General features: G+C 39.8%; 1 protein-coding gene and 1 long non-coding RNA gene across 3 annotated transcripts; one reads left to right on the top strand and one right to left on the bottom strand.

Annotated features, from left to right (window-relative positions):
- Positions 1-16,201: 16,201 nt before the first annotated feature.
- LOC133315714 (uncharacterized) lies at positions 16,202-23,812 on the bottom strand. The gene is made up of 3 exons (XR_009752120.1): positions 23,693-23,812; positions 16,964-17,028; positions 16,202-16,258 (listed from the first exon to the last, which is right to left on the bottom strand). It is a non-coding gene; the product is annotated as an uncharacterized LOC133315714 (long non-coding RNA).
- Positions 23,813-24,272: 460 nt separating this feature from the next.
- LOC133315716 (probable inactive shikimate kinase like 1, chloroplastic) lies at positions 24,273-27,373 on the top strand. Of its 2 annotated transcripts, none has more exons than XM_061517383.1 (10): positions 24,273-24,532; positions 24,880-24,926; positions 25,166-25,217; positions 25,314-25,386; positions 25,475-25,562; positions 25,809-25,891; positions 26,007-26,133; positions 26,226-26,304; positions 26,431-26,495; positions 27,018-27,373. In XM_061517383.1, exons 1-10 carry the CDS (start codon positions 24,307-24,309, stop codon positions 27,084-27,086), a joined length of 909 nt encoding a protein of 302 aa, XP_061373367.1. In that variant the 5' UTR covers positions 24,273-24,306; the 3' UTR covers positions 27,087-27,373. The 2 variants fall into 2 exon arrangements, with proteins under 2 accessions (XP_061373367.1, XP_061373366.1); XM_061517382.1 differs by having other exon boundaries at positions 25,163-25,217.
- Positions 27,374-51,750: the final 24,377 nt, after the last annotated feature.

Below are 51,750 nucleotides of genomic sequence, written 5' to 3'. Positions count from 1 at the left end.
GCCCGGGTACCCCTGAGGAAACAGCAGTAGGGTCTCCAATTGCCCCAAATGTAGGAAGGCACATTTCGGAAATTGTTTGAGCGGGATCGATGAAATGCTTCAAGTGCGGCCAAGATGGACACTTCATCAAAGATTGTCCACAATGGAATGAACAACAACCAGCAGCGAAGGATGGGCAGAGTTTACACGCTAGACCAACATGTGGCGGACCAGGCAGTCGAACTAGTTAAAGGTACGATCAATATATATGGTGAAGAACTATATGTTTTATTTGACTCTGGTGCGACCAATTCCTTCATTGCCGACTATGTGGCAAAAGCCTTTAACTTAACTATGATCCCAATGCAATCCCCAATGCAAGTCACCTCTGCGACGGGGGAAGTGACCGTGTCTCACTTTATATGTAGAAATGTAGAATTCTGATACAAGGGAAAGAAGTACAACCAAGACTTCATAATTCTCCCCTTAGCCAAACTAACCTAATATTGGGAATGGACTGGCTGGCCAAACAGCGCATAGTAATTGATTGTACCAGCCGAAGTATAATAGTCGGCGGAGAAAGGATGGAGACCCCACTCCCCAGTACTTCACCGGTCGAATCAGAGATTGTACTTTCATGCTAATAGCTGGCCTGGTAGGTGCAAGTGAGACGCCGCTGATGAACATTCCCGTGGTCAACGAATTCGAGGATGTATTTCGGGACGACATTTCCACTTTTCCCCCTGAAAGGGATGTGGAGTTCTCTTTTGAGCTTATGCCCGGGACTGGGCCAATCTCAATTGCACCCTACCGCATGTCTCCCCTTGAACTAGTACGACCCAGTGTGTCCCCGTGGGGAGCACCAGTTCTATTTGTAAAGAAGAATGACGGGTCAATGAGACTTTGCACGGACTATCGGCAACTCAACAAAGTGACTGTCAAGAACAAGTACCCATTGCCTCGTATCGAGGACTTAATTGATCAACTAAGAGGTGCGAAGGTGTTTTCAAAGATCGACCTTCGATCAGGATACCATCAGATCCGAATCAAGCCGGAAGACATCCCGAAAACAGCCTTCAGATCGAGATACAGACACTACGAGTACTTGGTCATTCCCTTCGAATTGACTAATGCCCCGGCAGTATTCATGGGCTACATGAATCAGATATTCCAACCTTACTTGGATCGATTTGTGGTCGTATTCATCGACGACATACTAATATACTCGAAGAGAAAAAAAGAGCATGCAGAACACCTAAGAATTATGCTACAAGTTTTGAGGGAGAAACAACTACAAGCAAAACCATCGAACTGTGAATTCTGGCTGCCAGAGATCCAATTTCTTGGACACGTAATCTCAGATGAAGGAGTAGCAGTAGATCCCAGTAAGATTGAAGCAGTAGACTGGGAACGACCAAAGACTGTCACGGAGATAAGGAGCTTCCTTGGACTAGCAGGATATTATAGGAGATTCATCGAAGGGTTCTCGAAGCGGGTATTGCCACTTACCCGATTGATAAGGAAAGAAGTCCCTTTCGTGTGGACCCAAGAATGTGAAGCCTGTTTCGAAGAGTTAAAAAGAATGCTGACAACAGCTTCAGTACTGACGCTGCCAGACCCGGAGAAACCATTCGAGGTGTATTGTGATGCCTCCAAGATAGGCTTGGGGTGTGTACTTATGCAACACGGCAGACCAGTAGCGTATGCATCCCGACAACTGAAGTCGCACGAGGAAAACTACCCCACACACGATCTAGAATTAGCTGCGATCGTGTTCGCCTTGAAGATATGGCGTCATCACTTGTACGGCGCAACTGTAACAGTGTATAGTGATCACAAGAGCCTCACGTATTTATTCAATCAAAAGGAGCTGAACATGAGACAGCGCCGTTGGATGGAGTTCATAAAGGACTACAACTTTGAATTGCAATACCATCCCGGTAAGGTGAATGTAGTCGCAGATGCCTTGAGCAGAAAAACCAGAGGAGTTGCGAGCATGATGATAGCCGAGCATCGACTGATAGAGGAACTTCGGAACTTGGACTTAGCAGTGGCAAATAGCGAATGCGAGGCCGAATATTGGGCGGTGCAAATCTTAGACGAGCTACTAGAAAGGACCAAACATGCTCAGCAAGCCGTCGACTGCTTGAAGAGACCGAGGAACCAATCTGGTGTTAGCCTGAACCAGCAAGGCATAATTACTTTCCAAAGGAGGATAGTAGTCCTACAAAACTCCTGAGGGAGGAAGTCATGGAGCTGGCGCATAAGAGTCAATATTCAATACACCCAGGAGCCACCAAGATGTACGCAGACTTTAAGAAGAACTTTTGGTGGAAAGGAATGAAAAGAGACGTGGGAAGGTACGTGAGCAAATGCATGGTGTGCCAGAAAGTAAAGATTGAACATCAGCGACCGGCAGGCACCCTACAGCCCTTGAGCATCCCGGAGTGGAAATGGCAGAGTATATCTATGGACTTCGTAAAAGGTTTACCCAGAACTCAAGCAGGCTACGATGCCATCTGGGTGGTAGTCGACAGACTGACCAAATCCGCACACTTCATACCGGTAAAAGGGACTTACACGACAGAGAAGTTGGCTCAGATCTATGTGAAGGAAATTGTAAGGTTGCACGGCGTCCCTGAGAGCATAATCAGTGATCGAGATCCTAAGTTTACATCCCGATTCTGCTCTTCATTGCAACAAGTATTCGGGACCCAACTGCGATTGAGCACGGCTTATCACCCCCAGACCGAAGGACAGATTGAGAGGACAATACAAACACTCGAGGACATGTTACGGGCTTGCGCTTTAGAGAAGAAAGGTGGTTGGGATCAGTACCTGCCATTGGCATAATTCTCTTACAATAACAGCCATCATGCCAGTATCGGTATGGCCCTGTACGAAGCACTTTATGGAAGAAGGTGTCGTACACCTATATGCTGGGAAGAAGTTGGCGACAGAGAGTTGTTCGGACCAGACCTGATTAGAGAAACGACAGAACAGATCAAGATGATTCGCGACAGGCTACGGAAAGCCCAAGATCGACAAAAGAGTTACTATGACCTGAAGCACCGACCCCTGGAGTTTGAAGTAGGGGATCATGTATTTATCAAACTCTCCCCTGTTACTGGTGTTGGTAGAGCTCTTGGTGTACGGAAGTTAAGTCCACGATATATCGGTCCCTATCAGATTCTAAAAAGGGTACGATCGGTAGCCTATCAATTAGCTTTACCACCCAATCTGGCGAACCTTCACGATGTATTTCATGTAAGCCAGTTGAAGAAGTATTTGGTGGATCCCTCCCATGTTGTATTACCGGATACTGTTGAAGTAAGACCCAACTTGAAAATCTCGGTGGTACCCTGCAAGATTCTAGATAGAGAAGAAAAGCGACTCCGCAGCAAGGTGATTCCGATGGTGAGGGTGCAATGGCAAGGAAGGACCCCAGAAGAAGAAACCTGGGAACGTGAAGATGAGATCCGATGGCAATACCCAGACTTAGTTTAATTGTAATTTTCGAGGACGAAAATTTTATTAAGGTAGGGTGGATGTAATAACCCTAAATTATGTAGCCTTATTTATTAATGAATCTAGTGTGGGCAAATTAATTGATGATAGCTATATGTGAATAGTCCAAGTTATGTATGGTTGAACAAATTAAAAGCCCAAGCATGATGGGATAAACCCACACCAAGTAATGGCCTCAATGGCCCAAACGCATGGCTCTTGAAGTTATATAATATTAGACTATGCCCACATTAATGGTAAACATAAGTAGCCCAACCAAAGAGACTCCTTGGGCCGAACCCAACATGTAAAGGAACAAGAGTAAGCCCATTTATTTACTTCCATGGAAATCCAACACCAAAAGACCAAGTGGGCCGAACCCAATACTTAGTGTGACCTTGGCCCAAATGCAAAGCAAACCCACCCCATTAGGAACCCAAAACCGTGGACCCCTAGTGGGCAACAAGACCAAAGTCCATGGACCTATGAAGAGTGACGTGGCACATGATGAATGGATGCCACTACATGCAACCAATAAAGGAAAAGGAATGGAATAGAACTTGACTATTCCCAAGGCAAAGCTGCGACGATGTAGAAGCAAGAAGACAAGTGTCTTTCCTTCTTCCTAGGTGATACACTAAGGGATCATAAATCAAGGTTTTCCTCATTAAAAGTAGGTTCACTTTCCATTCCCCCTAGGCACACACCAAAGGGTTCATAAACCTAAACCTTCCCCATTTATGATTAAAAAGGTGGAGCCACCTTTTCCCTTTTTCCCTAGGCGCAATAATTATCATGAAAAGGGAAGGCTTCTCCACACACTTTACGTTGAGTATGGGACACTCAAGGTGACTCCCAACCCCATGCATTGGGAAATCACAATGACACTTTCTCCTAGGATTTTAATTAAGGAAAGTTAAAAGGCAAAAGCCTTACACACTAACCAACCTTTCTCAAGTAATGATTAAAGCATTTAACCAAGGCATGACATGCAAGAACTCCCCTCCCCATGCGCCTCACTCCCCAAATAATGATGAATCTCCCTAACCAAGGCATGACATGCAAGAACTCCCCTCCCCATGCGCCTCACTCCCCAAATAATGATGAATCTCCCTAACCAAGGCATGACATGCAAGGAATCTCCTCCCTATACGCATCACTCCCAAGTGATTAATGATGAGTTGGTTTCTAGGTAAGAAATGCAAGAGTCCCTCCCATGCGTATGACACTTGAACAAGGTGGGAGATTTGCTAACCCACACACTCAACCTAGACCTAACCCTTACCCCTCTTAGGTGTGATGATTAGAGGACTTAGATAAAATAGAAGACCCAAGCAAACCGTACACACTCCCTCACACTCTCAAGATTAGCAAGGAACCAAAGGAAAACAAAGACACTCTCTTTTTCCCTCTCAAAGGCTTCGGCCTTCTTCCCAAGGAACAAGCATCCACAAGAAAAACAACCTCTCTTCCTCCCATCTAAGGCTTCGGCCATTCACATGTTAAGGATAAAGGAACATCAAAAATAGCTCCTAAGCCTCCTTCATCGTCTAACTCGTCGTGGAAGTGGACACTAATCCTTCCCTTTTAATCAACATTATCACATATATAATTATACATCTAGAAATACGAGATGTTATAATGGCGATGGACCTGAAAGGAGTTAGAATTTTAAGTATTAAACTCTTCATGGGTTATGGATAAGAAGAGGTTTGGAAAGAAAAAGAAAAGAGGGAAGATGAAAGGGTGTGTGGGTTTTGAGCAATGTTATTAAACTCGGCCCGGTTATTGACCTGGTCGAGGTACTGGGTCACTGGTTAAACCAGTGCGTCACTGGTTCAACCGCATGACCCACTAAGTATATGCAAATATACAATTTATATTAAAAAAACTATAAATATACTTAAATATTTGTAAAAAAAATACCAATTTCAAATATTTTAATATGAAAATAATAAATTACACATCGTTGTCCAATAAAAAATCAATCAAACATATAATATTTGTGATACCGACATCTCTAACTATAAATCAAATCAAAATTCTCTGAATATTGCATAATCAAGATAATATTAGTTATGTAGGTACATAATCTATGTAACTTAATAAGCTACAAATCACTCAAATATTTCAAAAAAAAAAACAAATCATTTGTGTTTGAGAGTAAAAAAAAAAAAAGATATTAATTTATGAAAATAAGTTAGTTTTTTTTATAGACTGAGCCGGGTCACCGATTGAACCGATCGGGTCACCGATTTTTACGAAAATCGACCGAGTCGCACCGGGTCACACCGATTATGTAACATGGCTGGTTCAATATGAAAACCGGACCGGTTACATGACCGGTTCACCAGTTTTCGGGTCGACCCAGCCTGGTCGGTCGATTTTTATAACATTGGTTTTAAGCATTCCCACACTGGACAACTAATAAGAGGTGAGAGAGTATATAAGCTCCCACCTCTCATTCCTAAATTGCCCCTTGGGGCTCTATGTAACACCCCGTATATATCCGGTAATGTTATCATACTATCGTATTAAGCAGCGCTTAATTAAATTGTGGAATATCTTTTTCTTTTCAATTATGATGTCATTATCATTACCAACTTGCTTATTAATCAATTAATAAGACATCGCCCGTATGTAATTGCAATAAAACAGCTAACTAAAATACCTCATAATACAGACAATAAAAGTGTGGCTCTAGTCACGGAACTACAACAACGTAGACCGGGCCATCTAACAGTTTATACAACTCCAATCTAAAGTATTAACATAAAGTGTCATGGACAATCCCCATGCTCACTCAAATAAGGCAACACGCCCAACATCAGTCTCAACAACAACATAATCATAAATAGCGGAAAACATAAACAGCATCCAAATCCAGTCATGGCAGCAATACAACATAGTATCAATATCAGCTAAGCTCTGGCCTCCTGCCGCTAGAGGCATCAGTCACCATACTACCTGAACCTGAAATAAGCATTCCCCAAACGTGGGGTGAGATCTCTAAACAAGAAATCTCAGTAAGACAAGGGGTCCTCAAGGATCTTCCACCCCAAGCTCACTTACATGTGCAATATAAGTTTAAAAGCAGTTCATCAATATCATTTCTAAAACAATGCAATGCAGCAGATAATCATGTCATGTGTGTCAATTCTATTCTACTGGCCAGAGAAATGCAGGATTTATATACGTCTAATACCCACAAATAGTGCAAGACGCTACTTGCATCCACTCCGGATCACCGTCTTGTATGACGCTACATACTCAGGCTTACCGTCAAGATGGAACAACACATGCATGATAAAAGCCATTACACATAAAGCTCAACAGCATTTCAAATATTCAAGGCATGTAACACAGCATGCTAATAACCACACCCCCATGGGACATGGTGGAACCACAATATGGCTAAACCGAGGACACGAAATCTTACCTTGCAAGCTAACACCCAAAGCCAAGAGTCCACAGCTCAAAGTCCAAACACAACAGATTCACAATCTGTTATGGACCAATACTATATCAATAATAATGCACCACAAGCATATAACTTAAAGACAACGTCTTTCCTTTACATTTTACGTCTTAAGGCTCCATAACAAGCCATAAGCCCTTAATCACTTGATTCTGACTAAGTTCATTAATTACAGAAGTTCAACTTCATCAAACTAGGGTCCACAAACCCCCAATAGCCTACTGTACACACAGCACAACTACTGTTCTACGAAATCCCAGAATATCCAAATATTCCTCGGGACCATATCCGGATATGCAATATCCGGATATTTCACTGTACATATCCGGATATACAATATCCGGATATCCCGATTCCCATATCCGGATATCCAATATGCGGATATCCAAATCCCATATCCGGATATTTTTCGGGCACATATCCGGATATTTCACGACAGAATGCAGAAACTGCATTTCGTGAAGATATCCTTCCAAGGTTGGGATTTTACCGATTTTAAACACTTAAACATGCATTTCTAGGTGTGTTTGACCAACCCCAACATTAAGTTATCATCTTTTAACCTTTACATGCATCAAGGTTCCATTTTAAGCATAAAACTCATGATCAAAGGGTGGTACAACATACCAAGGCTCAAAACTCAGAAAAGGGTGCTCTTGGAGCTCACACAACAGCTCCAAGGTTCTGACTTCAAGGGTGCACGAAAATACCACCCAAGCAAGGATCTTTCTTCACAAAGATTGCTCCTTGGAGCTCCAACAACCCAAGGAAGAAGCTCACACACTCACACAAGGCAGCTCAGACCCAAACAGCCACCACACTCAGGAAAAGTGCTCATTTCACACTCACAATGATCTCTCCCACTCACCCAAGGTACAAAGTGAAGAGAAAATGAAGAAGAGAGGTGACAAGGCTCACAAAATGGTGGTGAAGCAATGGAACAGTGGAACCAACAGTTGACCAGCCCCACACTCACGTAGAGAAACTGTTTCCTAGGGTTTTGTGCCCTTAATAAGGGTATATATAGCCACTTACTCAATAAACACATAGTATTAGCTTTAATTGTTACGCTTAGAATTTTAATCCCAAACTTTAGAATCTAAAACTACACATTTTTATAAGAATTATCATATTTTTCTTATAATTTTCGGAGCACCTTTCCGGTACGCGCTTTTCAAAGCCAGTACTGGTTTCTAGTACCAGTTCTCATTATTTGGACTTGAAACTAGTTTTACAAGTCCTACATATTATTCTAGTAATTATCATGCACTTATTATAATTTTTCGTGATACTTTTTCGGTACACATTTATACCGACTAGCAGAACCGGTATCTGCACTTTTCTTCCGAAAAGCGACTTTCAGCATTCTTAATCACTTACTATAATTATTAAAGCCTCATAATAATTATTAGGGTCAATTATGGAATCTTCTCCTATTTTCTCATAATTTATTAATTAGATTCCTTAATTAACGGTGCAGGTTCTTACATTCACCACACCTTTTTAGGATTTTGACCTCAAAATCAGAAACATACCTGGTCGAAACTCGGGGTACTGCCGGAGAAGCTCGTCCTCACGATCCCAAGTACACTGCTCAGGAGTTCTTCCGGTCCACTGCACTTTGACCATCGGAATGATCTTGCTCCTCAGCTACTTCTCGCTACGATCGAGAATCTTTAGTGGTTCGACGGGAGTCTTTAGGTTCTCCCGAACCTCCACATCATCCGGTTGCACCACGTGCGAAGGATCTGCTATGTACTTCCGAAGCTGAGACACGTGAAACACGTCGTGGATGTTATCCAGGTTCGGAGGCAAGGCAAGCCAGTAGGCAACAGGTCATACTCTACCAAGAATCTGGTATGGCCCAATAAACTACGGGCTCAGATTCCTCACTCCGAGTGCCCGTCCAACACCAGTGACAGGTGAAAGTCTCACAAACACGTGCTCACCCTCACTGAACTCCAGTGGACGATGCTTGACATCATAGTAGCTCTTCTGGCGATTCTGCGCCTGCTTTAGCTTTTCCCTGATCATCTGGACCTGCAGGGTAGTATCTTGGACAAAGTCCAAGCCAAACAACTCACGATCCCCAACCTCAGACCAGCAGGTAGGTGTACGACACCTTCTACCGTAGAGCGCTTCGTAGGGTGCAATGCCCAGGCTAGCATGAAAACTGTTGTTATACGAAAACTCCACCAATAGAATGTACCTATCCCATGTCGAGCCCTGCTGCAACGTGCAAGCCCGAAACATGTCCTCCAAGGTCTGGATAGTCCGCTCAGTCTGAGGGTGATAGGCTGTACTCAGTCTCAACTGCGTACCAAAAGCTCCCTGCAGCGCCTCCCAGAACCGAGATGTGAACTTCGGGTCCCTATCACTAATGATACTCTCGGGCACCTCGTGAAGCCTCACGATCTCGCGAACATACAGCTTGGCCAACTGCTCTGTAGTGAAGCTCACCTTCACTGGAAGAAAATGGGCAAACTTTGTCAATCTGTCCACAATGACCCATATCGAGTCACAGCCAACCTGAGTCTTCGGTAAACCCACAACGAAGTCCATGGAAATGCTTTCCCACTTCCACTCTGGAATCTCAAGAGGTTGAAGCTTACCAAACGGCTTCTGGTGTTCAATCTTCACCTTCTAGCAGATCAAACACTTGGACACATACACAGCTATGTCCTTCTTCATTCCTAGCCACCAGAAATTTCTTTTCATGTCTTGGTGCATCTTTGTAGCACCAAGATGAACAGTAAACTGTCCCTTATGGGCCTCCGCCATAACCTCTTCGGTCAAGGGACCTCGACGAATCACAATATGCTTCTGAAACAACAGAAGTCCATCCTCATTCCAAGACACACCGTCTTGGTTCTTCACGTAGTCGAGACACTCTCTCTGAACTTGCGCCTCTTGGATCTTCTCCATAAGCTCATTCCTGACTCTCACAGTCTCCATCTCGAGAAGTGAACCCCCAAATAAGGTGGTCACCTTCAGATCTCGAAACTTCTCTATGAGGTCGAAGTCACCCATCGTCAAACTGGATAGACTCACGGATTTCCGACTCAAAGCATCAGCTACCACATTGGCCTTGCCAGGATGGTACTTCAACTCAAAGTCGTAGTTCTTCAGAAACTTCATCCATCTCCTCTGCCTCATGTTCAACTCTTTATGATCAAACAGATACCTCAAGCTCTTGTGATCACTGAACACCGCAAACTGCATGCCAAACAGGTAATGCCTCCAAATCTTGAAAGCAAACACAATCGCAGCCAACTCCAAATCATGAGTCAGGGAGTTCTCCTCATGAGGCTTCAACTGCCTCGGAGCAAAACCAAAAGCTCTACCAGACTGCATCAACACACAGCCCAGCCCCTTTCTAGAAGCATCACAGGAAAGCTCAAACTGCTCCTCAGGATCGGGAAGGATCAACACAGGTGAAGAAGTCAATCTCTCCTTCAACTCCTGAAAGCACGTCTCACACTCGTGAGTCCACAAAATCAAGTTCATGCAGTGAGTAGGATCCGCTCATTCCTTGGCATGACGAAAGTAGAATTAGTAATTATGAGACACGAAAACCTCCTCAAGAGAGAAGCCTGATGCGTGGTAGATTGTAATTGATTAATGCCTGAATTAAGACTAAATAATGAAGTATGGAATTTGCCGATTCACAGTGTGTGATGAGGTGATACTCCAGCTGTGAGTGGGAATGGGACTGGCCAACACATTCTCCGGTAACACGGTAGTATTAAACCGTCAAACACCGAGAATCAGTTAATGAAAAAGTCTTGTTTTGTGGTTTTGGTACCTATGTTTGAAACTAGCTAGGAATTTAATCTAGGGAATGACTTGAATTATTGGAATAAGTAAACTAAATTTTGTAGAACCATATGAGTGGACGTAGTAATGAATTGATGTTTAAATTTGTAACATCCCGCATAATTAGGAACTTGTGTAAATTATAATTAAGGATGTGAAACATGATTTAAAATTCGAATTTAATTTATGTAGACTGGGATTAATTTAAGTAGGAAAATTATTTTGTGTTTATCATAGGCATTTATGAATACTTTAAAAGATTCATGGCACTAGTACAAAGGGGTAGAATTATAATTAATTATAACATAGGTAGGAATTCTAAGTACTACCTAGTGGGAACATGAGTTAATAATTAATATATATATATATATATATATATATATATATATATATATATATATATATATATATACATATTTTATGTGACAAGTGAACCTTACATGAAGTAATAAGTATTAGGAAAATAATTAAAGTGCAACATGTCATGAAATTCTAGATAACATTTAGTCAATTACATGAAATAATGTGGCTTAGTTATTAGGGTCCAACTAGCCCAGTAGGGCGATGGCCCAAGACTTAGAAGAATTATGTCCAGCTCTTTATTCATTAAGCCTCATCACCAATTGCACAAGTAAAATCTGCCTGCATACTTAATCTTTATTGGTCAAAGGGAAACCCATGGCAACCTTTATCCAAATTTTATCTCTTGTCATACGCATGGTATAGAGTGAAGGAAAGGAAAATTTCAGCTACTTGTGTTAGTGTCCTAAGTAATCAGATTTGGCCACACCATGCAGCCAATTAGATAAAAGAAATCCCCTTGCATGAAACTTCATTGGCCCATGGTAGCCCATCATCTCACGCCCAATGAGGGCACATGTCATCTTCTTATCCTATTGTGCAAATGTCATCTCTTTGTTCAATTGTACTTGGATCAAAATTAGGATCCTTTCTACATAGTTTGGCTAAGCCCCTCATGACCAAGGATCCTATTCTCATGAGTTAAAAATCTGATCTTCCTTTAGCCCCTTTTATGCGTAGGAGAGAGCACCAAGACTGCCCATTTTTCCCAAAAGTCATGAGCACCTATGAATGGAGTAAGACACTCAACCGCTCCTCATTCCATCCCTCCTTGATCAACCGTGCATCGTATAGGAAGATTGCATGTCTCCTCCCCTTTCTATGTTTCCCAAAAACCGTGAAATTATGGAGAGGAGAGCTACCATTTAAGTTCCATTTCTTTGTCCTCATTGGTTCGGCTGAGTTACAACAGCCATGGAAAGTGGGCCATAAGCTCCTTCTTCACTATTCCTTGCTCGTCTCTCCTTCCTTCGGCTGGATGAGGATTCTCGACTAAATGCCAGATGAAACAGTCGTTCAGCACCACTTTCCTTCTTATGTGCACACCGTCTATTCCGAATAAGAGAAGGTGAAGTAACTTTCGCTGCCCTTTTATTCTTCCCTACTTAGAACGATTTCTAATTGAGCTTTTCTCTGTTGCTGGAACTTGATTCTGCCTTGTTGGAGTCGATCCTTCCCTTGCATGCAGCTGAAAGTTGGAACTTGGGGAGTAAGGGTGTATTGCATGTGGCTGAAAACGGAAACATTGGAGAATGGGAGTGTGAAGTCTGTTTTTTTTAAAACAAAATTGGAGGCAGATTCCTTGGCTGTGTGGCGAGCTTGTGGTATACAAGCATGAAGGTACCTATGAGTATTGATCTCTTATATGTTCCTCCTCTGTTTCGGGTAGCATAAGTGGTTTAAGGAGTTCGTTTCTGCCATTCTGTCAATTACTGTTCGGTCACCAAGTCTTGGCTGTTAATACAGACAAATTAATGACTGAATGGTGAAGTTTAAAATACAACCTTTGGATATTGTCAAACCAGTTCTTAGTTATAAGATTGGTTAAGCTTTATTTGCGTTAAAACTGTATATATATATATATATATATATATATATAGCTCACTTATGCCTTGTATCCCTCCATCGTAGGTCTAATAGAAAAGATTATACAAATAAATAAATTTGGGGCCATTAGTTCTGGCCAAAGCCGAACCTTCATAGGTGGGCAACTTTGGGGTTTTCACCAATGATAACATGTTGTATAATAAAAATTTAATGGCAGGAAAAATTATCAGTAGTGGAATATGACAAATCGGTTAAAATCGTAAGATTGGAAAGGAGATAAAGCTGAGTTCTAGTTTTCTTTCCATCATTATAGTCGGCCACCACTTGCATTTTAGGGGGAATGCAACTGTTTTGTCATCCTTCTCTTGCTCATACTCATCTAATCAGGCTTGGAACATAATGCAATTAAGCGCAGAAACAGAATAGTGAGCTAGGAGATAGTTCCCTAAATTTTGTTGGGATGCACCATGAATTAAAGAAATTTTGTCAAGTTTTAAATGTGTTTAAAGTGTTGAAAACAGTATGCTGGTAGCTTCTCTATAGCGCACTTTAATCTAGGTTGGACATTAGATGTAGACAATAAAATTATAGGCACCTTCTAATGCTAAAAACTGACCCACAAGCTCCTGTGTGTCTCATTATTCAGCTTGCATATATGTGCCTTGGGGGGGATAATTCCCTGTCTATCATTTCCCCTTTTTGCGGTACAGCCTTGAATGTATTGCATGCAAGCACACAAAACCCGAATTGTGCATTTGAAAGTAGCACTGTATGCGTTGGGGCTGCCCTCTTGAAAAAGTATTGGAGTCTAGCTTTGTTGGTTTCAAGTTTGTGAACTCAGTATGTTGTAATTAAATTGGTTGGGACTGATTGGGTTAGTAGAGTTTTATTAATATGAAATGGTGAGGACCGAGTTAATGAACCACATCTTGGGTATGTAAGAACTTAACTGGACAGTTTGCCTTGGCCTCACGAGTGCACCTTAAAATACACAGGGCATTATATGTAGTAGATAAAAATTATAAGCACATGGTAATTATGAAAACCGAACCTGCATGTGTAGGTCCTTAAAATGTATCTTTTGTTACTTGCTAGAAATTAATTGGACAAAAGTAAAGGCAAAAATATATAATTAATCTCGGAAGTATAGAGCTTGATTAAACCTAAGGGTTAGAGAGCATGGGAACTGATTGTAAATTTTAGGAAAAATAGATGTAAATTCTGATTTGGTGTATATGTTTGCTTAGGTGCGCAAGGTCTCAAATCATTGGGTTGTTTGTTGATGTTTGGAATAATTGGTTAAACAACTGTAAAGACTCAAGATATGTGTTAAGTGGTATTACCTAATGTGATTATTAACTAGTGTATGAAATTGTGAAGTGTTGCTCACATATGTTCCATGTTATTTTATGATTATGATGTGGCAACGGTAAGGATATGAAATGATGATAATGATATATGCATGCATTTTTACATCCTGATACACTTTCTGTTTGGTGTGACTGCATAGCATGTAGACTTAGAACTCATGACATCCTAGAATATATATATATATATATATATATATATATAAGGACATGTGATTGAGCACGCATCATATAGGCATCCCTCGATACCAGAGTATGGGACACTTGGCATCCGTCCGCATAGGTCACAGTGGAATTCACCAAATGAGGGTGCCGTGCATTGAATTTCCACTGTGTTTGTACGCGCACGACGGTGCTATGAGCGTAAAGATGGGGTTATATACGCACTAAGATATATGATGATGTTTATCAAGAAATGAAGTTAATGTTGATGCGACTGTTTTATAACTTTGTGCCTAGTTTAATATTGTTGCATTATTGGTTTTGTTGCCACACTACTGGGATTTTTCTCACCCCTTTGGGGCTGCTATTTTTATAAAATGACAGGAGGACGCAAAAGCAATTGAAGACGTGGTTATATGGATAACTACTGTAATTGCTGCTGTTTGAACTTGCTGCTGTTACTGTCTTTTTGGTGGATGACTGTATTTTTATTTGGCATACTGGAAATTTGGATTGCTGTTGACGCTATGATGTTACTGCTGTTTTAAGACTTTTATGATCAGCAAGCATTTTGGAAAATCTCTAAAAATGTTTTGTGAAAAGAAATTCTGACGTTTTAATTAAAGTGCTGAATTTCAAACAGCCTTGCGAGCACTTTGCGAGTTCTGTTTCGAGGGGCAAACGACCTCCGATTTATTATTATTTATATGCACGCGAAGCCCCACGTGTCTAGTTTTTCATTACAAAAATGTTACAATGGAATTTCGAAAACTTGATTTTATACGAATTTTTAAAGACAGCAAGGTCTGCCAGGAAAATAATATTTTCAGCAACTTAAGAAATTTTGAAAGCATACTCTGATTTGTGTAAGGAACTTGATTTCAATCATAAGCTTCAATTAGCAACATCTAAATGATTTTTCAGTATTTAAAATGACGTCAAAACTCTAATTCCGCTTAGCAAACAACTCTCTTGGATGCATACAAGATAGGGTGTTACAATAATTGGTATCAGAGCAATTTTGATTCAAGGTGTTTGTTATGAGTACTGCATTGGTTGCTGTTTGTTCATCCTTGCTGTTGATATCTGTTGTGTGATCATTACTGTTTAAATTTAACTGTTGAATTGTTCAATAATTGCTGAACTGATTGCTGGTTGAAAGTAGCTATGGAACTGTACTGGTTGCTGCATACTATAATTAATCTCCTGAATTACTAGAATTATGATTGGCATGTGTTGAACTGTTTGTTGGATGCCAGATTGTAACACTCTCCCTTGTATGCATCCAAGAGAGTTGTTTGCTAAGCGGATTAGAGTTCTTTAATCATATTTTAGAGACTAAAAATCACTTTTACAATGCCAATTAAAAACTTATAATTGAAATCGGGTTCGTCACAAAAATCAAAGTATACTTTCGAAATTTCTCAACTCCTGAAAATATAACTTTCCTGGCAGACCTTGCTGTCTTCAAAAATTCGTATAAAATTCACTTCAACAATTCAAAAAAAATATTCTTTGTAATCTAGAAACTAGACATCAGGGGCTTCGCGTTCATATAAAATAATAGTAATTTGAAGGTCGCTTGCCCCTCGAAACATAACTCGTAAGGTGAGAGTTAAAATCAGTGAATTTATATCAAACGACCTGACTTGCAAAAATCATAATAAATCGAGCTTTCATAATTTCGTTGAAAGGTTTATATATAATACAACTAGACACCTTGGGCTACGCGTGCATATAAATTTTAAGAAAATCAGAGGTCCGTAGCCCCGGGACGCCAACCTACAAAATGCTCGCAGAAACAGTTTTAACTTAGCTTTCAAAACGTCATGAATCAGTTTTCGTAAAAACGGTTCTGAAATCCGTTTCAAAACACTTGCTGTTCTTAAAAGTCTTAAAAAAGGATGCAAACATAGTTCACTAATAATTTAAACATCCACAATTAGTACAGTCATCCATGAAATTAATACAATCACAGCAGCATGCCCAACAGTAGAAACCAACAGCAAATATCCAAGTCCTCAAAAGCTTTTACGTCCTCCTGCCATTTTATAAAAATAGCAGCCCCAAAGGGATGAGAAAAATCCCAGTAGTGTGGCAACAAAACCAATAATGCAACAATATTAAGCTAGGCACAAAATCATAAACAGTCGCATTAACATTTCATTACATTCCTTTATAAATATCCTCATATACCATGGTGCGTATATAACGCCTTTCCTTTCATTTCTTTATAAATATCATCATATATCTTGGTGCGTATATAATGCCTTCATCACGCTCATAGCACCGTCGTGCGCGTGCCATCACAGTGGATATTCCATATGGCTCCAAAAATCAATGGTGAATTTCCAACTGTGGACCTATGCGGACGGAAGCCAAGTGTCCCCTCTCCTGGTACCAGGCATGCCTATATGATGCATGCTCATTCACATGTATATTTATTTATACATATATCTCTGTTTCCAATGAATGTTCAATGTTGTATGCCATGCAATGCTTTCCCACTCAAAACAGAAAATAAATGCGTATAATGTAACATGCATAGATATATCATCATTCTCATAACATATACTTCATGCGGACATGAACATTTTACCTCATCATTGAAACTTCGTCAAACATTTCCGTAGGTAGAATACTTTCAATATAAATAACAGTATAATTATCATTCGCATGTGAGCAACACATAACAATCTCATACACTAGTCAATAGTCACATTAGGTAATACCACCATACACTTACCTCACACGTCACAAATAAATTACCAGGCAGCAGCAAAAGTCCACCAACTCACGAAATAGGCGAACCTAAATACAAGTGCAATCCATCAGAATACGTTTCATGCTATCACTATAAATTACCAACAAGTTTCCCAAGCCTAAAGATGGATCTCCAAGAGCATCTCCATCCTCTGTTTTGAGTTGTGGTATGATCACCAACCTTTAACTTGAGTTTTAAGTCTTAAAAATGGAAGCTTGATGCATGTTAATGCTAAAAGATGATAACTTGTATTACAAAAAAAAGAAGAAAAAAAGATGATAACTTGTTGTTGGGTAATGCTTAACACACCTAGAAATGCATGTTTAAGTGTTTAAAATCGGTAAAAACCCAACCTTTGAAGGATATCTTCACGAAATGCAGTTTCTGCATTCTGTCGTGAAATATCTGGATATCTGCCCGTGGAATATCCGGATATTGGATATCCGGATATGATATCCGGATATGTGATATCCGGATATGGAGTTTTGGGATATCTGGATATTAGATATCCGGATATGGGAATCTGTATATCCGGATATTGCATATCCGGATATGGACAGTGAGATATCCGGATATTGCATATCCGGATATGGTCCCGAGGAATATCCGGATATTCTGGGATTTCGCAGAACAGTAGCTGTGTTGTGTGTACAATAGGCTATTGGGGGTTTGTGAACCCTAGATTGATGAAGTTGAACTTCTGTAATTAATGGACTAAGCCAGAATCATGTGAGTAAGGGCTTGTGGCTTTGTTAGAAGCTTTAAGACATTAAACGTAATGAAAAGGCGTTGTCTTTAATTTCTATGCATGTGGTACATGTTTATTGATTTATATTTGGTCCCTATCAGATTGTGATCTGCTGTGATTGGACTTTGAGCTTGTGGCATTGGATAGCTAGCTTAGAGGTAAGCTTTCGTGTCCTCGGTTTAGCCATGTTGTGGTTCCACCATGTCCCATGGGGATATGGTATATGCATGTTGTGTTACATGCTTTTGATGTTTTGGAAATGTTGTTGAGCTATTGTATGTTAGTGCCTTGTTGATATGCATGGAGGTGTTCCACCTATACGGTAAGCCTGAGTATGTAGAACATACAAGAGGGTGAGGCTGTGGGTGAGGTGCAAGCGGTGTTCCTTGTACTACATGTAGGGAATAGACGTATTCCTACATTTCTCTGGCCAGTAGGTAGTGATAGACACACATGCCATAGATATCTGTTACACTACATAGTTTTGGAACTGATAATGATATAAATGCTTTTAGAACTTATATTGCACATGTAAGTGAGCTTGGGGTGGAAGATCCTTGAGGACCCCTTGTCTTACTGAGATTTCTTGTTTAGAGATCTCATCCCACGTTTGGGGAATGCTTATTTCAGGGTCAGGTAATGTTGAGACCTCCGGCGGCAGGAGGCCGGAGCTGAGTTAGATTGCTGTTCTATTATGCTGCCATGATTGGATGCTGGATATGCATGCTGCTTATATGCTCATAGCTTCAGTTTATGTTTATAGAGTTTTATGTTGAGACTTGTTGTTTACTATGTTATTTGGTGAGCATGGGGATTGTCCATGACACATAGTATTGTTATGTCTTGATTATGTCTTGAGTCTTTTGGAGTTGTAATAATGTATCAGGATATTGTCCGGATTACGAGATGTAATACCGTGATTTAGATACACACTTTATTTATATATTGAGGTATTTCAGTAAATGTCTTGTTGCAATTTACATACAGGCGATATTTTATGAAATTGATTAAGTAATCAAGATGATAATTGATAATGACGTCATAATTGAAAAGAAAAAGAATATTCCGCATTTTTAATTAAGCACCGCTTAATACGATGTAATGTTAATATTCCGAGTATATACGGAGTGTTACAGGTTCCTTTAAGGCAGCTAGCAAGCTGAGAGAAAAAGGGAAACCTATATCCAATCCTAGTGAGAAATCCGATGGGATGCATGTCCAGGAGGGCGTAAAAGGGAAAGGAGTTATGGATTATGACCCTCCTCTTGTTTCCTCCCCTGTCTAGAAGGATCAAGGTGTCAGCAGCTCTAGTCCTCACTTAGGGGGCACTTTTTTGACTCAACTTTGAGTAAGTCTCTTAAGGGTTTTTTACCCTGGTCTTTTTATTATTATTTTGTTTTCATGTCTGTTTGTGTTTGGAATTGTAGGGGGGGTTGGTAAAAAAGGCTTTGCTACCCTCATTAGAGATTTAAAGTTCAGATTTAGATTTGACATTTTGGTTTTGTTAGAAACTAGAGTTTCTGGTCCTAAGGGAGATAACATCATTAAGCATTTGGGGTTTTCTGATTTTTTTAAACAAGAGTCTGTTGGATACTCAGTGGGTATATGGATCCTTTGCGATTCCAATCTGATCACGCTGGAAATTCTCTTAACCCACCACCAATTTGTGCACACTAAGGTACATCACCTAAATTCTTTGAAGTTTGATCTCATGACATTTGTCTATGGTAGCCCGAGGAGGATGGAGAGAAGGATTCTTTGGTCGGAATTAGAGCTGCTTAGCCAGTCCATTTTTGATCCCTGGATCCTGATGGGAGATTTCAACTCTATTATCCATACATCTGAGAAGATTGGAGGTGGTGAGGTTTGTTGGGCAAGTATGTCAGACATGCAGCAGGGTTTGTTAAGTTGCAAGGTGAATGATATGGGTTACAAGGGCCCTGGTTTCACTTGGAAGAGAGGGAAACTCTACGAGAGGATTGATAGGGCTTGCTCTAATGAGTCCTGGAACCTAACTTGGCCTGACTGCTTCATCTCTCATCTTCCTTTTTTTTAATTCAGACCATAGGCCTTTGCTTCTGGCTCAAAGTGGTACTCTTAGGCCAGGTGAATATTCTAGAACCTTCAAGTTCTTGGTAGTCTGGCTGACTGATCAAGGGTTTGGGAACCTGGTTAAGAATAATTGGCAAAAAAGTTCTGACTGGGTCCAAGCCAGAACATATTTGAAGTTGAGGTTAAAGACTGGCATCATCAGGTTTTTGGGAAAACTACTCAATAGAAAAATAAGATCTATGCTAGGTTGAGGGGAATTGATACCTATTCTAATGGTAGATACAACCACAGTATGGAGCTGTTTCATAAGGAACTTTGGAGGGAGCTTCAATCCATTGTTATTAAGGAAGAACTATCTTGGTATCAAAGAGCTAGATGTCACTGGTTGAAGTTTGGAGATAAAAACACAAATTTTTTCCATTCTTCTACAGTGGCTAGAAGAAGACACAATCGATTCATTACTTTACAGGATGCCAATGGGTGCTGGTTAGATGATCCTGATGAGTTGGTGACCATGGTTGTTGACTATTATCAGAATTTGTTTAGAGCTGAGGAATTGGATGATGGTTTCTTTCCAATCCAGAATGCTTTCCCTAGCCTATCTACCTGTGAGAGGGCTATGCTGGCTCAAAGACCTAGCAAGGAGGAGATTAGGAGGACAGTTTTCAGAATGGGAAAATTCAAGGCACCTGGCCCTGATGGGTTGCATGCAATCTTCTTTCAAAGTCAGTGGGTTACTGTTGAGGAATCAGTATGCAAGTTAGTTCAGGATGCCTTCATTGATCCTGCTAAAGTGAGAGAGATCAATAAAACTCACATCTGTCTTGTCCCTAAAAAGGATTGCCTGAGAACATGAAGGACTTTCGTCCTATTAGCCTATGTAATGTTATTTACAAGGTCATTACCAAAATTATTTCTGAGAGATTGAGAGAACTTCTGCCTAGGTTGATTTCCCCGACTCAAAGTAGTTTTATTAAGGGAAGACAGAGTACTGACAATATAATAGTAGCTCAGGAAGTCCTTCACTCAATGAGGAGGAAAACAGGTAGGGAGAGTTGGATGATGATCAAAGTTGACCTGGAAAAAGCGTATGATAGGCTGAGCTGGAACTTTGTTAGAGTGACAATCAGAGATATTGGTTTCCCTGACTCTCTTTGTGACTTAATTTCCAGCTGTATATCCTCAGCCTCTTTCAAGCTCTTATGGAATGGGGTTGCTACCAAAAAGATTATTCCTGGAAGAGGAATTAGACAGAGGGATCCCATCTCCCCCTATTTGTTTGTGCTCTGTATGGAGAGACTGGCTCATCTCATTCAAGTGACAGTGGATGTAAAAGCTTGGAAACCAGACCTGCTTAATAAGGAGGCCCCTCCTTTATCTCATTTATTTTTTGCAGATGACATAATCGTTTGTGCTGAGGCTAGTATAGAGCAAGCTCATATGATCAATCAAGTCCTGAAAATTTTCTCTGAGGCTTGGGGACAGAAAGTTAGTAATGAGAAAACTAGGGTATTTTTGTCTAAGAATGTCAGCTTTGGTAAAGCTAGAGAAATTAGTTACTGTTTGGGATTTTCCATTACATCTGATCTGGGAAAGTACTTGGGAGTTCCACTTCATCATAGAAGAGTTTCCAAAAGATCCTTTAGCCATGTTATAGATAGAGTTCAGAAGAGACTGTCCTCTTGGAATCTTCACTCTCTCTCCTTGGCTGGTAGATCTACTCTGGCTAAAGCTGTTCTTGAAGCATTACCTGCCTACACAATGCAATCTGCTGTCATTCCTGTGGGAGTTTGCAAGGAAGTGGAGAAGCTTACTAGAAGCTTTATTTGGGGTTCAAGCCAACAACAAAAGAAAACTCACCTTGTCAGCTGGTCTAAAGTCTGTAAGCCCAAGATGGATGGGGGTTTGGGTCTTAGAGACCAAGTTATGATCAACAAAACCTTCTCCATGAAGTTAGGTTTTGGTATGCTTAACAATGCTGACAATCTTTGGGTGAAACTTCTCAAAGCTAAGTATAAGGTTGGGGATATCATGATTCCCAACATCTCTACTGTGCGAAATGCCTCTAATACTTGGAGAGGTATTCAACAGGTATGGAAGCTTATCCAAGCTGGGCCCCTAATTCTTCTTGGTGATGGTAGGTGTTCAAGATTCTGGAAGGACCCCTGGATCCCTGGAGTGGATAACCTGTTTGATAAGGCTATCCTAGAAGTTCCTGAAGAGGTTCTAAACTGGAAGGTTATAGATTGTATATCGGTTGAAGGTAGCTGGAACTGGAGTATATTGGGTCACTACCTGTCTGATGAAATTTTGCATGCTATAGCAGGTATTCCCCCCCATTTGAGGATGGTGGACCTGGCAGAGTTGTGTGGAGACATTCTTCATCAGGTTTGTTCTCTGTTAGGTCAGCTTATGCTTCCTTAATTACCCCTCAAATTGACCCTCGGGCTAAGGATTGGAGATTGGTTTGGAGATGGAAGGGTCCCCAAAGGACTAAATTCTTCCTCTGGCTTCTTTTTAGTAACAAGCTCCTCACTAATGCTGAACGGTTTAGAAGGCACATGTCTGATGATGCTGGGTGTCCTAAATGTCATGACCCTGTTGAAGATATAGACCATATATTCAGGAAGTGTAGCTGGACGAGGGAAGTTTGGAGCTACTGGATTGATAGCAAAAGGCAGGCTAATTTCTACAGCAATGGTGTTGACAGCTGGCTGAATTGGAATCTGAATTCTAGGGAGCACAATAAAAGATGGAAGTTGAAATTTGGTGTGATCTGTTGGCAGTTGTGGAAAGGAAGAAACAAGCTTATTTTTGAAGGCATAGGCCTTAGTCCCCAGGATTTCTTCAATCAGGTTTCTATTTACATTTTAAACATTGAAAGTTCTAATGATATACTGTTGTCATCTGGTTTAATTGTTGATACTATGGAAGAGATTTGGGTTCATTGGAGGGCTCCCATGGAGGGTTGGATCAAGATTAATATTGATGGAACCTGTCGAAACAATGGCTCAGATTTGGCTTGTGGTGGAGTAATGAAAGATACCTTTGGGAATTGGTTGCAGGGTTTCAATAAAAATCTGAGTCATGGTACTGTGCTTATGGCAGAATTGTGGGGCTGTGTGATTGAGTTGGAGTGGGCTTGGCAGCAGCAACACAAATGTGTGATCTTGGAGGGGGACTCCTTGGTGGCTAATCAATTGATGATAGAAGGGTGTGTTGATACTCATCCCTGTTATTCTCTTGTGAATAGAATTAAGAACCTCCTTAACCGTAATTGGCAGGTACATATTTTACATACATATAGAGAAGGCAACAGAGTGGTTGATTGGATGGCTAAACTCAGAGTTGATACGGAATGGGATATTCATTGGTTCAGCTCTCCTCCGGATGGCTGTGGGGACATTTGTTTAGATGACTGTAGGGGCACTATGCTGCCCAGAACTATTGCTTAGTAGTTTTTGCTTTGTAATTTTCCTTTGTTATCCAAAAAAAAGCATCAAACCAAACAAAACCAAAAAAGAAAAAAAAAGTGAGACGATACTACAAACATCATACTGCAAATCAAAGCATCAAACCAAACAAAACCAAGAAGGAAAAAAAAAAGTGAGATGATACTGCAAACACCATATTACAAATCAAAGAATAAAACCAAACACCATATTACAAATCAAAACAAAGTAAAGAAAAACCATGAAAGTAAATTTACATGCCATTAAAAAAAATAAAAAAATCTCTAACTAACTAAAAACGCAATAGGTGAGTCGGTGACCAAGAGAACCAAATACAATAGGTGACCAAGAGAACCAAATAAAACAACGTTTAAGGAAAAATAAAAAAAATCCAAAGACAGAAAAATAATTATGTTAAGAAAAAAAACACCAAGAGAACCAACCTAACTCATTTCTTACCTCACTAAATTAATCCATCAGAAAGATACCCCACCATAACGGTTCAAATGAACACTATTTTTTCTTTTTCAAGATCGCTGCCAGAATCAGTGGGAATCACTTTGTGGAGAGTGTCTGACGGTGAACGACTTTAGGTTGGAGTGCCTGGCGGTGTCACTTGCTGGAAAAGTGGTGCATGAGGAAAAGAGACGAAGACTGCTATATGAGAATGAGATAATTTTTTTTTCTTCCTGGCCAAAACGACGCCGCTTTTATACAACTGCATAAAATGTTGTAAACAGTCACATTATATATATATATATATATATATGGAAAAAAATATTTATCGAGCAGCTTGAGACAAGTTTATCTCCGACAATTCCAAAACTACGTCGTTTTGTTTATTTATTTCCTTATATTAATTAATTTATCTTTGAATAATTATGATTCCTTTTTCTCTTTCTTCCTTTATTACCATTGATCCATCTTTGTACGGTTATAATTTAGTGACCGGAAATAATGTTATCTCAGACAGCTTGAGGAAACGATAAGTCCTATATATATATATATGAATAATTGCATAAGAGTACCGAGGACAAAGATAATAGATTTGAAGGAATAAGGTTGTGGTTTTAATGGAGAAGGCAAGCACGAGGTTCAGCCACATGAACAATACATCTGCTTCTCTGCCGTCTCTTGCTCGCACCTGCCCCTTTCAATTTCAGCTGCACACTTCCACCCTCACCTTTTCAACCCATCTTACTCACACAAACCCCCTTCGAGTTTCCTGTCCCTCTTATTCTTATCCCTTCCACAGGCTGCCCTCCGCCAATTGCTCGATACCCGACGGCACTACTCCCAGTACTGTGTTCCTATTTCCCTGTGGTTTCTGATTTTAAATTTAACTTCCATTACTTTTTTTTTTCTTCTTCAAATTTTAAAACTTTTTGTGAGATTGTTATCATTTATCCTCTGACCTTTGTCTGATTTCCTACTTGTAATTGATATTTGCTATCCGATAAGCATGTCATCTCTATCTTTAAACGAATTCTGAATTTTCAAGCTTAAGGGTTCAGTAGGAATAAAATGATAAAAGGGGTTTAGAATACATGATTGAACGACAGGTCTTTCTAGTGGTAATATAAAACATGAATATTAGGCGGTTAATGTACTTACTCTATCATTTTTATTTGTTCTTGCCCCTGTAGCTTCAGTGACCATGGTTGCTGTCGAGGATTCATGTCTTGCGTTGAAGGTGGGATCCCATTCCTTTATTGTTGAATTCATATGCATATATTGGGTTTCTCTTGCAGTAATGAAAGAAAATGACATACTTTTGAATAATGGACGATGATCCAAACATAGTATGAAGAATTCATTCTTCTTGAATGTTTCACATGATATCCATGAGATGAAAAGTATTTAAGGTGGGTGATTTTCTGGTGGCTGAAACTTGAAATTACTCATTTTAACTGTCAAGTTTTGACTCAGAAGAAAGCCGCTGAAGTATCCCCCGAGCTGAAAGGGACCTCCATATTTCTGGTTGGTAAGATTAGCTTATAATGCAATTAGTGTTTCTTGATGTTCGTGGCTTTTTGTGATTCGACCCCCTTAACTTTATGTGTCTATTTGCTTGATGAAGGAATGAAAAGCTCTCTTAAAACAAGTTTGGGAAAGCTGCTGGCTGATATATTACGGTATTATTATTTTGACAGGTATCTGTTCATTCCCTGATGAAAGGTTTGAGGAAAAAAGGTAGCTTCCAATTATTAGCTAAACTTGATATTTGTGTGCTGTATACAGCGATAGTTTGGTGGAAGAAGCTACAGGTGGTACATCAGCGGCAAAATCCTTTAGAGAGAGTGATGAAAAGGGCTTCTGCGAGTCTGAGGTGATTGTATTAGACTTGCTTCATGTTTCTTTGTGTTCCATTGGATGCATGCTCAATTGCTATCAGTTCCTCTTTGTTGGTTGTCTGTGCATCAGAATAGTGTGACCCTGACAAACTAATTTCTTTTAACTAGCTGGACAGACATGCTTTATTCACTGAAATTTCATGATAAAGATGCTCATATCCACCACTTTTCTGATGTATTAGAATATAAAGTACTTATGTTTTATGTGTTAAATGCTGCAGACTGAAGTACTTAAACAATTGTCATCCATGGGTCGACTAGTAGTTTGTGTTGGAAATGGCGCTGTTCAAAGTTCAACTAATCTGTATGGATTCATACTTGCAGGCTATTTGAGCTGACTTTTCTTACCTTTATTAAATAATATGCCAAACTCCATGTTAGCTTCAACATTATCTTGACTTGCTCTTAAATCGACATAGGGCACTTCTGAGACATGGGATTTCATTGTGGATAGATGTGCCTCTAGACATTGTGGCTAGGGATGTAATTGAAGACCGGAGTCAATTTGCTTCAATTGAAATATCTACTTCAGGATCTTACCCAGAGGTTGTTTCTTACTGTTAAAAGTCTAATGATATAACTTTTCTACTTTCAGTAAATCTAAATTCTTAATTAATGTCTCTAATAAATGATAATAGGTGACGAATGAACTTGGCGCTTTATACAATAAATACAGAGATGGATATGCAACAGCTGATGCAATTATTTCAGTTCAAAGTATATTATAACCTTTCTTGGATGTTTTATTTAAATTTTTTGCCCTGCATGGGGAGGTGGGGACGAAGTAAATTGGTATATGGTTTACCATGTTTGTCTCAAGTCCTTACTGCTTTCTTTCTACAGAAGTAGCTTCTCGGTTGGGTTATGATAATTTGGATGACATTACAAGAGAAGACATGACTTTGGAGGTTAGAATTTTATTCAAGCATCTTGCAGCTTTGATTTGAAGTATGTCATACTAACTATTTCTTGTTAGGAAAGCATTTGACCATAATTTTTCTGGAATGAATTAGCTTTGTTATTGACACTTGGTTGGATGAGCATGATAGAAACTGGTTCAAGGTGATTGAGATCCCTGGTCCTCAACTTCTGTCCTAACGTGCTTTCTCCTATTTTCCCTCTTCCTTTTATACTTCATGTTCCCACCCTTCCAAACTAACACTTGTTAATTCTGTCGGAGACTCTCCAATTAATAACTGTTTTGACTATCTAATTAGCTATTATTCATCCTAAGTTCTCCCTTCTTCCTTCTAACATACGCCTTGGTGAATGGACTTTGCTAACGGAGTGGTTATTACCATTTTGACTTATCCAACAATTACCATTGAATCATGTCAAATTCTGACTAAATTATGTCAATATTTTTATTTATTTATTTATTTTTTGGTTATGTATCATTATTTATTTTTTAATCATTCCACTAATTTCAGGCTCTTAGGGAGATTGAGAAGTTGACCAGAATAAAGATGATGATGGAAGAGGCTGCAAGACCATTTTGACCAACCCGGGCTTGCTCGATTACCTTGGTGCATTTCTTCAATTTAAAACATATTTGAAATTAACTACCTTGAGCTTGCTTTGCAACCCCTGGCTTAGCTTCTCAAATTTCAGTTTCATTTTTTTTTTTTTTATCTTTTAAAAGGTCGAACGGACGGCTCTATTTCCTTCTTCCTTCTTCCTTCTCTTATTTATTTGGATGATCGCAATAGTGTGTTAGTTATGAAAAATGTAAAATTAAAATTACTCCTTTCTATACCTCCAATACACCTACCGTTGTCTCTATGATTTATTGACTTCAAACCAAAAACTTTAAGATTGGTGCTTAACACTATTGGCGGACTGCACTATTGCCCCTGTGGGCAAGTGCAGACAGTAACTTGCAAAAGTAACTAATTTTTCTTTTTTTCTATTAAAAAGCTGTAGCTGACCTTAAGTTTTAGGCATGTGTCACCAATCAACATGCAAAACGTGCAACATAAAATGAAGGGAAACAAAATAAGACTTTTTCACATTGAAATGTGTCATTTTACACTTTTAATCGTATTGTCCCATCACTTTAGAACCCCACTCATTACAACAAGGAGGAGCAAAAGTTAACTGGAGTAATAGTTCATGTTTGAAGAGGCCAAGGATGTCCGGATCAGAACATTCCACCCCAAATATACCTGAATCAGTTGCTTTATATCTGTATGATCTCAACTTGTTTTCCTTTGATTTTCTTTTGGCATAGAGAAAACGATGATTAAAATAGCACTGCTTTAGTGCGCTATCGTGCTTCAGTTACATGTTGTGGCATCCAACCACTATTTTCACACCGCAACACGACGGTTTCTGATAGCGGCTGGTTGTGACGGTGGCAGATGGCAGCTCTTGCGGCGCTATCACGCCGTTACAGGAAAAGGAAGATAAGTTATAGACATTCAAGGAGAAAAGGAAACGTAGAAAGCACGGGTGGCAATATTTTGTAAATTTGAGTATCATTTAAGGGTATAATAGGGAAAAGCCAGAATAAATGAGGGGTCAAATAGATCTTTTATTTAAAAAGCTAGCAATTCTTTTTTGGGTAATGTTATCACCTTCCTTTTTCTTCATTGATTTTGCTACCAGTTTTTGGGTAATGCAGTGCTTGGTTTGACAAAATTTAATAATGCCACCAAATACATAATAAAAAAAAGGAAATAATAGGAAGAAGTCAAGAGGAAAAAGCTATAAGTGATGTTGCAGCTACGATTCAGATTTTTGGGAACTGAGTTTTGACAGCTCCTTCTCCTAGTTCATTGCGTCACTAACCGTATTATCCTCTTTCCTATTTTTTTTTGTGGACATCCTCTTTCCTATTTTTATTTATAATCATAATAACAATAATCTGGCAAAACAACCTTACTAAGAAGATTTTCCAAATGTACCTCCAACTCAAAGCACTTTTGAGATGTTTCACCAAACTACAGCAGTCAAGCGTGTCAAAAACGTTGACGAGAGAAATCCTGTAAAATAATCTAACGTGACTGCATGCCATGTAAGACTGCGAACCAATCCCGTCAAAGTAAGGGACGTGAATTGCATGTGTCCCGTCAGCATGTTTGATGCGTCCCAATTAGCTTCAATCCCGCCACCCATGCTGACGCGACTGGTTGCTGCAGGGCCACGTGGCATTGGTCTCGCCACCATGATTGACGAGACTAGCTTGCATTTTCTAATCACCGCTGGTCACGCCACTGCAGTTGACGAGAATAGTGCTGACTGACTGTCGGTGGCCACGAGCTTCACGTGGTGGGAAGACACAGGACATAAGTACATGCATTGATCCCGTAATTGACAGTTACGTGAATACTTTTCCAAATTGGGTATATATAAACCCACTCGATCTAAGAATGAATTACTAAATATGTCGTAGTTCACTTAGTGTCCAAAGTTTCTATTTCTGTATTTGCTATTTACACACGGATGCTTAGTTCATATTTTGTTTTATATCACTTGCAATGTGTATTTTTTAATGTTGTTGTTTTCTGACTTATTGTAAGTCACCAAAATCTGCAGTAATTTTGGATTATTTTCATAAAAACACAGTACTACAATTGATCAATTTCATTCATTTGTATATTATAATGGTTCTAAAGTTAACAGTGTATGCAGTTTGAGCTTCGAAGGGAAAAATAGAGCAATGTATATTGTTCGAGCTTGTCCATTGAAGATCTACATGAGAAGATTCGTCAGAAATTGAAGTTGCAACAAAATTAGGTAATATCTTCTCTTACTGGTAGAGTCTCATATAGAAATCGCAAATATACAAATTTTGAAATATGTAATGATGAGGACATAGACATTTTTCTTGGAACTTTTGTCCAAAACTCTACTACGTCTCAATTTGTTGAGTTATACGTGTGGATATTGAGACATTAGAGGATCTGTCAACACCGATTCGAGGGCTCGACCTTAACAGTCAGACAAAAAATCCATTGTCATCCGTACTGCAGCCCACACAATCAATTGTTGCGGATGAAGATAGTGACTATATGGTAGATGTTGAACCTAACAATGAAGAAGAAGAGGAAGAGGAAGATGAAGACACTCTATTGGCAAATGACCATGATCAGAATGATAGTGATCCAGGTGATGTTGAACATCATGATAATTCCATATAACACGAGACTGTTATCCCTATGTCCAATATTACGGTTGTTCCACCATCATCAGGTTATTTAGTGGGCTATATTATTAATTTTGTATTTTGTATGAGTTACCATGTTTTACCAAATTTCTTTTTTATTTTTCTATATGTAGAGGTCACACCATTTTGGGATGCGATTCCACATTATGGGGCTGTTAATTTCGATTACCCGAACGAAGACATACTAGATGTTGAAGGATTAGGTCGTGGTCTGTACACAAGAGGCGAGGAAATGTATGTGAAACAAGAGTTCGAGTCGAAGCGCGATGTCCAAGCCGCTATAAAACATTACTGCATGAATGAACATCAAGAAGCTGTGGTGGTTGAGAGTACTACAACAAAGTTGTCTATGAAATGTGTAAGCATGAAGAAGGCTGCAATTGGCGAGTAAGGGCAATTAAACCGAAGAATATCAGCAACTGGTGATATGAACCTCACCAAGAATAGTGAGATCCAAGACCAATTTAGTTAGGATCGTTTCTACAATCAGGAATTTAAAACAAGAAATAAAGAACCTTGACCCGTTATCTATGGAAGATAAGAACGAAAGGTATAAGAAGGATAAAGACGCCACACTCAAGAAAGAAGAAGGTGAATGATAAGTCTGGTTTGAATGCCACAAGAACAAACTTCTTGATAAGTTCAGAGTTCTAGATAATAACCAAAGAGAAGAAACCTATCTATTATATTATAACTTCAAAATCTGATAACAAAAGTTGTATCCTCCCTTACTTATACTTGGAACATCCCTCCAAGAATAGAAAAAACTAACAAATGAAAAGACACTAATTTAAAGTTGACAACTTGGAAAAAGGAAAAGAATTTAATCAGCCCACTAAACATTAATGACATTGGAAATGTGAATCAACCCCACTAAACATTAATAACATTGAAAATGCTATCAGCCTCACTAAGCATTGATGACATTGAAAATTGCTAATTATTCCACTCAACCTCCCTTGCATTGATGCCATTAACTAAATTCTAATTATGAATAAATTTGTACTTGATGTCTTCATGATTAGCCCACATTTGCTGGATCAACCCACTAAGAGCTTCTTTAAACTTCTTGGCCCTTGATCTTGTGATTGGTCCATTTGGCAATTATAATGGATCACTAGGTGTTGTATCTTTTTTCATATCATTCCTTCCCTCTTCAAAAGGATTTGTCCTTAAATCTGCACCTACATCAAAAGGAGATAAATTAGAAACATTAAAGGTTGCACTAACATTGTACTCACCTTGAAGGTTATTGTAGGTATTATCATTTATCCTCTCAATAACTTGAAATGGTCCATCACCCCTTGGAAGCAGTTTGGATCGTCTTTGGGCTGGAAATCTTTCCTTTCTCATATGTAACCAAACTCAATCTCCTGGTTCAAAAACTACTGTCTTAGTTGTTGCTAAGTTACTAAAGTTCTTCACAAATAGTCTATAAAAATTAGCCAGCCCAAGAAAACTTCGAACTTCACTCACACAAGTAGGACTAGGCCAATCTTGAATTGCCTTTACCTTTTCTTCATCCACCTCTATCCCTTTAGAACTAACAGCAAAACCTAGGAACATAAGCTTGTTAGTACAAAAAGAACATTTTTTTAGATTAGCAAACAACTTCTCATTCCTCAAAACATTCAAAACAAGTTTTAAATGCTCAACATGCTCATTCAAGTTTTTTCTGTAAATCAGAATGTCATCAAAATATACAACCACAAATTTTCTAAGGAATGCACGCAAAACATGATTCATCAACCTCATAAAGGTGCTGAGTGCATTAGTTAAACCAAATGGCATAACCAACCATTCATACAAACCATATTTTGTTTTGATTGCAGTTTTCCACTCATCACCTTCTTTCATTCTGATTTGATGATATCCACTCCTAAGAACAATTTTAGTAAAAACACATGCACCATGCAACTCATCTAGCATATATCATCAATTCTAAGAATAAGATGACTATACTTTACAGTGATATTGTTGATGGCACGACAGTCAACACACATCCTCCAAGAACCATCTTTCTTAGGCACAAGCAATACTGGAACAACACATAGACTCATGCTCTGATGCACATGCCCCTTTTGCATAAGCTCATTAACTTGTCTTTGGAGCTCCTTTGTTTCTTCAAGGTTGGTTCTATATGCTGGCCTATTTGGAATTGTTTCCCCTTGTATGAAATCAATTTGGTGCTCTATACCCCTTATTGGTGGTAAACCATCAGGTATTTCTTCAGGGAACACATCCTCAAAATCTTGCAAAACAGAAATAATTGCACTAGGCAGAGATGAATTAACTTCATTAATGTTAAATCAAGCCACCTTATATAAGAGTACAATCACAGGCTGTTTTAGGACCAATGCTTTGTTAATCTCACCTTATTCTTTCTTAAGTGTGGTGTCTTTATCCTTCCTATACCTTTCGTTCTTATCTTCCATAGCTAACGGGTCAAGGTTCTTTATTTCTTGTTTTAAATTCCTAATTGTAGAAACGATCCTAACTAAATTGGTCTTGGGTCTCACTATTCTTGGTGAGGTTCATATCAACTAGGTAGTCAGTAAATGGGACGGAAAACATTCTTGTGTAAGCGCAACCCTTTCGCAAGACCACAGACAACTTGATTCACAATTTATTTAAGAGGCCATTTTAGGTACTATGCAATCTTGAAGTAGTTGTGCGTGAAATTTATTTTTGTTATCATATGAAAAATGCATATTATTAGTATTTACGAATATGGTTTGAATGGGAATGCAGACATGGTTAAGGTTTCACCCTCGGTGGCTGTTCGGATTTATGTTTTTTATAGGAAGGCGTGGAAGGCAAAGCATAAAGCAATTGCTAAGATTTACGGTGATTGGGACTAGTCATATGCGTTCTTGCCAAGATGGTTCGGGCACATGTTGAATTTTTCTCCCGGATCTGTTTATCATATTCAACATGAACCGTATATCATGAATAGACAAGTTGTTAATGGGTGCAGGGTTTTTCAATGTGTATTTTGGACTTTCGGTCAATGTCGCGAGTCGCTTAAATGGTGTAAACTAGTTTTACAAATTGATGGTATGCATCTGTATGGTAAATATAAGGGGACATTATTGATCGCCACAGACCAAGATGGAAACAATGAGGTGTTGTCAATTGCATCTGCGGTTGTTGAAGGTGAAACTAAAGCATGGGAGTATTTTTTGGTATCCATTCGAATGCATGTAACAAATAAGACCGGTCTATGTCTTATTTCTGATCGACATAAAAGCATTATATCAGCAGTCAACAATCTAGTCATCAGATGGCAACCTCCTAATACGTATCATGTGTTTTTCCTTCGTCGTGTAGGGAGCAATTTTAATACACGTTTCAAGGACCAGTACATGAAGGGTTTTCTCAAGAAGCTAGGTAATATAATCATACAAAATATGTTACCATGTGCAACCCTTTCGTCCTTTGCCTAATTTTGTCTATTTCATTTGGTTTCACATGTTATATTCCAAATAAAGACTACTTTGATGCTGCATATGTCGAGTTCTATAGCATAAGTCCAGATGTTGCTGCATGGATTAAGGCTATTCCAAAAGAGAAATGGACTCGGAGTGATGATGAGTGTGGACGAATATACGGTCACATGACAACAAATTTGTCTGAATCAGTCAACAAGGTTTTTAAGGGAACGAGGAACATGCCAATAACTTCTTTGGTCAAATGCACATATAGTCGACTTGCTCGTTGCTTTTTCAAAAGAGGGTGTAAAGCACAAAAAGATGTCGAGAGTGGGAAGCATTTGTCAAGTGTTATTTCAGAAGCCATGACAAGGAATGGCGAGAGGGCTACATCGATGCGTGTTTGAGAGTATAATGTTGCGTGTACCACTTTTGAAGTGGATGACCAAGGCAATTCCTTTTGGGTCCACCTCTGTGATAGGAAATGCCAATGTGGTAAGTTTCAGGCATTCAAAATCCTATGTAGCCATGATATTGCATCATGTAAAAAGGTAGCCCATAATGTTGACCAGTACGTCGATCCGATTTTCAAAGTAAACTCTATTATGCATGTCTACTCTACTCCATTTTAGCCGATTGGTAGTGAAGAGGGAATACCCCCACATCCCGGACCAAAGCTTATCCCTAATGTCTCAATGATGCGTGGACAGGGGCGTCCAAAATCCACACGCATTCGCAATGAGATGGATGAAATTGAGGAGCAACAAGCTCTAGCCGAACTAAATGCAGTATATGCAAAATGTCAGGGCATAAAGGCGTTCATGTCCTACAAGGCGCATAGCCAATTAATGTGTTGCAATGTAGTTTGAATTTTAATATAATATATATCTTTCAGTTCATGAAAATGTTTACAATACACAAAGAATGCAACGTACTAGATAAAATGAAATTTTAATGTGTGGAGATAAAAAAACGGACAGCATAACAGTAGAAAAGTGGACAATCCAGGGATTTGCTCCCATTCCTTGCGTCACACAATGTACCTGATATCCAGATAAATATAATCCAACTACATATCAAACTGTCTTATCATAGAATACAGTAATCCATGAATTCCTAAAACATAAACATAGATAAATACAGTATTCCATAAATACGATAATGTATAAATAGGGTAGAATAGAAACATTGTAATGGAATGACACCGAAAATACACCATCTATGATGGTGGAGTATATGTAGGCCACGCTCTCGAACGCGCATCTTGGTCTGGGTTCCTACGAATCACATCACCAACTCTTTGTGCATCAGGATCGTGCCTAATGTCGAAATCTTCTACTTCTGCCTGTAGAAAGTCATCATGTGTGTCTTGTGTGTCCTGTCCTGACTGATGTGGACTGCGGGAGGTTTGTGTGGGCTCCCCCGGAACGTACACCCCTGCAGCAACACTACTCGACTATGTGTCGTGATACGCGCTGAATGCTAAAAACCCATGTACATGATGATAGGCGCCGAACACTCCACATGGTGGGGTCTGCGTACTCTTCGAACTCGTACCCTGATCAAACATTGTGCCCATCCATTGATAATAAGAAGGAAACTGTGTTTGAATGTGTGGAGGAAAATGTAGGTCAAACTCGAAAGATCTATCTGGGTGTGGGTGTACCGACATCTGCGTGGGCATCTGCATGGGCATATCCGTCGGCATCTATGTAAAGACCTGTGTAGTCATCTGTGTGGGCATTTGTACCAGCATCTGTGTGGGAATCTGTACCGCTATCTATGTCGAAAACCACTGAATAGGAGTAAAGGCCATAGTAGGCCACATGGGTGGTTTATAAACACCATCGCCTCGCAGACCAGGTGGCTGGATCTCATAAGCCTCCTGCTCAATGCGCGGTCGTCAACGAAAAATTCCCCTTCCCTCCTTCGCATGAGGTGATATATCTAACTCGAAATCTGGTACATTAACTAATAGGCCAGATGGTGCAGTAGGGTCAGGGTTGGCAACACGACCAAACTCTTTAAGAGCACGAAGTAACTGGTCACAAACCTCTTGAACCCGGTCATCATCGCACTGTGCGCGCATCTGTGGTGAATGCATCGACCATATCCACTCAACCCCGTCAACCCGTGTCAAAAAATACAGTAACATAATTAGAAAACGTAAAGTATTACATAATAGTAAATATAATTATACTACGTGGATGATGGAAACGAGAACAATATGTACAACATGACCAATCTTTGCAACCTGCCTCGTCATGAACCGTCGAGTGTGACTGAAGTACCAGGTCATATACTCGGAGTTCGGGGAGATGATCCCTTACCAGGTGTAACAACTCGTTACATACCGGTAATGTTATCATTGTATATGGTATTAAGCGCAGTTACAATCACAGTAATTGAGTTAATTAAATTACGGGTAAACTTTTTCTTTTATTACATTCCTTTCTTTAAACCTTAACCATTTCCGTAATCAATTAAAACAATGCCATAATTGTAAATGCAAAACTCGCGGAAGCATAAAATATACTCAACATCAACTCTCTAAGAAATACCATTCATTTTAGCTTTTAGAAAACACATTTTCAAATTTCAACACAGTGGTAATCAATTACCATCCTTGAGGTAATCGATTACCAAAGGTTACTGTAAAAGTCAGAACCTCAAATTGGGCTCCCCTGTTCTCTGGTAATCGATTACCAGAGATTGGTAATCGATTACTGAACTAGGTAATCGATTACCAATGCTCTGGTAATCGATTACTTTGAAGACAGAAGCTCAATTTTTCGTTCCCTGTTGCAGGTAATCGATTACCAGTGAAAAGTAATCGATTACTATGCAGCAAAAATGACAGATGACAACTTTTAAGACCCAAAATGAGTGGTCTAACCTACTCTTAACACATTGCTACTTCATATACACTTTACACATGTCCTAATGTAGGCTCTAAGCCCTTCCATCATGCATATTCATTAATCAATGCATCATTACAACCATTTGCAATATCATAGCCATTTTACACAACCAATGGTCTATTTACAACTCAAGTCTTCCAATGCCTCAAAATACAAATATGTGGCCATGGACAAGTCCCATGCTCACTCAAAATACAAAATGACAAGAGGCATAACTATACATCAATTTTAAAGGACTTAACATATAGTCATAAATATACAAGAGCATGTCAATATCCACATGCAACAAGTTCATAACCTAAGTCCAAAATATTAAATACTATGCTATGTACATCAAATGGAATCCTTCAATATGTCATGCTCTCCAAATGCACCTCATGCTCTACTCCTCCACTAAGCGGACCTCTTGCCCGAAGATCCACCATGCTCAACATGACCTGAAATGATGTCCCCAAACGCGGGGTGAGATATACAAATATATCTCAGTAAACCAAGGGTACTAGAGGATCACTCCACCCCATGGCTCACTCAATGTGCATACAATGATCATCATATAAAATGCATAACATACAAATATCACACAACAACAACTGGGCACAAATCCAAGGACATCCACATCAGGATTCCCTTAAAGGACCCCATCATATAACTCCCGGAATCTTCCTGGTGCCTCTCCCATGGTTGAGAAGACCCCATGGCAAAACCCAACTGGAACTCCTCATGAGCCCTATCCAGCGGAAGTCCCACGTTTGGATCATCCTGGTACCGCTCCCAGAGTCGGCCCCACGGTAACAACCCGACCGGAATCCCCAAAGGATATCTCCAGCGGAAGTCCAAACCAACACACATCTACTAGCCAGAGATCACAATTATATCACACAACATGCTCCAAGAATGTCACACAATCATGTCAATAATGCATGAACATACATTTATACATAATCAAAGGCATCAAATCCAACCACAACCTTCCACTAGGTGTGGTGGAACACACGAGGGAATAAAACCCAAGTTCCAAAGGTTTACCTCGTTTCGAAGCCAATGCTCCTCAACATAAGCTCCAAGCTTAATTCCGCTTCTATAGCGTCCGAGAGAGGCAACCTATATGATCCACAACATGATCATCAACCATTTACAAGAACACATCAATTTCACAATTCTTAATCAATTAGAATCACTTAGGCCAAGGTTATTTACTCTTATCTTTCCTAATTCATCATCATTAGCCAATTAACCACACCATATAAACCTACCATTCATTTAAGCCCCAATTGCCATCATACAACATCACTTATATCATTTTTACATAATCTAACCATCCATGACCTCAATAGGTCGAATTCTTCATTCTAGGATCCCAAAGGATTTTCAATCCAATTCAACACTTACACATGACATAAAATCCCCTTATTAACCTATACCAATGGTTCATGATTCAATTGTTCAATTACACCACATACTAATTTCATAAAGTCTAGAAACTCATCACAAAATTGCCTAAGTTAAAATTCCCACATCACCATAAATTTTACTTCATCAATCATCATCATCATTTAACAATTCAACACTCATATAATCATACTCTACAACATCTCACTACACAATTTTACACAACTCATTTCTCCACTTTCATGACACTTATTTTTTCTAAGTTAAAAACTCAACATTTTCACCTAAATTTTCATAGCATTTCTAACTCAAGCAAGTCATTCTAAGACATTTTTAGTAATGCAATTTTTTCATTTGAACCTCCTATCATCACCAATCAACAATTACAAGAATAAGATTCATATATTTTGATCCATGAAATCAACCATAAAACTATGTAAATATACTCACAAACGGCTCTAGACTCCACCAAGGCTTCACCAAGCAACTAGAGGCCCATTGCCTCCATGAACATCCTTTTTCCCCAATTTTCAGATTTTGCCCTAAGCCACAACCCCGCCAACAAGCGATTTCAAGGCTAGAGGGTATCACCAATGGCTTTAGAATAGGTTTTCCAATGAATTTCACTATAAATTTCAAAGGATTTGGCCAAGGGAAGTGATGGTTTGAATGAAAAGCTTGAAAGCCTTCAATGGGGGAAAGAACTCACGCAGGGAAAAGAGAAAGAGGAGAGAGAGATCGCGAGGTTTGTGAGGAAAGTGAAGACTTAAGTGGCTTTTTTGGGTAAGCGGGTCCCACACGCGTTTTAACTTTAATTCAAACATCAATTTCAACTATAATTTCACAATCCACATATTTTTCTGGTTCAAGGCATATTTTTGTTTCCTAACAATGTTGATAAAATTTCACGCTTAACGGTACACTCATACTGCAGTATTTTTACACCGAAAAAATCACTATTCATCAAAATTTTCAAAACTTGCCTATCCACTCGATTTTTCATTCTGAATCCATTTTCGGCATTATTTTTATCATTTGAGATCTTCTACCCAATTTTTCATGCCTAGGGATACGTGTTTGGTAAATTACCATTTTGCCCTTTTTACTCAGTTTGGCCTTAATTTTCGGATTTTCACTAATCCTTCCCTTTTAACCCACATTATAGCATATAATTTCATATTTAAATTTAAGAGGTTTTATATTCACCCCACCTTTTTAGAATTTTGTCCGCAAAATTAAGTTATACTTACATGCTAACTCAGGATGCAGCCGGAGAATCTCAGTCTCCCGTTCCCAAGTAGCTTTTCCCAAGCATACGGGCTTCACATTGAATCATTCACCTCACAATTTTCTGGCTTTTGAGCCTCATTTCGCAATGGCCCAGCATTTCAAAGGACCAATGTGAGTCTTTAATCCTTCCCGATTGCAACATCATCCGGTGCCACCATATGTGAACAACCGGAGCATACATCGCAGTTGCAATTTTCAACTGCATCATTATTTCATTTTCACAAGTTGGGTTATATTACATATAGACCCCAAAATTTCTTTTGAAGATTTTGCTAACATGTTTAGCTCGTCAACAGACCCACATAGGATCATATCCAGTCTAATACAATTCGTGCCTCACAGGCAACTATCAATCACTGACACATTTCATCCTATACTTAATCATCAATTTAATTTTATTCCAGTGAACTCTAGCACTTTCGTCAGGGAATTCCTTTTTAGCAACACTCATCACATAGTCTAACTTTATCCAACAACCAGTTTCTCTATACATCATATTCCACATTTCACACTGTTATGGACTCTCAACAGCTTCTCAGTGCAATTCACTGAGTCATCATTTAGTTCATGCTCATTTGCAATTTCATTTTCTGATGGGACAATCCCCATTTACGGCATTTAGCCACAAGTTGAATACACATACATTTTCTTCAGGTTCTCAACCTACAGCGTGCAATTTCAATCCTGCACCTAATACACAACAGGAACCATTCCTGTACCTTACACTTGCATTAGACCTTTCAGGTTTACTAACTTCCACCAAAACACGTTGGCGAACCAATTTCTCAACACATTTCACTGTTATTATATGGATCACACATTACAATTTCTATTTATAACATTGGCCAATTCAGAGCCTTAAACCACCAATTTCACTCATGATTTTCTACATACAAGGCCACACCTGCCATTAACTTAGCCATCTCAAGGCTCAACATACAGTTTATCATTGGTTTTCACTTTAAAGGCACTATGCCTAAGATTTCCATCAACTACTAGGTTTACATCTTATTCTATAATCTCAATATAGATCCCACACACATTTCCTTCATGTATCTTTCAATTTCATAAGCATTTCATTTCACCATTTATGTGCCATTCAAACATAAATATGGGTAGAAATACATGTATGTACAACCTGGGGCTAAAGGCTGTGAATGGGATTTATTACCTCTGAGAACGAAATTACCATGAGCGTAAACTATATGATTTATCGGTGACATTGCACTGAGGAACTGTTGAGATATCGAATGGTATTTAATGTGGACTAAGATAATTATAAACTGGGGTTGTATATGTAAGGCTATGTGATTAATGGGACTAAAACAGAAGTTAATGGAAGAAGTTCTAGAGTTCACAAGAGAAAAACTTAATTGAAGGTAACTGCTGGTTGAAATGTGTCAGAAAATGATAAGTCCTTGAGGGGCAGAGATTGAATGTTAGGAAAATGATGGATTGAATTGCCCTGGATTTAGACTGGATATGATCCTATGTGGATATTTGTTGATAAGCTAACTAGGTTAGCACACCTTCGAAAAGAAATTATGGGCTATATATGTAAGATAACCAAACTAGTAAGAATGAATTGGTCAATCAGGGAAAGTTCGCAACTGCGACGTTACGTTCCGGATAATCACATGGGGTGATACCGGATGGTATTGAAATTCGGGAGAACCTGAAGGCTCCTATTGGTCCCATTTAAATACTGGAACGCGATGAAAAGAGATTAAGAAGTGAAGTAATCACTATGTTAAAGATTCAGTGGAAAGGTCGTACACTTGAAGAGGCTACTTGGGAACGAGAGGATGAGATTCTCCGGCTGTATCCTGAGTTAGCGGATATGTATGATTTAATTTTGCGGACAAAATTTATAAAATGAGGGGTGAATATAACACCTCGTATTTCTAGATGTATAATCATATGTGATAATGTTGATTAAAAGGGGAGGATTAGTGAAAATCCTGAAATTAGGGCCAAAATACGCAAAAAGGCAAAATGGTAATTTACCAAACATGTAACCCTAAGCATAAAACATTGAGTAGAAGGTCTCAAATGGTAAAAATAATGCCGGAAATGGATTCAAGACGAAAAATTGAGTGGATAGGCAAGTTTCAGAAAATTTGATGAATAATGATTTTATGGGTGTAAAATACTGCGGTATAATTGTACCGATAAGCGTGAAAATATGATCAATATTTTTAGGAAGTAAAAATATGACGTGAACGAGAAAAATACGTAGGTTATGAATTTGTGGGTTAAAATGAATGATTAAAGAAAGTTAATTCACGTGTGGGACCCACATAGGAGTTTTAAGTGACTAAGTGATCACTTAAACTCAAAAAGTCAGATTCTCTCTCCTCTCTTTCTTCTTCTCCCCGTCGACCAAAACCATGGAAATAGGGCATTTAAGCTTTTGAATTTCTAACTCATTTTCTAGACACTTTTGAGAGAAACTTCCAACTACAAAGTTGTTCCCCTTGAGATTGTGAGTGACTTTCATGTAGAGTGTACCTTGTGGGGATCATTGTGTGAAGAGTTATGCCCATAAATCAGCCACAAAAATTATGACATTTTGGTGAAATTTTGGAGATTCTTGTGTTGAACCATTGGTTGGAAATCATTCCCTTGGACCATTGGAAGCTATTGGTGGTAAGTTTTCCCATTCTCTTTTAGTTTTAATGAAGATCATAAGTTGGATGAGGGTTTTGATGATGTGTGTTGAGTTGTGGTAGTTAGGAGCATTAAATGGTATGTCTCCTTTGGAATTTAATGCTTAGAATGATAAATGATGATGATTGATGTAATAAAAATTATTGTGATTTGAGAATTTTAACTTGGACAATTTTGTGATGAGTTTTCAAGACTTTATGAATTGGTATGATGATGGGAGTGGATAATTGAATTAGGGAGCATTAGTATGAATTAATAATAGGATTGTATGATATGTGAAAGTGTTGAATTGGATTGAAATGCCCCTAGGTTGGTGGGCATGAGCAATTTGACCTATTGTGGTCATGGATAAAAATGGTATAGTTGACGTATGGTGTTAAATGGTGTTTAAATGGATGATAGTATATTGTGATATAGTGGAATTGGAAGGAAGAATGTGGGATGTATGGTGTATGGGGTAATTCGATCTATAAGGGAAATTGGAGGAAAATGGTGTGAAAAATATTGTAAAACCAATGAGTGATGCCTTGGTGCATAAATGATGAGTTAGTTTAATGACTAAAATAGTTAAGGTAATCGAATTAAATGTAAGTTGACCATTGGCCAAAGTTGTTGTGTTGAGAATCATTGTTTTGACTTGTATTGATGGTATGCAAGTATTCATGATATTGGTTAATTGTTGAATATAGGTTATCTCGCACAGAATCAATGGAAGTGGATTAAGCTCGGAGCTTACGTGGAAGAGCAAAAATTTGTGGAGTTAAGGTAAACCTTTGGAACTTGGATTTTAATCCCCTGTGTGCTCCACCACACCTAGTGGAAGGTCGTGGTTGGATTTTGTGCTTTTGACATTGTGTGAATATGTATGTTCATGCATTATTGCTTGATTTTGTGACATGCTTGGAGCATGTTGTGTGATTTATTTGTGATCTCTGGCCAGTAGATGTGTGTGGTTTGAACTTCCACTGGAGATATCCTTTGGGGATTCCGGTCAGATTTTGCCGTGGGGCCGACTCTGGGAGCGGCACCAGGATGATCCAAACGTGGGACTTCCGCTGGATAGGGCTCATGAGGAGTTCCAGTTGGGTTTTGCCATGGGGTCGACTCTGGGAGCGGCACCAGTATATGATGGGGTCCTTGAACGGAATCCTTATGTGGATGTTCTTGGATTTGTGCCCAGTTGTTGTGATTTTGTATGTTATGCATTTTACATGATGTTATTTGTTGCACATTGACTGAGCCATGAGGTGGAGTGATCCTCTAGTACCCTTGGTTTACTGAGATATATTTGTATATCTCACCCTGCCTTTGGGGACATCAATTCAGGTTATAATGAGCATAGAGGATCTTCGGGCAAAAGGCCCGCTTAGTGGATGAGCTGAGCATGATGTGCATATGGAGAGCATGACATTTTGGAGGACTATATTTGATGCACATAGCATAATGTTTAATATTTTAGACTTAGGTTATGAACATATTGCATGTTATATGGTTCATGCTTTTGGGTGTTCATAACTATATGCTAAGACATTGTAATTCATGTATATTTTATGCCTTTGGATTATATTAGTATTTTGGTGAGCATGAGACTTGTCCATGACCACACCTGTTGTATTTTGAGACATTTGAAGACTTGTGATGTAAAATTGGTCATTTGAGGTTTAAATGGAAATGGAATTGCGAAATATGGTAATTGATGCATTGATTAATGAATATGCATGATGGAAGGGCCTAGAGCCTACATTAGATCTTGTGTAAGTGGTATAATGAGTATTAAGGTGTTAGGAGTGGATTACATCACCCTTTTTGTGTTTTAAAAGCTGTCAAAATGTGTTTCTGCAGTAAAGGAATCGATTCCCACTTGAAAGGAATCGATTCTCAATATCACAGTGGTTGAATTTTACGTCCTCTGCTCCAGGGAATCGATTCCCTTTGGATGGGAATCGATTCCTAAAAACATGGGAGTCAAATTTTGGCCACTGTCTGTTATTGTAGCTGATGGGAATCGATTCCTGGCTGTTGGGAATCGATTCCCACTGTACAAAATTTTGAAAATGAGTCTTTTACAACCTTGATTGAATGGTATTACTTGTAGAGGTTGTAATTAATAAGTTTTATAATTCTGCGAGTTTTGCATTTATAATTATGGTGTTGTTTTAATTGATTACAGAAATGGTTAATGTTTAAAGAAAAGAATGTAATAAAAGAAAAAGTTTACCCGTAAGCTAATTAACTCAATTACTGTGATTGTAACTGCGCTTAATACCATATGCGATGATAGCATTTCCGGTATGTAACAGGCTGTTATAGCCATCAACCATGAATCAAACCCCAGCGCCATCACAGTTTACCTTTTTGAGACCTTGCGCTCGTTATTGTTTGTCTTTATCCACCACCTCATATATTTCGTGGGCAAAAATTAGAACTCACGTCTTTACTTGTTCTTTACTGTGATAATATGAAAAACCATTGTTATTTATATTATGATGTAAAAATAATTAAAGAGGGGGCAACTGTAAACACCCATTTTTGCCCGTTTTCATTTCCCAGATTTTATTATCATTAAAATAAAAAATCACATTCATCCTCTTAATCCGACAGAGACAAACCATGTCAGCATATATCCACCATCCAAAAGCATGACAGCAAGGAAAAGTCAGAGGATAACGTTATCAACATGAGTTCATCGATAATGGGAAGACTTGTTCTTACACACCTTATGATGAGTGTGACATACTCAAGGTAATTCCCAAACCCCATGCATTGGGAAGTCCCAAAGACACTCTATCCTAGAATTCAATTATGGAAAGCTAAAAGACAAAAGGCCCTACACATTAACCAACATTTCTTCAATGATGATTAAAGCAATTAACATTGGTACACGCAAAGACCTTCCTCCTTCCCATGCACCTCATTCCCCAAAGTAATTAAGGATGCACCTCGTTTCCCTAACCAAGGCATGTCATACAAAAGTTCTTCTCCCCATGCACACCACTCTTCAAGCAATTAATGTGAGCCTTATCTTCCTTCCACTTAGGCGCTACACACATAGAACCCCTTCGATTCACGCGCACCACTTCCTAATTGAATAATGATGAAGTTTTGGTTTCTAGGTAGGAATGCAAGAGTCCCCCATGTGTATGACACCTTGAGTGTCCTACACTCTACACACTATCATTACCCCTTCCCCATGCTTATGACAACCTTGAACAATGTGAGGAGACTTGCTTACCCCACACTCAACCAAGACCTAGCCTATCCTATCCTAGGCATGATGATTAGGGAGACTTGAAGAAAAAGGTGTACAAACAAAGGCCTCTCCCCTTCCTAGCCGTACACTACCTAAAGAACCAAAGCAAGGACACACTCCCTCACTTCTAGCCACCCACTCATAAACAAGAAACAAGTGAACCAACACCTCTCCTCTCTTCTTAGACTTACGTAAAGAAAGATTAAGAAGAGGTTAGAAGCAACTCTCAATCCTAGAGGACTACTTGAAGATCAAGTTGGAGTTATATTTTAGACATCATCTTTGAGGTAAGATTTCATGAACCCTTTTATCCCTTCAAGTGAGTAGAATGAACTCTAACTAGTTTAGATGACTAGATCTTGGACTAATAAAGTCATGCATGCATCTTTCATCTTTAAAATCACCTCTTAAGTATATCATCCCTAAATGGCCGAACCTCAAAGGTATGCATGCACCCTCTAAATATTCACAATATTTACTAAGCAACCTAACCCTAAATGACCGAATCTATATGTACCCGACTAGATATTGAATATGTTCTTTAAGGTAATATGAAAAGTGTTGAAGTAGATGTTCTAAACAACACGTAGGAAAGCATTACTTGAAGAATCACCACCTAAATGGCATTAACCCTAAATGGCCGAACTTGATGAGTATTAGACCCATGAACATGTTGTCAAAAATTATCCCTAGGCATGCACCCTCTAAATGGCCGAACCCTAATAAACCTAAAGGGGAAATATGTGAAGGTTTTCTTAATACCATGATGTGTGGCCGAAATGTATGCCCTAGAATATGACTTATGCATGAAAACAATTAGTAAAAATTATCTCCTAGGCATTTTCATCCTTAGAGAGCCGAACCTATGACATGAAGAATATTAAAGTTTAGATCTTTTAATTTTAGAACCATGTACTAAGGTTGAATATGTGGCTAGGACAAACCAAAGCTTGAAAAGAGATCCAAGATACTAGGACCTTCATTTGGCCGAATCCAGCACCTACGGGAAGAATTTACAAAGCGAAAAAGTGTAAGTGATTTATGGTTGTTGAAGCGGCTACCCTATGGTTGCCACCCCTTTATGTTAAAGTGAGGTTTGACTGCAATATGTTATATGATGCATTACATGATATGTTTGGTTGTTTGGAACTAATGTTTATGTTTTTATGGACTTATGAATTTAGTAGGAAAGATTAAGTAACATAAGCCATTATCCGCATAAGACACTTAAGTAACTACCCACTGGGTAGTAGTCAACACTAAAATTATGATCATGTAAGTGAGCTCCTAAAATAGCGCATAAGTATAAGTAGGGTAACCAAGTAGAGATTAATTTGTAAGTAGACCGTAGACAAAGAAAAAGAGAAACTCATGACTAGAGGAATAGATAAGTTAGGGGAATGAACGAAATTAATTCCCATTAGTAAATTTTAAGTTAACCACGCTTAAGTACATGGATTCCGCGCATTGAATGTCAAGCAATGTTACACCTTTGATGGCCTCATTAAGGGTGTTACATTTTTATGGTATCAGAGCAAATTTCTGATCTTTAGGATGAGAATTACACTCTAACTCCTTTATTCTACCTGTAACATATGTGCAGCATTATGCCTCCACGTAGGGTACCTACTCGCAGTAACCCGCAAGGACAAGAGGACATACAAGGCCAGATTAACACCTTACGGGACACCATTACCCAGATGCAGACTAATGCAGGGGAAATGTTCCAAAATATTCTGAATGAAATCAGGCGCCACCCTCACAACGCGACCAATAATAATAACGTCGCAAGTGGCTCAGGCACTGGAGGAACAGGTAGTGGCGGACCCCAACCGCAGCCAGAACATGGAGCGGCTGGCCGAAATAATCAAGATCTACTGCTGACATTTAGGAAGCACAAGCCGCCCTCCTTTCAGGGAGGACACGATCCAATAGTAGCTGTGCAGTGGCTACAGACCATGGACAAAATATTCAGAGTGGTTCAATGCACCGATGATCAAAAGGTGCTATTCTCAGTATATATGTTGGAAGGAGACGCCCATCATTGGTGGGCTAATGCGTCCCAACCCTTGGTGATGCAAAATGTGGCAATTTCGTGGGCCATGTTCGAAGAAATGTTCTTGGAGAAGTATTTCCCGATGTCAATCCGGGATAGCAAGCAAGGCGAGTTTGATCGACTCGTGCAAGGAACCATGACGGTGGATCAGTATCATGCTAAATTCAACGAACTACTCCGACTGGCAACTTACCGAGGAACTATGCCCATGCCAGACTTCCTGGCAGCAAAATTTCAAAGGGGTTTATCCGCTAGGATTGCGGAACTGGTAGCTGGCAACGACCCCTGTGACCTAGCCACCCTGGTGAACAGATGTAGAAAGGTGGAAGCGATAGGATTGCAAGCAAGGAAGCCTGCAGAAACCAGCGGATCTGGAACCAAAGCTCCGATGGCTAAGAATGGGCAATGGAGAGGAAAACGCGAAGTCAGACCGTGGCAGCCCAGGCGTGATGGTAACAAGTTCAAGAGGCCCGGGAATCCTCGGGGAAATGGCAACAGGGCTCCCAATTGCCCCAAATGTAAGAAGGCCCATTTTGGCAACTGTTTGAATGGGTCGACACAATGTTACAAGTGCGGCCAAGAAGGACACTTCATCAAAGATTGTCCACAATGGGGAGAACAACAGACAGCCGCTGAGGCGCCAAGAGTGGGCAGAGTGTACACGCTGGATCAACATGTGGCGGACCAGGCGGCCGAACTAGTTAAAGGTACGATCAATATATGTGATGAAGAACTATCTGTTTTATTTGACTCTGGTGCGACCAATTCCTTCATTGCTGATTATGTGGCAAAAGCCTTTAACCTAACTATGAGCCCAATGCAATCCCCTATGCAAGTCACCTCTGCGACGGGGGAAGTGACAGCGTCTCACTTCACATGTAGAGGTGTAGAATTCAGATACAAAGGAAAAAAGTACAACCAAGACTTCATAATCCTCCCCTTAGCCAAACTGAACCTGATTTTGGGAATGGATTGGCTGGCTAAACAACACGTAGTAATTGATTGTAACAGCCGAAGTATAATAGTCGGCGGGGATATGATGGGGACCCCACTCCCCAATACTCCACCGGTCGAATCGGGAGATTGCACTCTCATGCTAATAGCCGGTCTAGTAGGTGCGAGCGAGATCCCGTTGATGAACATTCCCGTGGTCAAAGAATTCGAGGATATATTTCCTGACGACATTACCACCTTTCCCCCTGAAAAGGAAGTGGAGTTTTCTATTGAACTTATTCCCGGGACTGGACCAATCTCAATTGCACCCTACCGTATGTCTCCCCTTGAATTGGTAGAATTGAAGAAGCAATTAGAAGACCTGCTAGGGAAGAATTTCATCCGACCCAGTGTATCCCCGTGGGGAGCACCAGTTCTATTCGTAAGGAAGAAGGACGGATCAATGAGACTTTGCACAGACTATCAGCAACTCAACAAAGTGACTGTCAAGAACAAATACCCATTGCCTCGTATCGAGGACTTAATTGATCAGTTAAGAGGTGCAAAGGTGTTTTCGAAGATTGATCTTCGATCAGGATATCATCAGATCCGGATCAAACCGGAGGACATCCCGAAGACAGCTTTCAGATCAAGATACGGGCACTATGAGTACTTGGTCATTCCCTTCGGATTGACTAATGCCCCGGCAGTATTCATGAGCTACATGAACCAGATCTTCCAACCTTACTTGGATCGATTCGTGGTCGTATTCATCGATGACATACTGATATACTCGAAGAGCAAAGAGGAGCATGAAGAACACTTGAGAATTGTGCTACAGGTATTGCGGGAGAAACAACTGTATGCGAAACCATCAAAGTGTCAATTCTGGTTGCCAGAGATTCAGTTTCTTGGACATGTAATTTCAGAGAAAGGAGTAGCAGTGGATCCCAACAAGATTGAAGCAGTAGTAGATTGGGAACGACCAAAGACTGTCACAGAGATAAGGAGCTTCCTTGGACTAGCAGGATACTATCGGAGATTCATTGAAGGATTCTCGAAGCGGGTATTGCCACTTACCCGATTGACAAGAAAGCAGGTCCCTTTTGTGTGGACCGAGGAATGTGAAGCTTGTTTCCAAGAGTTAAAGAGAATGTTGACTACAGCTCCAGTACTGACACTGCCAGACCCGGAGGAACCATTTGAGGTATACTGTGATGCCTCCAAGATAGGCTTGGGATGTGTACTGATGCAGCATGGCAGACCAGTAGCATATGCATCCCGACAGTTGAAGCCGCATGAAGAAAACTACCCCACTCACGATCTAGAACTAGCAGCGATCGTGTTTGCCCTGAAGATATGGCGTCATCACCTGTACGGTGCAACCACAACAGTTTATAGCGATCACAAGAGCCTCAAGTACTTGTTCGATCAAAAAGAACTGAACATGAGACAGCGTCGTTGGATGGAGTTCATAAAGGACTACAACTTTGAATTGCAATACCATCCCGGCAAGGCGAACGTAGTTGCAGATGCCTTGAGCAGAAAAACCAGAATGGTCACAAGCATGATGATAGTCGAGCATCAACTGATAGAGGACTTCCAAAACTTAGGCCTAGCAGTGATGAATAGCGAATGCGAGGCCGAATATTGGGCGGTGCAGATCACCGACGAACTACTAGAAAAGATCAAACAGGCTCAGCAAGCCGTCGACTGTTTAAAGAGGCTAAGGAATCAATCTGGTGTGAGCCTGAACCAGCAAGGTATAATTACCTTCCAAGGGAGAATAGTTGTCCCTACGAAGCTCTTGAGAGAGGAAGTCATGGAGCTAGCACATAAGAGCCAATACTCAATACACCCAGGAGCCACCAAGATGTACGCAGACTTAAAAAAGAATTTCTGGTGGAAAGGAATGAAGAGAGATGTGGGAAGATACGTAAGCAAGTGCATGGTGTGTCAGAAAGTAAAGATTGAGCATCAGCGGCCGGCAGGCACCCTACAGCCCTTGAGCATCCCCGAGTGGAAATGGCAGAGTATATCTATGGACTTCGTAACCAGCCTACCCAGAACTCAAGCAGGCTATGATGCCATCTGGGTAGTGGTCGACAGATTGACCAAATCAGCTCACTTTATACCGGTAAAAGGAACTTACACGACAGAGAAATTGGCTCAGATTTATGTAAAAGAGATTGTAAGATTACATGGCGTCCCTGAGAGCATAATCAGTGATCGGGATCCTAAGTTTACGTCCCGGTTCTGGTATTCATTACAGCAGGCGTTTGGGACCCAACTGCGATTGAGCACGGCATATCACCCCCAAACAGATGGGCAGACAGAAAGAACAATACAAACACTTGAAGACATGTTAAGAGCCTGCGCTTTAGAGAAGGAAGGTTGTTGGGATCAGTATCTGCCATTGGCAGAATTCTCTTACAATAACAGTTATCATGCCAGTATCGGTATGGCCCCGTATGAAGCACTTTATGGAAGGAGGTGTCGTACACCTGTATGCTGGGAAGAAGTGGGCGACAGAGAAATGTTCGGGCCGGACATGGTGAAAGAAACGACAGAGCAGATTAAGATGATCCGCGACAGGTTGCGGAAAGCCCAAGATCGGCAGAAAAGTTATTATGACTTGAAGCACCGACCCCTAGAATTTGAAGTAGGGGATCATGTGTTCATCAAGCTCTCCCCTGTTACTGGTGTTGGTAGAGCTCTCGGTGTAAAGAAGTTAAGCCCACGCTATATCGGTCCCTATCAGATTCTGAAAAGGGTAGGACCGGTAGCCTATCAGTTAGCATTACCACCCAATCTGGCAAATCTTCACGATGTATTCCATGTAAGCCAGTTGAAGAAATATTTGGCGGATCCCTCACATGTGGTGTTACCAGATGCTGTGGAAGTAAGACCCAACTTGAAGATTCCGGTAGTACCTTACAAGATTCTAGACAGAGAAGAGATGCACCTTCGCAGCAAGGTGATACCAATGGTAAAGGTACAATGGCAAGGAAGGACTCCCGAAGAGGCAACCTGGGAGCGAGAAGACGAGATCCGACAGAAGTATCCCGACCTAGAATAGTTGTAATTTTCGGGACGGAAATTTTATTAGGTAGGGTGGATGTAATAACCCAAAAATCTTGTACTCGAAATTAGCCTAATGAAATGAAATGAAAAGGGATCAAGTCCATATTCAGTGAACGAGTAGCTTTGAATAAGCAACATTAGTCCTAAGTTAGAACCCACTTTAAATAAGATAATTAATAACTTAGCCCAATATGGGTTAAAGCCCAAATAAAGTTAAAGCCCAACCTACTTAAGAATATGACTAAGTTAAAGGATTTAAGCCCAAAGCAATGCAAGGCCATTTTAAAAGAAATGGCCCAATTAGTATCTAGACCAAGATCCAAGCCCACACCACCTAGCCTTGACCCAATTACAAATGGTCCAACACTTATTAACTTAATGGGCCCAAACACTCACCAAGCCCAACCCAATTCAAGAATAAACCCTAGGTGAGGTGGCAACACGTGATTGGACAATTTGAATGAAGATTTCACCCTCCTCACATGTCCACTTCGACCTAGCAAAGAGAAAAAGGGGATGAGATTGCTTTCCCCACCTTAGGCGCACTCATGACAAGGAAAAGGAAGCTTCCTTCTTACACACTCAAGCCATGCATGACACAAGTCTTTCCATCTCCCAAGGTAACACATCAAGGGAACATAAACCAAGATTCCCTTCATAAAAGTAGGCTCATTTTCCCTCTTCCTTAGGCGCACAAGTCTTCCCCAATGCATGATTAAAAAGGTGAAGCCACCTTTTCTCCATCTCCCTAGGCGCAATAATTAGCATAAAAAGGGAAGACTTGTTCTTACACACCTTATGATGAGTGTGACATACTCAAGGTGATTCCCAAACCCCATGCATTGGGAAGTCCCAAAGACACTCTATCCTAGAATTCAATTATGGAAAGCTAAAAGACAAAAGGCCCTACACATTAACCAACATTTCTTCAATGATGATTAAAGCAATTAACATTGGTACACGCAAAGACC

This window comes from Gastrolobium bilobum, unplaced genomic scaffold (genome assembly GCF_033153095.1).
Source record: "Gastrolobium bilobum isolate Gb01-03AN ecotype WA unplaced genomic scaffold, APGP_CSIRO_Gbil_v1 utg60553, whole genome shotgun sequence".
Classification (NCBI taxonomy): Eukaryota; Viridiplantae; Streptophyta; class Magnoliopsida; order Fabales; family Fabaceae; genus Gastrolobium; species Gastrolobium bilobum.
Note: the sequence above shows the minus strand (reverse complement) of the source record. Positions and strands in the feature narration are given on the sequence as shown.

What these genes read in the sequence shown, in the direction of transcription:
- LOC133315716 (XM_061517382.1), top strand. Translation starts at nt 24,307, where the DNA reads ATGGAGAAGGCAAGCACGAGGTTCAGCCACATGAACAATACATCTGCT. An exon ending in ATTCATGTCTTGCGTTGAAG is followed by an intron (nt 24,927 to 25,162) that starts GTGGGATCCCAT and finishes GTTTTGACTCAG; the next exon opens with AAGAAAGCCGCTGAAGTATC. An exon ending in CTTCAGGATCTTACCCAGAG is followed by an intron (nt 26,134 to 26,225) that starts GTTGTTTCTTAC and finishes AAATGATAATAG; the next exon opens with GTGACGAATGAACTTGGCGC.